Here is a 71,784-nt window from a genome sequence, read left to right on the forward strand (position 1 = left end):
AACAAAAAAAAATACATAAGAAAAAATAAAAAACTGGAAAAATACTAAGGCATCTACGTCTGGTCTTCACCTGGTCCAGACTCGTCGCCAGAATCGTCGGAGCCCTCAAAGCCCTCAGAACCCTCGGAGCCTTCGAGACCCTTAGGCTCATAGAGCTCCTTTGCCTTGGCCTTGAGCTCCTAGGTTCTTCAATATCGGACGATATGTCAAAACCTCGGGCATGGATCTCTTCGAGGGTCTCTCTCCGGGATAGTTGCTTTATGTATTCAGTCTTCATCTTTTAGCGTCTCTCGGTTGCCTCTACATGGGACTTATACTGGGCCACGATTTCCTCGGCATCAGTAGAGGTTGTATCCAATTTGGAACTCAGTGCCTCATATTCCCTTCCGAGAGTATCCCGTTTTGTGACGGCCGAGCTCAACTGTGCTCGGATATCATCATTCAGCCGAGACCACTTATCGGCTTTGTCCTTTACCACCCAAAGTTTGTTCTCGACGGACGCCAGCTCCACTTTCATAGCTTCCTTCTCTGAATCCAGCATGTCCATCCTTCCCGTCCATACTTCGGTCGTGGCCATGACCTCGTCCATCTCAGCCCGTAGCTGGTCGATCAGGTCTATCTTCTGTTGGACCTGCGAAGTTATGTTGTTAGTCACCACGACTAGCTGCTCGTTTTTAGATTCAAATATCTTTACCTTCTCAACCAGGTCGGTGTGTTCCCACTTTTGGGTTGAGGCCTCCTTCTAAGCTCTTTCCAGCTCAGCCTGGAGAATTGGGAGGTCTTTAAGGGCCTCATCCTGTTGCTCACTAAGAGCCATGTACATGTCCTTCTTCCGGACCTGCTCTTTGAGATCGAACTCGATCTGGCTAATCTCCAAGCGGTACAGGAGGAAGCTTTCACGGTGAAGCACTGAAGCCTGTAAAAAATGAAATTAGTAGGGGACATAAAAAAGAAGCCTAAGTGGGATTCACAAAGGGGTACAAAAGGGTTAGCTCTTGTTGATACCCAATTTTGCCCTTATATTTTTTCAAATAGTATATATACTTTCAAAATATTATTTTTGCATCATTACTTAATCTACAAGAGTTATACAAGTATTTTTATAATTTATTTAGGCTTTAAAATTGATTTTCTTACATTTAAATTACTTGAATATGCATTATTTACCCCTTAATTATTTTGTGATGACTTAATCATCCAAATTTTTCATTTGCATCCACAAATATGTCTCATAATATTTTACTTTGTTTTTATATAATTATAGTTGTATTTTAAAACTATTTTATATAATTTTGCAACAATAGCCTATACTTTACAATTAATTGCATTTATCATTTTGCTCAGGGTCAAAAATAATTTTTATATTTTTGTAATCTTCAACTATTATTTTAAAATATTAAGTCTCACAAATAGTACTTTTATATTTATTTAGTTATTTTATTAAATTATTTTTGCTTAATTTTTTTTATTTACAATTTGGCCCAAAACTAGGCCAATTTTCGAACCAAAAGCTGGCCCAATACTCTCATAACCCAAACCAAGCGTCCCTTTAAACCAAACCGGTCGGACCCCTTCAAATAACCCGCCTCGATTCCCCTTTGATCCTGGTCGTTGATCTCAAATGATCAACGACCCATAATAAACCAACCCCTTTCCTTATATCCCCTCACCCCAACCCTAATCCCATTTTACCCTCAGTAACCGCCTCTATACTCTCTCAAACCTTGCCCTCACTTCACAAACACTAGCTGCCTCACTCAAATCACAGCCCCAATCCGATATCACATGGAAATCTTCCATGTTTCCTTTCCTTTCTTGCATACATGGAGATTTTACCATCCCTTAAACATTACAATGTGTTTGGTACAGATTTATATATGGAAGTTCATCAACATGCATTCATTCGACTTCGATTCTGTATTATCGCCATGTTCTTGACTTGATACATTCACCACCAGGAGAAATGCATGTTATTTGGTTCTCCATCTTGAACTAAGGTTTACCTAATTTTTCTCCTAAATTGATTCTGCATGCTATTATTTCCTTTATTATGTCTGATCGACTGTGTTTCCTTATTTGTTCATTCAATTTTACTACTATATAAATCCCTCCCTAATCCCCTTTAAGGGACGGGGAATCACTGTTGTTCTCTCATACTTTCACTCACTCGATACTATTTTGAATCTACTACTCTTGGTCGGCTGAAAACCAAGGACGTCGGAACCCTCTCTAATGACCCCCTAGTGCGAGCACTGCTCGGAGCTCATTTGAGGCTCCTGTGAACTCTGACGCACTAGGATTTGGGTCTTCAGGATGTTCTCTTTGACGGTGATATTCGAGTTATTTCTGACACTTACCCCTCTCTTCTATTTGTTTATTGAATCTGCAAACTGGTGAGTGTCTTGACTTTTGCAATTCTATCCTCTTTTGCTTGTTTTCAGTGCTTCGCATATCCATGTTGTTCGAACCAATATGACTTGCATTATAGCTATTCTACAGTTCTGAATCTCCTAGTGTCACAAGCTGCCTAATTCTTTAAACTCCTACATGTTCAGCTTGAATGACTTTGTATCTTTAAGTTTGCTTTGTTGTTCTGTTGTTTATTATGAGTTTTTCTCATGCCTTGTTTTGGATTCTCGCATTGAGATTCCTAGGGAATCATCTCATACCCAGAATTTGCCTTAATGAACTTCTGTTGATAACTCCTTTATGTGAACTCTATTTTTATATCTACTTACATGAACCATAATTGTTGTCGCAATGTTTAACCAAACATGTGGCTTTAAGAATTTTAATGTAGTGTTTAGCAAACTCGGTGCTTTTTAGTATTGCCTAGGTTCCCAGTTGAATCCTAATACACTTGTTTTTCTGTATTGTGCCTGGTTGACTGGTTTAAGTTCTAAAATCTGTCTACTCTTCTTGACCTTAAGTTGGCAATACCTTCTACCATGATATTTTTGAACTTGGGAACCTCTGTGTTACACTCAGCAAAATTAAGATTCTTATTAGCTGCTATAGACCATGCCTACTTGCTTGTTGTAACGACCTGACCAGTTGTTTTGAGAGTAATAGTCCCGATCCCCTATTTATTGCTTTTCCCGTATCATCTTATGCTTATGTGACTTGCCGGGAGATTTTTTTCTTGGTTTCGGAGTGTTTTCAGACACTTAGTCCCTAAAACGGAAGCTTCAGTTCTAGGATTTTGACCGTAGTTGGAACTGTGTGAAGATGACTCTGGAATGGAGTTTCGTCGGTTCCGTTAGCTCCGTTGGATAATTTTGGACTTAGGAGCGTGTCCGGATTGTGAATTAGAGGTTTGTAGCTGAATTAGGCTTGAAATGGCAAAAGTTGAATTTTTGGGAAGTTTGGCCGGGAGTGGACTTTTGATATCGGGGTCGGATTCTGATTCCGAAAGTAGGAGTAGGTCTGTAATGTCGAATGTGACTTGTGTGCAAAATTTTAGGTCAATCGGAAGTGATTTGATAGGTTTCGCCATCAGTTGTAGAAGTTTGAAGTTTCAAAGTTCATTAAGTTTGAATTGGAGAGCGCAACATAAAATCTGATTTTTACTGAGCAGTAGCCTGTTACATCTTGCTGTAATTGTTGTTTCCATCGATTTCGAGCTGTGTGTTTACTTTTGGGACTACGAGGCGGTACCTCGGGAGATCCCCTTGCATATTTACTTTAGGGACTACGAGGCGGTACCTCGGGAGATCCCCTGTTGAGCATTTACTTTTGGGACTACGAGATGGTATCTCGGGAGTGCCCCCGCTGTTTATCCCTATGTACTGTGCTGTTATCTTTCTATAGTTTCTCCTCGTTAAATTTCCAGTCTCTTATTACATTGCTAATATTTTTGCCTTAAATTATTATATACCAATAGGGCCCTGACCTGACCTCATCACTACTCTATCGAGGTTAGGCTTGGCACTTATTGGGTACCGTTGTAGTGTACTCATGATACTCTTCTGCAAATGTTTTGTGTGCAGATCTAGGTACTTCCTACCAGCCCCGCTATTAGTTGCGTACGTGTTGCTGCTCCGAAGACTTCAAGGTATATCTGCCAGCGTCCGCAGACCTCGGAGTCCCCCTCTGTCCCTTTCATGTTGTTGCTTCTTTATTTTTTCTAGTTACTAATGTATAGAAACAGTTAGACAAATTCTTAGAGCTTGTGACTTGTGATTGCCAGGTTTTGGGAATATTGTTCCACTCGAGCTGTTGGTTACTTGTACATGCCAAGCGGCATTTTTTCGTTATATAGCTATCTGTTGAAATTAGTGGTTGTTTCTGTCTCTATTTTTTATTATTCCGTAATTGTTAGGCTTACCTAGTCGTAAAGACTAGGTGACATCACGACATCTTACGAAGGGAGAATTTGGTCGTGACACTTGTTAACTCGCCTTTCTTTGACTATGACCGTGTTAGACTTCATGCCTTAGATTCCTATTTTTGAGTCTCTTTTAGGCTAATTCATGCTTTACTATAATCTTGTTGTTCTGAAAACTAAGCATGTATGCTTACTATGTCGACCTAAGTGATATGCCTCCTCAACTCTGCTAATGTTGCACATGCTATACCGTTTCGCTTGTTATGAACCTATATTGTCAGTCTTTATGCTAAAACGACTTTATTAAGTCTGTTCTCCATTGATCCTTCAACTTTCATAATTAGATCCCATGCTTGAAATTGCCTTGAGCTATTTTTGACCATATTAATATTTGAACTTCTTTAGAAGTAGTCTGTTATCGTGTGATAATCAATCATGTCCCCTAAACTTGGAAAATGCAAGCATGAACTCGTCTTGTGTGTGTCCTACCAACATGTCACATGAATTTGTCTATACGTCTTGGTGATAATTAGCTTTACAGTCCTAAGAAATAGGCGTGTGGACTTCATTACTTGTTTAGTTAATTCAACATGTAGTCCGTTGCTTGTAATCATGTGTGAATCCTTCATTTGGGCTTAGTGTCTGTTCTATGTGATGTTGTGCTTGGTTGTTTGATTTAGACTTACTGCTGGTCTTATGAGTTGGGTTTTGAGTCTACTGGAGCTGTCGAACGCTTAGGAAAAGCATTGGGTTATTTGTATGTGGCCTATAGTTGTCTTCTTCTGCAGCTATTCATATTTAATTTGTTCGGGTTGTAATAACTTGTAATAACGAATGATGAGGAAGTTAATGAAAAGGGCTGAGGTATTCTAATGCTTGCATAAAAGAGTAGAAAACATGCATATAGGGTCTATGTGTTCTATTTGCTATTTCTTTCAGCATGCCTTATATGTTATTTAGTTTAGTGTGTTGTACGCTGATAAAAAGCATGCCTATAGGAAATCACACACTTCACTTAACTTGTCTAATACTTGTACACCACTCAAAGCATGTTATTAAGCATTTGCTATACTTGTTTCTCATTGTGTACATTTAGACAACATGCCTATAGGATGCAACAGAATGTGCTTGGCTAGTTTATATTCCATGTCTATAAGGATCCAACTAATCAATCAATCAGTCGCCTATATTGTTTTTAGTATACTGCTCGTCCAGATATCATGACTATATGACCTTAATCAATCAATCAACTATTTCCGTTACATTCACCACACTGCCCCGCCTTAGATGATGTGCCTCTAGGGATAAAGCATTATAAAATCAATTCAAATTGTCAATTGTTAGAAATCTTTCCTATGGGATACTGTCACCTACCTAAGAAACATGTTTATAAAATCAGTGTCGTAAACTCTAAGTTTTCGAACAGCCTTACTGCCTCATCGCACGAACAATGTAGATGTCATGCATATAGGTTGTAATACTTTAATCTTCAAATTCATTAGTTTAAAGCTGCAACGCTGCCTGTACAATGCTGGAAATCAGAATCACATAGAAACTATGCCTATAGGACTTAATGACTCTAATTCATCTGAAACTGCCTCTTGCCTAACTACCCGCGTGCATTTGTTATTTATGTATGGAGGTTAAATTGAGACTTTAATTGAACTTATGTGTAGTCCTACATGTTTTTGAATGTGCGCTAGTTTTATCATTTTGAGCATCCTAAGTGACGTCTAGAACCACCCAAATAGAGGTCTAAATCCTTCTGGACCATAGATATGGGACAGGTAGTGCACGCATAGGGTACGACCTAGAATTGAATTAGAGAGCCTTTAGGTAAACAACTTTAACATAGTAATCGGGTAGCAGGAGATGATAGTCTGTGCGCGCTGAATAATATGAGCAACCCTTACCTCAAAGGAGTTGTGAAGTATTATTTATGTTGCACGGAGTGATCCTTTAGACTAAAAAACTTAGGACCCCCCTTTCTTTATGTATTTGTTATTTAACTTAGTCATTTAACATAGATCAGTGTAGTTATTTCTCTGTAGTCATTAATATTTGTGCTGATTCTCACATGCTTTAATAAGACTTTTTGACTTCTAAATTTTCCTTTATTTATTTGATCACCTAGTCTAATTACATAATTCACATAGTTTAAAGTTCGGCCGGGACCCACAGTTGTGGACCTCAAAGGTTCCTAACACCTTCTCTTTGAGGTAATTTGAGCCCTTACCCGTTCTTTGGTGACACGCACTAGTCAAACAGAGTTACTTGCAAATAGGTTCCCTAACGCACCTTGAAATCGTTAGGTGGCGACTCTACTCTTTTAATACCCATTAAAAAGAGTTGTCACACGTCGAAATCCGCTTTCGCGAGAAAATAGGGCGCGACAATGCCTTCTCCGGTTCAGTTCCTGCTGCCCCTCATTGAAGAGACTTGACATGTCCACCTCGTTCATATTTGCCTGGTCCTCCTTGGTCACCGGGCATTAGAGGTAGCTGACTTCGCCCAACGGAGCAGACAGGACCCGGCCATCCTCCAGGATTGTGAGAATGACCGTTCTCTTACGCTCGGGGTCCACGCTCGGAGTGAGAAATTGGTTCACTAGTTTTGATCTCAAACTCGGCCCACCAGCCCCCGAGGGCACATCCTTCTTTGGGACCTCCAGGTGACCAAGCTCAAAACAATCCTCTGGTGTGGCCATGTCCATGCCATCGAGAAACATGTTGAGGGCATCATCTAGGCCCTACGCTCCCTCACTTGACTTTTCTTTGCCCGTTTAGGCCTCTTCGAGCATGGACTCGGTATAGGAGAGAGTCTCCACGATGTCAATGACACCGGTCGACTCCTTCGGAGCACTTTCGGCTTCCTGGGAGGCCGCATCCTCCATATCCCCCTAATGTTCCCGAGTTAGAAGGGGATCGACCTTATGGTCCTCTTTCTCGATCGGCGCCTGCTCCCCCTCATTAAGGGTCGACCTATGAGCGACGAAGAGGTCTTCTTCTTCGGGCTCATCCCTAAGCCGGTAGAGAGTATCAGGGTCTGGTACCCTGGACTTGGTGCTCTTCTTGGGCTTCCGGACCCGGGTGACCGCCCTCTTCTTCCTCTTCGCCTCAGGGTTCGGGGAACCCGAGGACTTTCTCTTTTTATTCTTTTTCTCCTCCTTCGCGGCAGCCCCGAGCTATCCCGAAACGGAGGGCTCGGCAAGCAAGGATGGATCCTCTTCCTCATCCAGCGGCCTAAGTTCGGTGGTCTTAGGTAGACCTGTAAGAAAAGAGAAAAGGTTAGCACCATGAGAACCTGCCTCCCATTTGCCCTTCGAATGTTTGCTCCATGCGCGCTCAGAGTACGGCATCTGCTTACAGATCCCCTCGACCCACTACTTGAACGAGGGGATTACATCAGGAACTTGGGAAACGACTGCACGACCACAAACATAGGCAATGAGAGAAAGAATAAAAAGAGAAATACCCAAGAAAGACAATACTTACGGGATGCGTTCCACTCCTCAGGGAAAGACAGAAACTCGGGGGGCAACAGATCTTTGATTTTCACTCAAACAAACCTCCCCTACCAGCCTCAGTCTCGGTTCTCGTTAATGCTTGAGAAATGAGCCTTGTTTGCTCGGCCAACGAGCTTGATTAGTCCCCCTCAGAAAATTCGGGGATTGTAGAGTCGGAGTAGATGGCCGAGGGTAAACCAAGGAGATTCAGTGTTGTTCACAAAATGGCGTAGGAGGATCACGATCCTCCAGAAGGACGGGTGGATTTGCCCAAGGCACACCTCGTACCTTTTGCAAAAAGCAAAAACTATGGAGTCCACCGGGCGAGTGTGAATGGGTAAGTGTAAACACTCATATACCCATTCACGTGAGTGGTAATATCATAATTGGGCTCGAGAATGACCACGTTCTTACCCTCCTATTCACAGTCCGCTCGGACAACGGGTAGGGTTTCTTCGATGACGGAGCATATGTATCTCCATGCTCCCTCACCTCGGTCTTGTTGACTAGAGGATTTCTCGACCTTAAAGTTATCCCCGATAGAGCATCCCCCAGGCATGAAGCTCTTCATGGGGGGCTCCTGAGCCACATCGGGAACAACCACCTCAGCATCTGCGATCGAGTGGGAAGATGAAGGGGTAGCCTGCTGAGGCACTGACTTAGAAGTTTTTGCCATTATAATCTGGAGAGTATAGATCTGAAGAAAAATATAAAGATTTAAAGATGGTATGAAGTTCAAAGCCGTTAGAATGTTCGAAGGTAAAGTCTAGAGTTGGAAAGTGGAAGAAGTGAAGAGGGTTGAGGCTTTTATAGGAAAAAACAATCAATGCGTGACGTTTCGCATTCGAAGACAGCCAACCGATAACTAATACATGTCCGAATTCAGAACGACGCGACTGATGGGACGTTTTGATTTACCCAGCATTTCAACTATAACGTACGAGGGAAGAAATCGGGGTTCATCTATCGTTTCGGCAGACCCACACTCCATAAAATGAGGGGACTATCTGTATAAGGGTAAAATCGGGGATAAAGCATATCCCGATTTTCCGGTGAAGAAAACGGAAGAAGGGCATGGAGGCACGAGATTGAAATCGAGGCCGGAAACCTTTCACATCAAGACCCACGAAAGAAGAACGATGTGTTCATCACCAGGTGTGACAAAGCAATGTTCCCCGAACCCAGAACGAGTTTTAAAACCTCGGAAAACACGAAAAAAGGTTACACACGACGGATAAAGGGCCGTGATATTCATACCTGACCGGATATCACGGCGTGGATCTCGCTCGATGCCAGTTATGGATCAGTAATTAACGAGAAAGGAAGATTTTTAGCCTTTTTAGACTTGTAATAGGGATGAAACTCTGCTACTATATAATGGGGAGGTTTTTTTCTTTTGAGGGACACATTGTAACACGCAAATCAAGGCAATACAAATTTATTTTTCTGTTTTCTAGCCATTGCAAAAGTTCTTATTTAACTGTTTGTTCTTCATCCGATTTGGGTTCGAACCAAGGGCCCGATCGAGGGCGAAACTATTGTTCAACCTAGGTTTGGGCTAGGTCGTAACATTACAACTGGTTTGATCATTCATTTGTCTTTAACTCGTTTATCTAATATTCTTGATTATTTATATTGAATCAATCTACATATCCTTAAAATCGCGTACAAATTTAATTGTTATCCGATTTAAGGGTAAACACATTGATCTGTTATGACTATTGTAATAAGGAATGAACATGTTACCAACGTTTCAACAAGAGTGTGATCTAGCCCACCAAACTATATGTAAAAAAATATTTAGCGATCCTTATTTAGAGATCCTTTGATTTCCATGATTTATACATTATCATTTTCTTGTCAACAAATGACGTGACTATTGTTGTTGTTGTTAGCGATAATTTGATTCACGAAAAAATTTACACGATGCAGAGATTATAATTTTAAAATAGTAATTTTTGGATTATTTTTAGTGTAAATTATTTTTGTGGTAAATGCTTGTTTTATTACATTAAAATAGGATATATGGTATACAATAGTTCTAATTCTATATGGTGCATAATATAAAAGTTAACATTTTTATCTCTGAAAGACAACACTGTATAAGTTAGAAAGCCAACACCGTATAAGTTAACTCATGTTCGATATGGCATAGAATAATATCGGATTTGCGGAAGAAAATTCTACTAGTATTGTTTGACAAAAAATATAACTTTCGGCTAAAACAGTTGAGTTTATATAATAATGGGTTAAACTTAGTTAATAATAATATCTCTAGATATGCGTTCCAAAAACGTGAATAACGTTAGACAGATCTGATAATGGGTTGACAATAACATGCATTAACTGTTCCAAAAGGTATGTGCAATAATGGAGGAAGAACTAACAATAAATAACAATAAATAACATTTAAGTAAATAGGAGAAGTGGTTCACCCAATAAAGGATGAAATATATGATTGTCCCTCCTAACAATAATGAATGACAGACAAATCCTAGAATGTTCGAATTATTCTTGGATCTGATGAAAAAATATGGAATAATATGAACAAGAATTTTGATGAAAAGGTAGTGTTTGTATCTTTATAAGAGAGAGAGAATCTTTTCTCAAAAGTCTGTTCTTATCAAAATGAATGTCATATTCCTCCGCTCATTGTCTTTTCTTTCTATTTATATGGGACATATCCCTAACAAACCCTAATAGTACAAGTGGAGAGAATATCCATTAGAATATTCTCTTTAATAGCTTATTCTAAAAACTAGTCATTACAACTCTATCTGCGGTGCTTGATCACGAGTCTTGTTGCTTCCTGGTCGACCTCCACTGACTCTTTTCTCAATGCTACCTTGCCCTAAATATTCTGGGGCAGATTTCGACCTATACAGGTATAACTTATACAAGATACAGAAAAGCTAACAAATTACAGTAAAAAATATTGTTGAATCTTAATTGTGGCCGAGGGACGGTAGGTGTTAGTTCGAACAAGGTCGAACATAACCCACCTTTAATTATGGCCGAGGGCCAGTAGGTGTTGGTTCGAACAAGGTCGAACATAACCTACGTTTAATTATGGTCGAGGGCCAATAGGTGTTAGTTCGAACAAGGTCGAACATAACCTACGTTTAATTATGGCCGAGGGCCAGTAGGTGTTAGTTCAAACAAGGTCGAACATAACCTACGTTTAATTATGGCCGAGGGCCGGTAGGTGTTAGTTCGAACAAGGTTGAACACAACTTACGTTTAGCTATGGCCGAGGGCCCATAGGTGTTAGTTCGAACGAGGTCGAACATAACATACGTTTCGCTATGGCCAAGGGACAATAGGTGTTAGTTCAAATAAGGTTGAATCATAACACACGTTTAATTATGGTCGAGGGCCGGTAGGTGTTAGTTCGACCAAGGTCGCATATATCCTACATTTTAATTGTGGTCGAGTGCCGATAGGTGTTAGTTCGAACAAGGTCGAACATAACCTACATTTAATTATGTTGAGGGCCAGTAGGTGTTGGTTCGAACAAGGTCGAACATAACCTACGTTTAATTATGGCCGAGGGCCAGTAGGTGTTAGTTCGAACAAGGCTGAACATAACCTACGTTTAATTATGGCCGAGAGCCAGTAGGTGTTAGTTCGAATAAGGTCGAACATAACCTATGCTTAATTATGGCTGAGGGCCAGTAGGTTTTAGTTCGAACAAGGTTGAACATAACCTACATTTAATTATGGCCGAGGGCCGGTAGGTGTTAGTTCGAACAAGGTCGAACATAACCTACGTTTAGAAATATATGCTTCTATGTGTGGAGTTTGTCAACATCTTAAACTTTAAGCATTGTTGTCTTGGTTGTGCATTTGGAGAAATATAAATAAACTTCATGCATTGTTGCTTTGTTCATACACTTGGAGAAATTTATAAATCTTCGGGTGTTGGCTGGCGTTCCAGTCCCAATCCCAGTCTATCTAGTCCCTTCATTGGTCGACTTGGAGAAGGCTTGAGAGGTCGAGCAATGAACTAACTGTCATGTGCCTCCGTCTTTGCGTACTTCGACTTGAAGTTTCCCCTTCGTCGCCTCGTTAAAAACCACCTTGAGAATACCCAATTGGGACAAAACTCAAGTGAGAGAAAAAAGAGTACGACTTGGGGGACGCTTTATCTCTTAGAAGTTGAAGTACTTGAGGTGGGTAATATTCCAGTTGTTTGGTAGTAGCTTTCCTTCCATTGTTTCTAGTTGGAATGACCCTTTGTTCGATGTTGCTGTGATTTTGTACAGACCGTCCCAATTTGTTCCTAGTTTGCCCTCCCGTGGGTCTTTGCTTTCTTGTGTTTTAGCTTTAAGCACGTAGTCCCCGACTTTGAGCGGCCTAACCTTTGCCTTCTTGTTGTAATAGCGTTCTACTTGTTGTTTTTGGGTAATCATTCTTATATAGGTCATGTCTCTTAATTCTTCGACTTCGTCGAGTTCCTGCCTTCTACATTCATCGTTCCTTGGCCCGCTCTCGTGGGAGTATCTTAGACTGAGCTCCCCGACCTCGACCGGTATTACTGCATCAGTCCCATAGACTAAAGAGTAGGGCGTCTCTCCTGTGCTTGTCTTCGACGTTGTTCGGTAGGCCTACAATACTTCTGGTAATATTTCTGGGCACAGTCCCTTGGCGTCTTCGAGTTTCTTCTTCATGATGTTCGGTATTGATTTGTTGGAGGACTCCGCTTGCCCGTTGCTCGCGGGGTGGTATGGCATCGAAAGTATTCTTTTGATATGCCACTTCTTAAAAAATTCAGCGACCTTCTTCCCAGTGAATTGGGGTCCGTTATCGCAACTGATCTCTTTGGGGAGGCCGAACCAACATATAATGTTTTTCCATATAAAGGCAATCACTTTCTATTCACGTATTTGGGCGAACGCTCCTGCTTCCACCCACTTAGAGAAATAGTCAGTTAAAACCAGAAGGAATTGTATGTTACCTCGCCCTGCAGGGAGGGGGCCCACGATATCCATTCCCCATTTGATGAACGGCCAAGGCGAGGTGACCTAGTGGAGGTGTTCTCCTGCTTGGCGAATCATTGGGCGTACTTTTGGTATTGCTCGCATTTTTTCACGAAGTTCGCGACCTCTTTTTTTATGGTGGGCCAGTAATACCCTGCCCGTATGAGGCATCCAACCAAAGCCCGATTGCGGGAATGAGCTCCATAATGGACTTCGTGGACCTCTTCAAGGACGCGCCGCGTCTGATTTGGGACCAAGCATTTCACCAGAGGGCCGTCGTACGTTCTCTTGTATAGGTCGTTGGGGATGATGTTGTAACTGGCTGCTTGCATTCTCAGTTTCTTGTCCTCTTTTTTGTCATCTGAGAGTACGTCTTCCTGCAAGTATGTAACAATACGGTTGCGCCAGTCCCAAGTCAGGTTTATGTTCTTACCTCGATTTGGTCTATCGACGAGTTGAGAAGGTGGACTACATTTCTATCTCTGGTTGCAATATTTTTGGTGATTGCAACTAGTTTGGCGAGACCGTCCACCTCGGGTTCTGTGCTCGTAGGATCTGGTCGAGTTGACATTCATCTAACTCGGGCAACAACTTGCAGATTTTGGTCTGATATTTCTGTAACCTTTGTTCCTTGATTTGGAAAGTCCTTGTGACTTGGTTGACTACGAGTTGGGAATCGCAGCGTAGTCTTAACCGTTTCTCCCCATACTTGAGTGCTAGACTTAACCCTGCAATTACATCCTCATACTCTGCCTCATTGTTAGTCATATCTGGGCACCTTATAGACTGGTGAATCACTTCGCCGGTTGGGACTTCGAGTACGAGTCCTAGTCCGGACCCTGACACATTAGATGCACCGTTTGTGTACAAAACCCAGAGATTCTATGTTTGGGGAGAAGCGTAAGCATCTTCTCTTTTAACTTCGAGCATTATTTTTACGCTGAAGTCGGTGATGAAGTCAGCGAGGACTTGCGACTTTATTGTTGTTCGTTGTTGATATGTGATATCGTGCTAGCTCAGTTCGATGGCCCATTTGGCCAACCGTCCCGACAGCTCAGGTTTATGCAAAATGGTCCTTAAGGGGGAAAGTCGTGATGACCGAGATGGGGTGGCACTGGAAATATGATCTAAGTTTTCGCAAAGCTATGACTAAGGCCAGAGCCAATTTTTCGAGGTGAGGGTACCTCGTCTCGGCGTCAACTAATGTTTTGCTAATGTAATAGATGTGAGACTGCGTACCTTTATTTTCTCGAACCAAGACTGCGCTTACAGCTACTTCGGATACAGCCAAGTAAACGAGGAGACGTTCCCCTGGCTCCCGCTTTGAAAGCAGTGGTGGTGATGACAGGTACGCTTTCAACTCCTTCACGGCCTGGGCGTACTCAGAAGTCCATTGGAGGCCGTTATCCTTTTTGAGTACGCCGAAGAATCTGTGACACCTATCTGATGATCGTGAGATGAATCTTGAAAGGGCGGGAATACGACCTGTCAACATCAGAACCTGTTTTTTGGTGGTCAAGTTTTTTGGTATCCCCTCGATGGCTTTGATTTGATTAGGATTGACCTCAATTCTCGCTGTGATACCAGTAAACCTAGAAATTTTCCCGAGGCCACGCCGAACGCACATTCTTTGGGGTTCAGTTTCATTCTGTATCGTCTGAGTATGTCGAAGGTATCTCTTAGATGGTCGATGTGATCTTCTTTCCTTTTGGAATTGACTAACATGTCGTTTATATAGACTTCCATTGTTTTGACGAGCTGGTCTTTGAACATCCTCGTCACCAACCTTTGGTAAGTTGCCCCTGCGTTTTTCATCCCGAAGGGCATGACCCTGTAGCAGTATATCCCATGATGGGTGATGAATGTGATTTTCTCCTGATCTTCTTCTTCCATGAGGATTTGATTGTAGCCTGAATAGGTGTCCAAGAAGCTCAATAATTCATGCCCGTCCATTGAGTCGATGAGTTGGTCGATATGGGGTAATGAAAACAAATCCTTGGGGGCATGCCTTGTTCAAATCTGTGAAATCCACACACATCCGCCATTTTCCATTATTCTTTTTCACCATCACCACGTTGGCGACCCACTGGGGATACTTCGACTCCCTGATCGAGCCATTTTCCAATACTTTTCCCACCCTTTCTCGTACTGCATCATTAATTGTGTAGTTGAACTTACGCCTGACCTGCCTTACCGAGGGGGGGGGTGGAATGGGTCGACGTTCAGTTTGTGCGCGGCAATTTTCTTTGGGATACCTGGCATAACTGCATGGCTGAAAGCAAACAAATCTGCGTTAGTAGTTAAGAACTGAAGGAATTTACCTGGTTCCTGAAGTTTGCAGCCGATGTAAGCTTTCTTGCTGTGATCGTTGGTGTCTAATTGAACGGGGTCGAGGTATTCTATGGTTAATTCTACAGCTTCGACCATATCGAGGTATCTGATGATGTCTTCGCTATCATCACATATTGACCTCGACCATGTTGATTTCTATGCCTCTTTCTCTTTGTCTTTCGCTTGTTGAGTGGCCGTGCAGTCTAGGACGATGCGGTAGCATTCTTGAGATGTGCGTTGTTTCCCTCGTATGTTGAATATCCCCCAGGGAGTTGGGAATTTGATGACCTGGTATAAGCTGGAGGGGATGGCCCTCATGGTGTGTATCCATGGTCGCCCTATTATGGCGTTGTATGTTGTGTCTTGGTCCATGATATGGAACATGGTCTACAAAGTGACGCCACCGGCCAGAACGGGGAGCGTGATTTCGCCTGATGTTTGCTCAATTGCATTGTTAAAACCAGGTAGCGTGATGCAACGCGGCACTATCTTATCTTCGAGTTTCATTTGTGCAAGTACTCGAGGATGGATAATGCACGCGCCACTCCCATCATCTACCATGATGCGTCTCACATCGGTATCTAAAATTTGTAAAGTAACAACAAGGGCATCATAGTAAGGGAAAACCAAACCATTGGTATTTGACTTATCGAAGATGATACTTTCTTCGAGTTCGTCGTACCGCTTACGGGTGATTGACCGTTTGAGCTTGTGGGTAGTGGTGAACTTTACGCTGTTGATGGAAGCATCTTCACCGCCACGATGATTATGTGGATGGGGAGGGGCGGTGAGGGAGGTTTTGGCGGCCCTTGATGTTGTTCGCGTCCTTTGGCAAAGTTGGTCTTTCCCCGGTCGCTCAGCAACTCTTTAAGGTGTCCCTGTCGTAACATGTTTATGACCTCCTGCCTTAGGGTGATGCAATCTTCGGTTCTATGCCCTCGTTCTTGATGGAACTCGCAAAGGGCGTCCGATTTTCTGGTACTCGGATTTGACCTCATCTTTTGTGGCCACTTCACCTTTGGTCCGAGCTCCTCCAAGGCATAGACTATTTCTGTAGGTGACACACAAAAGTTATGAGCAGATAATAAAGGAGGCATACCTCTTTCATTCCGATGAGTCCCTGTCCTTGATCTGGGTGGGCCTTCTTCATGGCGGGAGGAGGGTGAAACGACCGCTCTGACATATGGTTGATGTCGTTCCCTGTTGGGTCATGAAGAAGCAAGGTCCCTTGTGGTATCATTTCTTCGATCTTTTCTGGATTCGGCCTGTATCGAGGTCAGTCGATGAGTTGGTCCATTGAGGTCGTCCTCATCTGCTCGGACCTCCGCACAATATGCGTTGTGTATTTCGTCCCAAGTGGTTGGGGGATACTTCATCAGTCGACTCAGTAGCTTTTTAGTCGCCCTCGAACCGTCCCTACTCAGCCCGTTCTGGAAGGCTGCGACTGCCATCCCTTCTGACACGTTCGGTAGGGTCATCCTTACTCGGTTGAAGCGGGTGAGGAAGTCCCTCAGTCCCTCTCCCGGAGACTGCTTAATAACAAATATGTCGTTCACTCTTGCCTCGGCTTTCTTGGCTCCAGCATGGGTCGTTACGAACTTGTCGTCCATCTCTTTGAAAGTTTCGATGGAGTGCGCAGGTAGTTGTGAATACTATGTCAACACTCCTCCTGTGAGGGTTTCACCGAATTTCTTCAGCAAAATGGAGGATACTTATTCTTTGGCGAGATCATTGCCTTTCACGGTGGTGACGTAGTGAGTTACATGATCCTCAGGGTCAGTCGTGCCATCATATATTTTTAGGTAGGGTGGCATTTTGAAAGTCTTTGGTATGGCATGTGGGGCTGCATCGTCGCTATATGACTGCTCGACAAATCGGTCGGCGTCTCTCTTCGGCAACAGTTTGGGGAGCCCAATATTTTATTGAACCTTTCCTGGTGTTCTTTCATATGATCTCGGAGTACCTTGTTCTCGTTCTCTATTTCCTCCATCATTTTCAAAATAGTTGCAACAACGTTATCACCTGCATTATCAATGACGTTGTGAGTAATACCTGTTGTTGGAGGTGGAGGGAGTTGGGCACACTTTTGTTCGCCTGTTGCACAATGAAAATCCTTGCATTTTCCACAGCCGTATCTCGGGTGGACTTGCTGAGGACGCCAGTTAGCGCGTCGGTTAGCCATGCTTCAAGGAGCTTTTTTACAGCTGGGGGCGTCTCTTCCCTCACAGATATGGAGGCTCCCTTACCAAGAGATTTTGTGATGCTGCAGTGAGGAAGGGTGACCTATATCGCCTAGGGGAGGCATTGGGCATTGCGTCTTCGTCCGCTGTTTCACATCTCTCATTGATGACGTTCATGAGGTTGGTTGGTAGGTCACTTATTATTCTCATTCTTTCTTCTCTGTTACCTGCCATATTGGATTTGTGCATACAAAGAAAGGAGATCTTGTTCTTGCTTTTTTTTACGTTAGCGATCCGTGTTAGTTATAGATCTAGAAGAAACTAAAAATTTAACTAGGAAATCCCTACAGACGACGCCAAATTGTTTGACCAAAGAAATGTAACTTTCGACCAAAACATTTGGGTTTATATAATAATGGGTTAAAATTAGTTAATAATAATATCTCTAGATGTGTGTTCCAAAAACGTGAATAACATTAGACAAATCTGATAGTGGGCTAACAGTAATATGCATTAATTGTTCCAAAAAGTGCGAGTAATAATGGAGGAAGAACTAACAATAAATGACATTTAAGTAAATAACAGAAGTGGTTCACCCAATAAAGGATGAACTAGATGATTGTCCCTCATAACAATGATGAATGACAGACAAATCCTAGAATGTTAGAATTATTCTCGGATCTAATGAAAAAGTATGGAATAATATGAACAAGAATTTTGATGAAAGGTAGTGTTTGTATCTTTATAAGAGAGAGGGAATCTTTTCTCAAAAGTTTGTTCTTATAAAAAATGAATGTCACATTCCTCCACTCATTGTCTTTTCTTTATATTTATATGGGACATACCCCTAACAAACCCTAATAGTACAAGTGGAGAGAATATCCACTAGAATGTTCTCTTTAATATCCTATTCTAAAAAATATCTGTTACAGCTCTATCTGCGGTGCTCAACCTTGACCATTGTTGACATCTCGACCACGAGTCTTGCTGCTTCCCGGTCGACCTCGACTGACTCTTTCCTCAATGCTACCTTGCTCTAAATATTCTGGGGCAGATTTCGACCAATACAGGTAAAAGTTATACAAGATACAGAAAACTAACAAATTGCAGTAAAAAATATTGCTGAATCTTATTTCGGGATTATTTTCCTAATTCCGATAAACATGCCACCCCTAAATGGCTAAATGTAAGATCAGCGTTAACACTCGAAAATTTAAAGACTCCTCTTTAACATGTCTTGTTGTAATTTGTTCTTGTTTATACTAAGTCTATACAAATTGTCACAACAACAACATACCCAGTGTAGTCCCACAAGTGGGATCTGGGGAGGATAGAGTGTACGCAGTCCTTACCCCTGCCTTTAAGAAGGCAGAGAGGTTGTTTCCAGTAGACCCTCGGCTCAGGAACAAATTGTCACCAAGATATAAATTAAAGTGATGGTATATATATATACTTTGTATACACAATAACATCACTAAGAAAACTTGGTTCCACCTTCCGACTCGAAGCAACATAACATGGTAAACAATGTCTATCATAGGATCACTCGATTAATATGTCAATTCTCTGCTACCTCCCCGTTCACGACATCTCGGAAGTGAGAGGTAGCCAAGTTTTCTAGCAAAGATATACTTTCTTTCTCGACCTCCTTGAAGCAGTAAGCAGGGGCTTGCCACTTTGAATCCTCCAGCACTTTCTCCACCTCAAATGCCATTATATGTTCAACCAAACCTGCATTGTTTCGCATATTTCAAGCATTAATTAAACTTTATCATAAAGGAAAAAGAATAAGAGAGAAAGACAGCTACATTACGTTTCTTACATGAATGTTTGATTTATTTTGGGTTCGGGCCGTGGAAACAGCTACTAATGGGATAGACTGCCTACATCACACCCCTAGAGATGCAGCCCTTCCCCAGACTCAGTGTGAATACGAAATGCTTTGTGCACCGGGCAAGCATTAGTGGTAGGATATCTACATCACACCCCTAAAGATGCGACCCTTCCCCAAACCCTGCGTGAATAAGGGATACTTTGTGCACCGGATTGCCCTTTATCAAGAGCAGTACAAGCGTCGTTCAGCTAAAGAAACGGTTGGAGTGTTCATCCTAATGGCAAAATTCCAGTAGCAAAACTTTGAAAGCCTTACCACCTTAAATGTGTCAAAAATTGAAGTTTATCTCATTAGCGGTAGTGAATATATGCATACAATAGTGAATTTCACTATCGAGAAGAACGGTCCTTTTTATCATACAAGTAGTCTTAGCAGAAAATTTTATAACCCAAGTTTCAAGCATAAAAAAACTAATTCTTCCCTAAAATAGATGCCTACGAATTCAAGAAATTATAGACATTAAAGAATAATATTTGCATACCATCATAAAAATGCCAATAAACAGGAATCTTGGTAACAGCATCCTCGTAATACCGTAAGAAACCAACCTTGTCCCAAACATTACAAAGGAATCCATCCTTGTACTTTTGTCCTACATAATTTGAACCTTCAAGCCAATTAGGTCTAAGAATTCCCACTGGGAAATGCCTAACAGTACACTCCTGAGTAGAATCCAAAGTGAAATAAAAGGAAGTACCATTTTGCCATTCAACACCATACAAAGTCTTTCCCAATTGATATTGGTTTATATGCATGTACCTTTTGTTTGGCCAATCGTACCAAAGGTCCACTTTCCTAAGACCTTGAGTGTAGTTCATGATTGTAATGGCGTGGAATTGGTGAGGCCATGGCTCTGGAATTGGGTCTGTGGATTCTGATTCAAATGCAATTGAAGGAAACAAGAGTGTGTATACAGTGACAAGGAAGATGAATTTGATAGGAGGGAACATTTGTTCTTGTTCTGTGTTTTTGGTTTTCTTCAGGGGTATTCAAAGATAAAAAGTAAGCAAGTGAATAAATAAATCAGCTAGAAAAACTTAGAAGCAAACATGTGGAACATAAACTGCGAAGTAGATAAGGTCCATGTCACTTTATGGTGCTTCATTTCTAAAGTGAAATTGAATAAATTTTATTGAAGAAAAATATTTTACCAACACCTAAATACTTGTGGTCAAAGTATCAAATTAGTAATTTTCTATGAAGTCAAGAAATATAAGTTTACCCGGTAAGAATAGAAGAATAGTATAAGGTTTGACTCCATTACAAAAAAATATTTTAGGTTTTCGGTTAAGTAGTAAGTGGAAAGTTTGTTTTTATTTTTGTTTTTACTCATTAACTATAGCCTTCCACCTCAAAAGTTACGAGATTGAGCAAATTGTCTACAATTTTCAATGCATTTGGCATAAGCTGATGCTGTGAGAATAAAAGTAATTTTATAAACTATACATAAAATGATATAAAATCACTGACAAAGTAATTCAAATCGGATATTCACTTGCAGGACAGAAAATAAAAACTAATGATATAAGTGAAAACAAAAAGTGGTAGTTAATTTTTTTTCTTAACGTTCTACCGTATATCATTCTTCTTCCACGAATCCGTTTAATTTTTTAAAATTAAGAACATGTGAAGTTTCATTGAAATGACTCGAAACAATTTAATTATCATAAAAGCTACGACATGAATTTAGTATATGTCAAAATCCCAATCCCTATCCCATTTTTTACATAAATTTCCATTCTCTTAACCTCAACATCACCGAATTATAAAGAACATATTTCAATTACTCAAAAAGGCATGCTCTCCTGCAGGGCTACAAAAAAACACTACTAGAAGTACCAGAATGCTGCTCCTCTAATCTGTACTATCCAAAAGTAACAAATGGTACATGAAACTACAGACAATCTATCCAGAAGTGGATTGGTAGAAACCGATTTTGACACATCCTCCAGAATTTGAAGACTAGGTAAATCAATTTTAACGATTTATACCGATAGCTATAGTTTCCCATAAGCAATATCAATTTTCAGTAGACAGTTGGGCAGTAAGCAAAGGCAGATTGTAACATAATTACCATGAAGTAGTATTCTTGCTTCAATCTGTACTCGATCACATTCTTGTTCCAAAGCAAAAGAAAGTGAGCTGATTCTGGAATTAGTCCTCAACACCCACTTTTAGAAGTTTATCTCACGTCTCTCAGCAAAAAACTTACCACTCACGACCTGGTCAGGGAGAAGAGCAAGCCAGACTGCAGTATCAGCAGCGTCTTCTGGAGACGTATGTCCAGCCCACTCTGTCATTGCAGTCTTCACCCAACCTGGGCAATAGCAATTCATATATATCTTATGACCCTCTGGCCTGTCTGAAAGTATTCTCGCCATTAGCCTGGTGTAAGCATTAGCTGCAAGCTTTGACAATGAGTAGTCAGTAAACACTTGCGGCCACCCCCCAGATATCCAAGTCCCATCTTTTACTTGTCCCAAAAACGTGTTCACGGTATTATCAATCAGTTCCTCTGACAAGGAATTCACATCCTCAAGTTGTTGTCTCAAGCTGACATTTGCAATTCTCTGGTTGGCATCAAGCAAAAGTAGATCATTTTCAGATGTGAAGGAAATAAAGCTGTTTGCATGTTAGAGACCTCGAGCAGTTTTTTGTTTTGATAACCGTGGTGTCCGGGCTAGCTTGCGCGCACCTCGACTAATTCCACGGGATACCTGCTATCTCCCACTAGCAACAGGTACCATGTAATCTCACGTAGTTATTGCTTTTGACGAATTGCAAAAATTTCCTACGAAGCACTATAATGAGAGTGAAGTATTGATCAAACTTGGTTTCAAAGTAAACAAATGAAAAGTACTCTTCCGCCGCCCCAGGCCCCTTTTAAATAGGTGTGTATGAAACTCATAATCAACGATTCCATTTTTGTTAAGAGAACCCATAACGCACAGCATCCCTCTCTATACATAAAAGGGAAACTTATGTAGACCATATATAATATTTTCTGCACTCAATCTATGCCATGCCAGCACAGGTACTATAATGAAAAATCATCCTAAAGAAACAGATTCCACTTTCGGAACCTTGAGAATTGCAAAAAGATTTAAAGCAAGATGAAAAGGACAAATAGAGTGAGAAGAATAACAAGAGTGAAAAGGAATGCTATGGCACTTACATTCCGTCTGCCATTAAGTCTTCCCAATCGTGAGGTCACATTAACAATACGAGCACCAAAAGGAGAAGGCCTCATTAATGGAATCATAGCTTTAACCATACTTTTGGTGCCAAAGTAGTTGGTCTTTATAACGGTTTCTGCAAATTCAACTGAATTATCTGAGCCGAAATTGAAGTTGACTCCTGCATTATTGATCTAAACATTTCCATATCATTAGCCGAAGGGCCAGATTCGCCAAAAACAGTGAACAAACAAAACAACAACAACAACAACAACAACCCAGTAAAATCCCAGAAGAGAACAAACAAAAATGATAACAAAATGAAAGCAAAGCAACGGTAACTATAGCATAATGGCCCCCCTCTTGCTTCTCTTTACCCTCCACCCCCCACCTAAAAAGAAAAAAGAAAATTGAAAAATAAACACAAAGAGCACATACAGACAAAGAAGTACCAGAAAATCATGCACCATTTAAATATCAGTAAGTTATTGAAAACCAATCTGGTTGCATATGCTACCAATGCTAGCCCATAATGAGAAAATAAAGTAGATGGAGTACCAGTATATCTAAACCGCCATGTTTTTCTTTTATCCAATCAGATAATGATTGAATTGATGCTGGGTCCACAATGTCCAATTGATGAAATACCACATTCAAACCTCCTTCTTGCATGACTTTTGCTGCTTTTTCACCAACACGAGTTTCTCGCGATGTAAGAAGTACCGTTAGGCCATGTGATGCCAGTTGGTGAGCAATTTCAACTCCAATTCCTCTATTTGCACCAGTCACAACAGCAATAGAGTCAGATGACCACCATCTGTAAACCATCTGCCGTCTATAAGTGTAATGCTCGGAATCGACATCTTAAGACGAATCAATTTGACTGAATGAACCATATAACAGCTCGATAGTTATACAGTTGATATGGTGATTATTTAGATCTTCTAACAGCATAAATAGTCAAAAGATTATCAAGACGCTTTGCTAGGGAGTATCATCTTGGTTCACTATCATGACTAATTGGAAACTGAATCAAAGAACTGATCATTTGCCCATGTACGGACAGTATACGTGTATTATGATTCACAGGAAGTCTAAAATCTGTTGCAGAGATGAAGTACAAAACCACCTTCTGGATAATGTAAGAAAACTAATTGCAACATAAATAAAATAATCTTCATAGTTTTTCTAAATATGTTATTAAGACGATTTTATAATCAACAGGCTCATTTTTCCATCTAAAATGCTGGAGCAACCATGCAGAATAAATGCAGTGTGTATAACAGGATTAGGTTTCTATTCATTGAACAAGGTTCCTAAATTCCTTCACGCCAAAGGTTCTTAAATTCCTTCACATTGTTGCAAGTCTTATCTCATAGTAACAAAAATAGACATTAACAGAATGATATGACGGGCACTTTATCAGAATCCAAAACTGCATCCAGGTAGTTGAACTTGCAGTGCACAGCTGTTTACATGCGAACAATCGTCATTTAAAACACCTCCAAGATAAACAAATGTGCGTTATTGAGTATCTCATGCACGTTTATCTGGAAAAGCCTTCCTAAGTGTTTCGAGCTTATGGGGGTCACTTATTCCAACGGACAAACTTCTGTGTGAAACATATTACATGTAGACCAATTATGTAGCAGTACATTCGAAGTTAAAATGCTTCAGCATATCTCGTTTAAGCTTCAGAGCAAGTATGCAAAATGAAACCATCCCCAAAATCATAAGAAGCTAAAATTGAATATGCTAGAGACTGCTCCATCATCTACACACTATTTCCTCTTCATAATTTTTCTATCTAAGTAAGGGACATCTATTATCTTGATTTTTTGTTAAATCATAGGCTTAAACTACAGGGGAAAATAGGCTCTTTTAAGCACTTAACAATTAAACACTTTGAATGATTATGTTTGACCCAGTTAAGTACAAAATGCAAAAATGTCAAGAAAACTTTTTCATGGATCAAAAGACAGTCCAATTAGACCGTAATTAACACTTCCTTAATATGAAATAGGATCTTAAACAAACATAAAGAGGTGAAATTTGTGGAAACTTAAAAGTGAAAATAAAAATCGGACCTTTGGTGATCAGAATAAGGAATGGTACGGAGAAGAGATATTTCTTGTCGTCGCTTCTCTCTTCTCTCTTGCGCTCTCTCCTTTTTACCCATTAATTCCTTGTTCAGAGCTCTAGCTATTCTACTCTCTTGTTTCGCTCAGTACTCATTTCCAGATTTTGCTTTGGTTTCAGACTTTAGAGCTAACCCTCGCGTTCCTACGGTGCTACTCTTTCCGTAATAATGAAATAACATATAATAAGATATTTGTCCTTCTTCAATGCTTATCTTTTAAAGCTTACACGTCTATTATATCGTATTGTTACTTTAAATATAATATTTGTTTTGATTATTACTTGAATTTTATTATATCGTATCATTAAATTTGCGTAACGGCAAAATATACCATTTTATATAAGGATCGATTTGGTATGAACGCGTCATTATCTTGTCTTTTTCTCTTATCTTAACCTTAATTATTATTAAATACTTTTATTTTCTCATTTACCTTATCTTTTTATATAATAATTATACCATGTATCATAATTTTTCTTTAAAATATTATAAGTTTATTCTTTCATATTAATGATGCGTGATATCATGAAACAATGGCAAATAATACAATTTATACAAACATTGTATTCATCAAACGATACGTTACAATACAATATAATACATCATGAAATAATATGTAACAACCATGTTAAAATAAAATTTAAAATAAGATTTACCAATTTATTTAGTTTAAACCGGACATATATCCTATTTTTAATTTAATAAACTAAATATTTAACAATAAAAATATATTTATCGAATAATTCTATTTCTATTATTTAATTTTTATATCATCATTGCACGCTATTATAATCTTGAATAATTTATTTTTCAACCAAATAATTTTTGTGTTAATAATGCGTTAGTATAAAATAAAACTCTAAAGTAACACATTTAAAAAGTATGGAGAGAGACTGATAAAATATTTTACTTTCAAGCTGAATACATAATTATTAATTTAGCTGCTTGCGAAAGCTATTTGTAAATTACTTTAAGAAGCTGCTTAAAAACCTGCCTATAGAATAGTTTGTAAGCTTCTCACAGTCGCAAGCTACTTGTAAGCTTCGCTGCTTGCAAAGTAACTTGTGAGCTATTGCAAATAAATATTTCTTTTTTTATTTGGGTTGATATAAATTGGATACATTAGAAAAAAAATCACTATTAACATTTGAGACGAAAGGGATAAATTAGAAGTTGTGGAGCGACAATACATTGTATTTGTCTATGTTTTGTTTTCTTCCTTTGCCAGGGCTGTTTGCAAGTGACACGTGTCTTCCTGTGAACACCTATCTCTGTTGTTGCCGTCTCTACTCTCCACATCTCCTTAAAAAATCAAAGTTCAAAATTTCTAGTTTCGACTTTCGTTTGGGAATTCCACGGTATGCATTTCGAAGAGAAAAGCTCGTCCGTTTGGGATTCTTTACCCTAAACACCATATCAGGTTAGTTTCTCTTCCTCTCTTTTTGTATGATGGGATAAAGAAATATGAATATCATGCTAAACAAATTTATCTTTCATGTTGTTACGTACGTTTCCCTTTTGATGCGCTTGGTATGGATGAAAAATACTTTATGTGGAAAAACTTTTACCTTGGTAGATTGTTTTATTACTACTACTAGCATTTTCCAAGTTTTGAGCTGTAGGTGACACAGTAATTGTATAAGCTAGAGGATAGGGTATGATGATAGTGTTTTGATAGTATTATTTAATTTTGAAATATTATTATTGATAATTATGCCTAGCAAGTGATATGGAGTAAGAGTGGAAATCTTTGTAAAGGAAAATGACTCCTCTCATGTCAAGAGGATGAAAGTAGCGAGATGGATGTGTGGGCATAATAGGAGAGATATGATTAGGAATGGAGATATTTGGGACAAGGTGGGAGCGGCCTCCATGGTGGACAAGATGCGTGAAGTGAGACTGCATGTGAAGAGGAGATGCACAGATGCCCAAGTGAGCAGGTGCGAGAGGTTGGCTATGGTGGGGCCAAGGAGAGGTAGATGTTGGCCAAAGAAGTATTACAGAGAGGTGATTGGGGAGGACATGACACTTTTTCAGTTTGCCAAGGACTTCACCCTTGACAGGAGGGTGTGGAGATCCAGCATTAGGGTAGTAGGTTAGTAAGTAGTCGAGCGTAATTCTTTTACCTGTATTGTTTTTATATGCCTATAGTACTAGTGTATTCTCGTATTTCCTATTCTTAGATTTTTAATACTACATTCTATTTATCTTTTTTCTGGCTATGGCTACTGCTTCTCTTTACATGAACTAGTAGTGGTACCCGCGCGATGCACGACCAATATTAAAAAATATTAATTAAATTAAATTGTGATCAGGTTTGTTTGAACATATTATATCATATTGCTTTAATAAATTTCAATTGTCATCTTATTTATCAATATGATATACCCAATAATAAAATCGCTAGTAAATTAAAGGGACATATATAGTCATTGAATAACTTTTTTGTTTTATATTTTTCTTTATTCTATTATCCAATGTTTAGTATTTTTACATTGTTAATAGAAATTTTTATTAGCATATTACTTTGTTTAATATTTTTGTTTGCTCGCTTTCTTTTTGTAATATAAGATTTTGTAATATAAGATATACATATTAAATATTTTTTAATTTAAATTTTATTCTGTTGTTGTCAATAATATTATCTAAATTTTAATGAATAAAATCTCTATTAAATTAAAGGGACTTATATAGTCATCGAATAACTTTTGTTATTATGTATTTTTCTTTATTATATTATCCAATATTTAATATAATTGCATTATTAATAGAATTTTTTATTAGCATATTACTTTGTTTAATATTTTTGTCTACTACTTTCTTTTTATAATATAATAGAAGATATATATTGTATTACTCTTGAAATATTTTTAAAATTTTAAATTTTATCCAATTGTTCTACAGAATTTATATGAAATTTAATGAATAATTTAAAAACTCCAACTTGAAACTACTCTCCAATTTGAATGGACAGTGTTTTTTTAATTTTCGTTTTTTATTATAAAACATTTTATTTTATTATTTTATAGATATTTAAATTCAAAAAAATAACCAATAACTAATTATTAACTAAATAACTAATTATTAACTACTTATGCCATGTGACTTTTTTCTAGGCTGCCACTTGGCTTAAGCAGAGGGCTTTTTCCTCTTCTTTTAATAATATATAGATTTTATAGATATTTAAATTCAAAAAAAACCAATAACTAATTATTAACTAAATAACTAATTATTAACTACTTATGCCATGTGGCTTTTTTCTAGGCTGTCACTTGGCTTAAGGAGAGGGTTTTTTCCTCTCCTTTTAATAATATATAGATTTTCCTTTGCTGTATTTCTTTATCTAAACTGTTGCGATTATGTTTTTCTTATTTCTTTTGCTTCAGTTATCTTTTTTCTAGCTATGGCTAGTGCTTCTCTTTACATGGATTTTCATTTGCTGTATTTACTTATCTAAATTGCTGCGATTATGTTTTTCTTGAGCCGAGTGTCTATCAGAAATAACCTCTCTACCTTCACAAGGTGGTAAGTTTTGCATACACACTACCCTCATCAGACCCTACTTGTGAGAATATTGTGGGTATGTTATTGTTATTGAAAATGACTACCCTGTCCCCCATAAGTGGGAAGACATTTTCCATATATTGGTGCAGAACATTTTCCTTGTAGAAGTATTTCCACAATTCAGAGTATCAAACATTGGAAATATCTCATACCAAGACACCCTTTGTCTATCCATAGCATCACCTGATGTCTTTTTGTCAGCAATCACGATATAACGAACAAGCGTCTGTGAATCGAGTAATCTGCGTAGGAACTACTATTGTTAGACGACAAAGCTATAAGACTTTCTTAACTCACAAAACTTCTAGAACTTAAACCCATGGATTGCTAACATGTTGAAATAGCGCAGTTCTCAGATATCATAACAAGAAGTGAATTGGGAAAGTGAAAAAGATGACGAGCAAATTAAAGTATCAGCTGCTTGTGCTGGCAGTCCTACTGCTAATAGCGATTAGCCCAAGTTTGCAGACTCAACTAAGAAATTAAAACAAGGTGAAAACTTCCGTTTTCCGATCACCAAAATTTGTGTTGGAACCTGGATTAGTATGTAACAAATTTTACTACCACATAGCTTTCCCGAAAGGCCATATTGCTATCAAAAGTTTTAATGCTGAAGTAGTTGATGAGGCATGGAATCCAGTTCCTCTTCATGAAACATATCTCCACCACTGGCTTGTTGTAAGATATTATCAACGAAAAGGTGTTAAGGTGTCAAAGTACCATGGCGATCTGAGGTTCCAAAACTCTGATTTTATTATAGCGAGTAACTCAGGGATATGTGAAAGGGATCTTTATCAATATTTTGGCTTTGGGTCTGAAACTCGTAAAACAGCAACATATGTTCTAGACCCTTATGGCATAGAAGTTGGTAATCCAGGAGAAGTACCTCCTGGATATGAGGAGAGATGGTTGCTTAATGTGCATGCGATTGATACACGAGGTTCTGAAGATAGGCTAGGATGCACAGAGTGCAGGTGTGATCTTTATAATGTTACAAAGGATGAGTATAACCGGGATATAGGACCAGATTATATTGGAGGCTTGAGATGTTGTTATGATGAAACAAGATGCAGAGTTGGAAAAGGGTTTGAGGGTCTCGAGAGAAGCTTGTACCTGAAGTATACTATCAAATATGTTGACTGGGATGCTTCCGTTATTCCTGTTGAAATTTATATACTTGATGTTACTGATACATGGAAAAAGCCAGAATCAACAGGACTTATGTCAAGACATCACTGTCAGGTGATGAACATTTCCGCTTTGTGCCATTCATTTTCAGTCAATCAATCAAATGTGCCTCAATCCCAAAATAGTTGGGGTCGATGATATGATCATCTTTATAATATCTGTGGAGCATTTCTGGTGGTTTCTGCTAGAAGTATCTCCAGCATGAAAGGAAAAACAGAGTTCTATCATTTGAACTTTGGTAAATGAGAATCGATGGATACCAGGAAAGATTCACATCGACCTTCACATTTTTGCTATTATCTTCATTTATTATCGAGTTCTCGGGATTATCCAATATGAATGTAGAAATGCTGATAATCTGATTTATAAAGTTACATAGTTGCTTTTGATTACTGAATATTTGCGGCCAATAATGTGGTTGAACTTTTCTGATACAGATTGAGTATGACGTTGAGTCATGTGCTACTGCTGTTGCTAATGCTGGACGCGTGCATAAGAAAAAGATAAGTGTAACTTTGCCTAATGGTGGAGATGTTGTTTATGGAGTTGCTCACCAGCATTCCAGTGGGACTGGTTCAACTCTCCGTGGCGAGGTAGTACTTTGAGATGTTAGAGTTTGTTTCCTTGATCCTGTTAGCTTAGGATCTAGTTTATTGCGTGACTCTCCGTATTTCTAATTGGTTTCGTAGGATAAATTCTTTCTCAATGATGCATGTAACTTTGGACTCTATCTAAACATGTTTCACAATCTCAATAGTTCCTGCTTCAAATGTATTTAGGTGATAAAGATAATTCAAATATTCTGCTTGTTTATGTTACAAAACAAGTTTGCGAATTGTTATCTAGAACCTAGAGATGGTAAAACCATTGCTTGCCCTCCTCTTAAATGGCTGGGGAAAGCTGTATGACTATGACTATTTTCATTGATCTGTAGTAACTTTGTAGGGAAATTATGCAGCACTGTTTCCTCCCTACTTCCGCTAAATATGGTATCTATGCTTACTGACGTTTCACAATATTGTTTCAGTACTATGGTTAGCGAAGGTTTAAAGATAATGATGTGTCACATATCTTTTTTGAGTTTGTCTTGATGTTCTTGTGATTGTTTCAGTACTGCAAAGGAAAACATATGCGAATGATAAATTCTTTTTTGTTCTCTGCTCAATTTGCTTAGGATGAACGGGTTATATGCTCGTCGCTTCCAATCTACGGGGAAGGAAAGGAACCAGGAAATGAAGCTGGTTATATTGTTGGGATGTCCACTTGTTATCCGAAGCCTGGCTCTGTCAAGATATCTAAGGGAGAAACTCTTACTTTTGTATCAAAGTATAGCAGTGCCCAAAGGCATACAGGAGTTATGGGCCTCTTCTATATTTTGGTTGCTGAACCGTCACAAAAGCGCAGCTCTATCCTGCATTCTACAGACAGCGTAAGATCTTGGTTCATGTTAATTACATCCAAAAAATACAATTTATCTTTCTGACATTCATTTTATTATGTCAATGGTGTTTTCACAAGTTTGTGTGAAGCAGCCACTAATGCTTGCATTAGGGGAGGCTGACTACGTCACATCCCTTGGGGTGTGACCCTTCCTAGGACCTGCGTGATTGTGAGATGCTTTGTGCACTGGGCTGCCTTTTATTTTTGTTTTCTCAAGTTTCGTGAAAGATCCTAAACTTGCCGTTCCTTTGTTTCTGCAGACTGGTGAAATTGTAATATTACATAATGCTGTTTGGGCCATAGCAGGGTTTGGAATTGCAGCACTTGTTGCTGCATGCAGCTGTAACTTTTCAAAGTCGGAGCGGAAGAGAGGAAGGGTATGAATCTATTCTAATGTGAAGTTCTTTCAGTCCAATTTCTGGTGACCGGTATAATATACAATGTGAGCTAGATTTTGTCGGTTCAAGTTGGTCCTTGGTGCTGATGCAAAACTTTTGCACAGTTTAACTGAAGGTGTTTTAGTGTATGGGGTGATATAGTCTCTTGCTTTTCTAGCTACCTATGGCATAGCATGTCTGTATATCGGATAGTGAATACTTTGTTTCCTTAAGAGTATTTGTATAGAGTTTCAACTTCGTCCAAAGCTAATTCAGTTGTATCTGCCTTTGAGAAAAAGCCTGAATCAGGCTTTAGATGGTGTTTAAGATAAGACAATATCCATGGGAAGAGGTTTGATCAACAAACTAAATGCAGATGGAGATCTTCTTGTCTTGTTAAATACCGTATAACGCGCTTTTTTGCATGCTCTATATGGTCACATGTTCAACAGCTATTGATTGTTGCAACAAAGATTGGTGTTTGTTAGTAGTAATTATTTTCCAGCCAATAGCTTTGTTTCTCAACTGTATTTGACATGGTCAACACATATGAACATGATAAATGACTCTCATTTGCAGAATATAACAAGCCTCTAGTGAATAATGGAAGTGCACTAGGGAGACTTTTTCAAGGTGAAAAGTTAACCAGGAATTAATATTGTTAGCTCGTAGTCATACTGATAAAAGATCTTTAACTACTCCAACTACTTTGTCTTGATGGTTATATCTTAGAACCACTTTTTCCTTGCTAGTGTGATTTAGTGGTTAGTAAATAAAATATCATTAAGTGATTGGGGAGGCCAGGCCGACATTAACAACTCGTATTATATAGTATTATTATTTTAAATACAATATTTGTTTTAATTTTTTTTAAAACTTTATTGTATCATATCATTAAATTTGTCGTTATATAACAACGAAAAGCTCCACTTTATGCAACGTCCGATTTGATGCTCTTCCTTATTATTAAATAATTATATTTTGTTTGTTATCGTACTTTTTTATGTAATAATTCTACCTCGTACTTTACCTTTTTTTATTTATTATATTGCAAGTTTATTTTTCATATTATTGGTGCATGACATCGTGAAACGACGGCAAACAATACAATCTATCCAAACATTGTATATATCAAAACGATACTGTACAGTACAATATAATACAATAAAATATAATACCATACTATACATTATGAAATAATACATAACAACCATCCAAACAAGCCGTAAGAGGTTGTGGTTCAATTGTGGGATGGAAAAGAATATCTCATGGTTGGATTATCCCGTAGGATTAGTTATTTCACTTTGTATATGGGATAACTAATGCTATCATTTGATATAAAATTTATCCCTTAAACACTAGTAGTCAATAATCAAATATGGGATAGATATAATTACAAATTCTATTATGGGATTACTATTCTTAAACTGCAAAAGTATTAAGCGATTTACTTATGTGTCCGTTTGGTACGGGCAAGTTGGTTGGAAAATCACAATTTAAAATGAAAATTGACATTAAGAGCTCAAATAATTAGGACCGAGTTGTTGCGAAAAATATCGTCTTTATTACACCTAAAGCGTTTAGCACGTTGTACGCCATCTGCAATCCTGCCATTGGTCCACTGTTGCTGCGTTTTCTGCACGACTCTCACACTTTGTAACAAAGCTAAATTAATGCTAGTCGATGTAACTGGGCGTTTCATCTTTTTCTTGGCGATCTTCTCTTTTTGTGGAAAAGAGAAATAAAACTAGCTTTTAATCCAGAAAGCTCTTACAACTTGTTTGGGTCGTTGTTACATGTCGTTTTATAATGTATTGTACTGTATTGTTTAAGAAATATAATATTTGAATCGATTATATCGTTTGTCGTCGTTTCATGGTGTCCCGCACTAATAGTATTAAATATAAACTTGTAAAAGGAGCGTATCTAGGGGGTTTACATCGGGCACATGAACTCATGCTCCCCTCCCTAAATCATGTATAGTAATGGTATATTTTTTTAATTCCTTTTTAAATATATGTGTGTGCATCCATGCTCAAAGTATTACTTATGATATGATGGTTATTGGGTGTATCTCTCTAGGTGAGGTTGTGAGTTCAAATCTTATATCAATCTTGTTATTTTTTTTCTCTCTCTTTTTTCTAGAACTAGACACCCACGGGAGATGTGCGTGTGTGGCGTTATTTTTTGCGTATTAATTAAGTACTTTTTCTTTTTATTTCTTTTTTGTTTAATTTATTCTTCAAATTTTTCACAGATTGAAATTCCTATTCTTCTTTTGTCGCTGTAAAATCTTATATGATTAAACAAAATATGTATATTATAACTAGTAGTAGTGTATGATGTAGCATATAGTCAATGGGTTCAACTGATCCCAATATTTTTAATGAAAAATAGATATAAATATAAGAAAATTACTATTTTAAAAAAATTGAACTTATAATTCCAAAAGTGTAATGGGTGCGCAATCGTAAGAACTAAAGGTTGAACCCACAAAATTTATATTCCGGATCCGTCTCTTCTTAATAGTGCACCCATCCTGTCAAAATTTTGGATACGCATCTGACTTGTAACATTACTAAGGAAAAATATGATACATAGTAGAATTATTGTATTAAAAAGTAAGGTAAATGATAAAATATGATTATTTAATAATAAGGAAGGGTAAAATGAGAGAAAAAGGCAAAGTAACAACACACCACGCCAAATCTGTCGTTCCATAAAGTGACACTTTTCGTCGTTATATAACGATGCATTTAACGATACGATACAATAAAATTTAGTAAGTAACAATTAAAACAAACATTATATCTAAAGTAACAAGACGATACAATACAATTGGTAACAGCCATCCAAACAAGTTGTTATTAGTCAAGCTAATTCTTCATTATTCATATGTTTCAAAGACAAATTGTTTACGAGGAGAAGTGTAACGTGTGTAATAGAAAATTATTTTTTTCCTTAATAATATTTTAATACTCTTAGCGTTTTAATTTTCCAATGTAGATTGTAGAGTCGATGGTTTGCCCGATATAATCGGATTTGATTTTTGCTATATGTTTTAGTAACTTTCAGTACAGTCTCATGGTAAACATCCGGTTAATTCTCATCAGTATATTTTGCTAATTCCAATTGAGAAATATACTTTCCATAAAAACTTTATAATTCCTTTTTTTTTTTGTTAGGAGTTTTATAGTTGAGAAATTCGAAGTCTTCTTTTGGATCATAATATGAGATAAAATGCATACACAATTTTTTGGAATATATATAACACCAAAATGCAATATGGGTAAACATTTTTTAATATTATAATTTTTTCGGTAAGAAAGTTTCGAAACTGAGCTTGTGAATTACGGCATGAAAAGGAAAGCATCAAGAAAACTCCACACTCTTTTGGAAAAATTAAAATTGACCATTTATGCATCTGTGTGAACTCGGCCATTTGATTTTTTCTTCTTTTTTGTTTGACTTGAAGAAAAAGAAAACTATATATTTTAATCTTAAATTAGTTAGCACACATCAAGTATTTATGCCAATTCAATAAATATAAGATATATGTATATTTTTACTTTGATTTATTGATTCTTAAAATTAATTATTTAATTAGGAATAAACACGTGATGCACAAATTTGTGACCTTTTTTATACATAAGAAAGAAACTTCAAAATTTGACCCGAAAACTAACTACAAGCAAACCGGGTCAATTAATCGGATCTCTCTCAAAGAAGATCCTCCACAAATATTCTCTTCTTCTCCCCTCTTCCAAGTTCCAATAACACCCATTTCCTTTTGCTCACTGTAAGCAATCTATTTCTTCAAAGTAGCGTTCTTTTTTCCCTATTAGATCTATAATTATAAAAGATCCATAAAAAAAAATCAATCTTTTTGCATATGCTGTAAAGAAATCCAGAACCAATATTTGGGCATGTCAGTGGCTGGAAAGGCCGCCGTGGAGCATGTGAATTTTCCGGGAATGGGTACAAAGGACCGGCCCGGATGTTGCAACCCGGTGAAGAACCCCGGCCCGGTTTCAATGGACCATGTTTTATCAGCACTAGGTGAGACCAAAGAAGAAAGGGAGTCAAGAATCAGAAGTTTGTTCAGTTTTTTCGATTCGGACAATGCGGGCTACTTGGATTATGTAAAAATCGAAAAGGGTTTGTCTGCTATGCAAATTCCAGCTGAATATAAGTTTGCTAAAGAATTATTGAAGGCATGTGATGCTAATAAGGATGGGAGGGTGGATTATCAGGAGTTTAGAAAATATATGGATGATAAAGAAATGGAACTGTATGGGATTTTTGAGGCTATTGATGTGGAGCATAATGGTTGCATCTTGCCTGAAGAACTGTGGGATGCCCTTGTAAAAGCTGGTACTTTTACTGTCAATTCTTTTTAAGCCCTTTAAGTTCCTGTTTCATAGAATATTCTCTCTGTTTCAGCTTATGTGTCTTACTTTCCTTTTTAGTTTGTTTAGAAAAGAATGCCACTTCCTATAATTAGTAACTCTTTAATTCCAGTATGGACTATGACATGTTTAAGATCACAAGATTCAAAGGGCATTTTGGTGCATTATACACATCTTAAGTTTAAGACCACAATATTCAAAAATCTCTTACTAACATATAAATGAAAGGGAGGGAGTAGTTATGATACTGCTTTTTTTTTTTTTAATCATTGGGAGGATAAGTGGTGTGGATGTAGAACTGTCTGTTGTGGTTCATAAAAGGAATACAAAAATCTATCTTATGAGAATTTGCATTGTTGAGGTCTTAGAACTAGTGTGATAAGTCCTGATTGTTTGATCAGATTCATTTTTGGAAGTTTTTGAACCTTGAATGGCTTTGCTGCGCAAGTTGAAGTTAAGTGATCAGCTGCCAAGCTGGACTTGTTGGAAGTTTGTGGCATGTCAGTGTGCAGTGTTCTGATACCTCTTGTTGAGTCCAGTGATACCCACAGGAAAAATAACCACAGTTAGTTAATGAGAATATACAAATGAATGAAACCGAGATTTTACGTGGAAAATCCTTCTCAAATTATGCACTTGTTGCACCAATATCAACATGTAAGTCTCAACTCTCATGTATCATCGAGAGATTTTACTACCAAAAGAAGAAACTTTCCTCATGTACCTAATGCACCAAGCTTCCTTCCACCTAGCTCTTATGTAGAACTTTCTTGTGTTGCAGTACTCGAACTTTTCCTCTTAAGAAGCTTAATCTGGAAATTTTCTCCGCGATCTCGACATCACATTCGAACACGTCTTCCACTAGTTGCACCACTGTATAAACCTCTGTCGTTGAGTAGATATGTCAAGTCGTAGTAGAGGGATCTCATCATCTTCTATCCATCGTAATCTCACAAATGATTAGGCATATAGGGATTATATATTTCCTGTCCACCTCGGTGTTGTCAAAGGCTCAATTGAAGCGCGCTTAAGCTCTGAAGCTTGGCGCAAAACAGTCTTAGCGCTTCACTTAGCCGACACTTTGGTGCAAATACCAAGGCGCACCGCACATGCCTCATCATTAATGGGCCTTGTCCTGAAGAGCCGACATTAACTAATAAATATTTCACTTAGTAGTAAAAATTTTCAAATTTCGATGTGTTATTTATGCATATAATTATTATTCTTGAGTTACATATATATTTTTTATCTTTTTTTTTTCCTTATCAAACTTTGTTTTGTTTTCTTCTTCACTGCGCCTTATTCACTAAAGCCAACGCTTTATTTGCGCTTTACGCTTAAATCCCCGAAAAACCTTGATGCTTTTTTCGCTTTTCGCCTTTGAAAACACCTGTCCACCTTACACTTTATTCTTAAAATTTCAAAACAAATACAGTGAACAGTGTCTTGTGCTTGAATAGTTGTCTGTAAGTATGAATAGTGACATTAGGCATTAATACCCATATATGTGAACAGAACGAATATGCATCTATGCTTGGATGTATCAATGATGCTCACATCTTCAATCCCTATACAAAATTCTCTTCTCACTCTGATACTAGCTGTTGAGACTAGGAAAATAAAAAGTTTCATGATAAGCTTGCATCTCAAATTAATTTGTTTGTTTCATAAGTTCCTCATCTTGTAAATTTTCCTAGATCTGGATATTTAAGTATTTTTTGTGGCTAATTCTGGGGCACTGGAGATTGTGGTTCCGTTCTTGGCATTTTGCTGAATTTGGTTCTGAAATTGGTGGCTGAATTGTTGAGCCTCTTTACCCGGGTGGGGTGGGGGTGGGGGTGGGGGTGGAGTATTGATTGTCTGAGACAAACTCAATGAGTAACTTTAGAATGCTGATCCACTAGTCTGGTTTGGCATTTCTCAGTTTATTTATTTGTATTTTGATGAATAATGTACTTTAATCACAACAGTATGAGGGCCCCACAAGGGTGCTACCATAACTTTATGAAATTACAAGTCTATGGAGTTTTAGAAATTAATAAAATTCAATAAGCCATTTACATCGCCTTGATTACACATACAAAAAAAGGTGTGCAAGCAATTATGGTATAAAATCTGCACGACAATCAAGAAGTGACTTATAACCTGTTTGGCCAAGCTTCTCCAAACCCAAAGCTTTTTTCCCCTAAGTTGTAGCGTTTGACCAAGCTTTTAGAAGGAAAAAAAGTACTTTTGAGTAGAAGCAGAAGCAGTTTTGGAGAAGCGAAAAAAGTAGCTTATTCTTAAAAACACTTTTTTGAAAAGCACTTTTGAGAAAAATACACTTAGAAGCACTTTTTAAAAGCTGGCCAATCACTAATTGCTGTTCAGAAGTGTTTTCAAATTAATTAACCAAACCAAACTGTTTCTCGCCAAAAGCACTTATGGAAAAAGTATTTTTGAGAAAAAACACTTCTCAAAATAGGCTTATTTTAGAAGCTTGTCCAAACAGGCTATTCATCAAAAACAATCAAAAAGTGATTTTTCCTCATATTATCTCCTAGTTTATTCCTTACATAAGCACCAGATATTGTGTAGGGGATTTGTTTCCCTAACTTGTTCTCGTGCACCATATTTGAGCTTCGACTCTGTGTTGGCTGCAATCAGAGGCTGCCGCAATCTATCTTCCTCCACACTGAATCTCATTATTCATTTATCCAGTAGATGCGATTTGATTTCTGAAGTCATAAGTTCCTTGCCTTATGGCATTTTTTTTTTGAGAATGGCAACAAAAAGAATTACTCCTATAATCCCAACCTTATGGCATTTTCTTTAACTGGTATCATCAATTTCTCTTGTAAGATGATATTTGAAGCCTTTAGTTTTGGAATAAGTGACAAGAGTGGGTTGCTCTAATGGTGAGCACCCTCCACTTCCAACCAAGAGGTTGTGAGTTCGAGTCACCCAAAGAGCAAGGTGGGGAGGAGTTCTTGGAGGGAGGGAGCCGAGGGTCTATCGGAAACAGCCTCTCTACCCCAAGGTAGGGGTAAGGTCTGCGTACACACTACCCTCCCCAGACCTCACTAGTGGATTATACTGGGTTGTTGTTGTAGTTTTGGAATAAGTATCTTGGTGACATTTATGAGGGCAAGTTATCTGCTCATCATACCTTATCACTTGATTATCATAATCCTTGTTATCCTTTTTTTTTGAGTGGGATAAGTTGCCCTTCTTAGCTGACTTGTCATTGTGATACACTTGAATGCAGTTTAAACAAGGTAAAATGAGTACATCTGTGTAAAATCACTTCAGAGCAAAATGATGCATTATGCTATTTTAGTTGTTTTTTGCTTTCGAATGAGCACGATGTTAATGTTTATTTGTTTGCGGCACCAAGGTGCTCACTTTTCTAAGTTCAGATGGCTTCTGATTTTTCTTCAATTCAGCTACTACTGTTTCACCGCTGTTAGTCTGATTTGATGATGCTCTTGCATTTCTTTTGTGGTACCTGTGACTAAATCAATTTTTCTAGTTGCTAATTTGGATTCAGATATGGCTATTTATGGAATAGTGCTCGAGGAATCTTTACAATTCTTAGATTTGGAAATATATGCAGAGTAGATTGTCAACGCATATACTGAGTTACATTATGTTCTTTACAATGAAATTAGTTCTTTCAACTCTTTCTTTCCTTCCCGTGCTCTAGACAAAGAATTAGGCTTAGATGAGTTTTAGATTGCAGTTATGTAATGAAGCTGGCAGCATAATCGGGTCAAGAGATGGTGTTTGGATAATTTTCTGGTTTGTTTTTTTGAAACAACTTATGTAAGCATCGGGCAAATTAATTGTGTATCGATCGGTTTTTGAAAATAATGAACAAAACAACACAACTATAGGCCTTGCTCCATACCCATTTGGCTTCATTTGGGCCGGTTTCACTCTAATACTCAATAATTTGTCTCTTAAAATAAATGTTCTCAAATAGTAGAGATTCTCTAACTCTCGTGCTTATCCCGAACTGACTCACAAATCTCTAAACTAACTAAAAAGACATTTGATAAACTTGGGACTACTGTCAGTGTACCAATAAGGTTTGATCCTTAATTTCAACTGGTTGTTGTGCTTAAATTAATTTTGTTTCTTGAAAAGCTTTTTTGGTTGTTTTTTTTTCTTCCAAAAACAAGATTTTTTTCCAAACCATACAAGATGTTAGATATTTGATTTTTAAAAACTTTTTCAATGCAAATGGCGCTTCTATTCGAGCTTAATTGGTCCTGAATTTGCAGGGTAGAACAAAGTGTTATCCTTGTATGAGCTTCCCAATTAATTTTGGGAAATTGAGAGATTTCTTGTGCAAGAAATTTGGTAAGGTGCCTGACAATTAAGTCCTTCAAACGGTGCTTCTTGTCATAATTCCTTTTCTTTTTATGTCCATTTTTCTAACAGATTCAGAAAATTTGCTTTATTATTGTTAGTTTTCTGTATGACTCTGTTGATACTTTGTCCTGTAATTTATGTTACTGATTGGCCTTGTTAAATTTTGTGACACAAAGCTTACGGCTTCTCAGTATATTTTGGCTTCCCTGTCATGTATTAAGTTACCCCGCTCTCCTGGTCCATTTTTCTCTCCGTCTGCGGAACAAGTATTTTTTTTAGTTTCATGCTTCCTCAATAAACGGGTGGCCCGTTAAAGGGGTTTGCACAACAAATTAGTTCATCCATTTAATATCTACATGCTAATTTCTCCTCTGCTATTCCTCAGTTATTTTGCTATGTGATTCCCATCTTTCAGAATCTATTTTTCTGGCTAGAAGAGTTCTCCATACACATTTCCATTTCTTTAGTTGTCTTCCTCTTATAAGCTAGGGCAGTTTCTTTCTTGCAGGAATAGAATTAGATGATGATGAACTTGCACGTTTTGTGGAGCATGTGGATAAAGATAATAATGGAATTATCACTTTTGAGGAATGGAGGGATTTTCTTCTACTCTATCCGCATGAGGCCACAATTGAGAATATTTACCAATACTTGGAGAGGGTATGTCTTGTTGATATTGGGGAGCAGGCAGTCATTCCGGAAGGCATCAGTAAGCATGTTCATGCATCCAAATACCTGATCGCAGGGGGTGTTGCAGGAGCTGCTTCTCGTACTGCCACAGCACCTCTTGATCGCCTAAAGGTCATTTTACAAGTGCAGACTACTCGTGCTTCAATTGGTCCTGCAGTCAAAAGCATATGGAAGGAAGGTCGTTTATTGGGGTTTTTCCGTGGCAATGGGTTAAATGTGATGAAGGTTGCACCTGAAAGTGCAATCAAGTTCTACGCTTATGAAACCTTGAAAAATGTTATTGGTCGTGCCAAGGGTCAAGACCAAAGAGATATAGGAACTTCTGGTCGTCTTGTGGCGGGTGGAATGGCAGGTGCAGTAGCACAAACTGCTATCTATCCGATGGATCTCGTTAAAACTCGATTACAGACTCATGCATGTGAGGGTGGAAAGGTTCCTAATCTGCGAAAACTATCAAAAGATATTTGGGTACAGGAGGGACCTCGAGCATTTTATAGAGGATTGGTTCCATCGTTACTTGGAATCATCCCTTATGCAGGCATTGATTTGGCTGCCTATGAGACTTTAAAGGATTTGTCAAAGATTTATATTCTTCATGATAGTGGTACGGCTCTTTAACTTGTTCCTTTTCAATTGCTACTACCTATTTTCTCCAAGATAATGAAATGTAATTTTTCTAAGAATTGTGCATTTGATGCAGAAGCCGGCCCTCTCGTGCAGCTGGGTTGTGGGACAATTTCAGGAGCCCTCGGAGCAACATGTGTTTATCCTTTGCAGGTTGTTCGAACCAGGTAAATCTGCATTTAGATTCTTGGGGTGCAACAACTGTGATTTTTTTTTTCCTATTTGGACCGTGTAGCTCTCGGTTTATCATGTGATGGCCGTTCTTTTTCTCTTAATCTGTATTCTTGCTAGAATGCAAGCTGATGCTGCATATGAAGGTATGTCTGATGTGTTCCGCAAAACGCTTCAGCGTGAAGGTTTCAGGGGCTTCTACAAAGGACTTTTCCCAAATCTTCTAAAAGTTGTACCAGCAGCAAGCATAACTTATCTCGTGTATGAATCGATGAAAAAGAGTTTAGATCTTGATTAGCTGGTATAGAGTCGGCGACACACTGAGGTTCAAGCTGCTGATCCTGAGGAGGATGATGATGATGATAAATAAGATTATTTAGCTCATTGGTGATATGATTTTCAGAATCATACACTTGATTTTTGAGTCCCCATTGGATATCGACGGGGATTATAGTTATAGAGTTTTCTTCTTCAGATTCAACCGACAAATGACTACGTTGGCAATTGAGAATAGTCCTTCTTTACAATGTATGCCTGAGCTACTGGAAATATCCTTTCTACACTTTTGCCAAGTAAATGCAAAATGAATACAGTGAGATGTAGACCTTGAAATTTTTTGCTATATGGATGATAGCATGGGAGTGAGGTTCTGCTCTCTGCCCTTCTTTATGTAGGCTTTAGGTGCAAATGAAACTGTTGTAATTAAAGTATTAGTGCTGGTAAAGAGGAAACTTTTTCTTTTGTTGGGACAACGTGTTTTGTTGTAAACTATTTCTGAACTAAACACCTAGAATTAAATTATTTTAGTTTTTCAAAATACTGAAAACTATTCCAAGTTTTTTCATTGTTTGGAAAACAAAAAAAGGTTCTAAATAGTTTCTTCCAAGAAATTGAATTTCTATATATATATATATATCGTATGTTATATAAAAAAATTATTTAAATTTTATATATTTTTTCGGCTACCGAATGTGAATACTTTTTGGCGCGGGTTAAAAGTGAAAAAAGCCCTTTATTCTTTTTGCGTATTTACTGGCTAAATAAATATATTTAGAAAAGATTTACATTTAGAGATTTTGGATTCAATGAAACATCGAAATTTGTTATAAATTATAATCTATATAATAGAAGCATAAGAAATAGAAACTACATCAAAATTTTGCACAATTTCACCGTAAACCATTTCTCTACGGGTCACAATATTTAAAGCCCTTAAAAATTCTTCACATCTTGACATTATTGTATGGAATGAAAATTACAAACTACAATGCCCTTAATAAACGTGAAAGAGAATCACTCCCCTGTAATCTGCCCGCCCGAGACCAACCCAAGTGTATAGAGTGCAACAAGCATTTCGATAGCAATTACTTCAAGAGGGATTTGGTAGCTCATAAGCGATTCTATGGTCACAATATCATTTACATTTATTTTTAAATTTCTCGCTATTTTTGAGATTTCTTTTGGTAAATATTATTGACTTTTCATTGTTGGACGACTTTAGTATTTCAACATACATATTTTACAGTAGCGATGGATTAAGAAGTTTTTCAGAGGCAACTTATTCCATGGTTGCAGACGGTAAAGGTATGCTAAGAGGTTGGCGACTGATGATGTGCTATAGATATGCTATTGTGGGCTTTTCGGAGGCTATTCACATTTTGGAAGGACCAAAATTAATTGGTAGGCCTAATGAGAATGTATATTCTCCACCGGGCTAGACTTGTGTACTCATCACAGTTATTGTAGCAGGTGGTGTCATCGGTTAGAGTTGACCTTATTCGTGTTCTGATGTGTTCTATGAGTTACTCTCCTATGTCAAGACGGGTTGTGGTACTGTTGACTATTTACATACGCTGCGGTTATGTTTGCGCTTTGTAGCGAAATTTGAGCGAGATTGCTCTTGGGATGTTGAATAGTTGATTGTGCCTTGGTTATGGTCTTCTTGTTTCTGGTATATAGTGATATATATATCTCCATGATTATGTGTATGGTGAGGTTATATGGCGATTTGATGGCTTTGGAACGACTCTTGGCACGTTCTAGTACGAATATATGTTTAAATGGGGGAGAATGTAATGATCCGACCAGTCGTTTTGAGCTTTAGCATTCCATTCGGTGGTTTGAAACTTTGAGTTGCTTCATATTATGTATTATAACTTGCGTGTATGGTTGGTTTCGGTTTTCGAGTGGTTCGTGATTGATTGGAAGAATGATTCTCATTTTAGAAGCTTTAAATTGGAAGAGTTGACCAAGATTTGATTTTTGGGTAAACGGACTCGGAATCGGATTTTGATTATTTTGATAGGTTCGTATGATGATTTTGGACTTGTACATATGTTCGGATTTGGTTTCGGAGGTTGCTAGAAGAATTTGTCACTATTTGTCGAAAGTTGGCAACTTGAAGAACTTAAGAGTTCATAAGTTTGACCAAAGAGTTGACTTTGATATTATTGGACTTCAATTGGTGTTTCGAGACTTTGGATAGGTCTATATAGTTGAATTGAACTTGTTTGCAAAATTTTAAAGTAGTCCGGAGTGTTTAAGTGTGATTCAGACACTCTTTTGAAAGAATGAAGATTTAACTACTTAAGAGAAATTTTATTCGGTTAGAGCCTCGATTCTTTGTTATGATATTTCCGTGGGTGTTTTGAGGTTTTGGATAAATTTGTATGATGTATTTATACTTGTTGGTATAATTGGATGGGGTCCCGAAGGTCTCGGGTGTATTTTGGAACATTGGTTGAGAAACTAGTTAAGTTAAGGATTTGAAGTTTGACCATGGTCAATATCGGATCAAGATGATCTATTTTTGGTGTTTTGAGTGCGCGACTAGGTTCATGATGTATTTTATGATTGAAATGCATATATAGTTTGTGTCCGCGAGATTTTTGTGTGCTAAAACGAAAATTTTCTTATTGCTAATTTTTTTTATCTTGCATACTATTGAATGTTTCAGATTTCTTTTAAAACTTCAAAACATCATATCTCCCTCATTTTAAGACCAAATCGGGTGATTCAAGAGGCTATCTTAGGTGGAATCTCGCAAGGATCGTGTTGGGATTATCAAACGTAAGTTTCGAGATCATCTAGGACTTGAATAGAGCTGGGACAGTTGCTGTATATTTTTTCTTGTTTCAGAATTTAGTTACTTTTTCTCACAAGGTTTTGGAGCTCGGTTTTGAGCGATTTTGGAGAGGGTTTTTACTACTTGGATTGGGGTAAGTACTTTTGACTTGGATTTGTTATTATTTCATGATTCCAACCTCGATTTTAGTGTTTGATTAATAATTTGAATTGGAAAAATTGAGGATTTTAGTAAAAACTTTCTAAAGAATAAATTGATGGTTTGAAGGCTGATTTGAGGTCAAAATTGAATGGTTTTTGGTATGATTGGACTCTTATCGGAATGAGTGTGAAATTTTTAAGTTTTATCGGGTTTCGAGGTGTGGGCCCGGGGGTTGACTTTTTGATTTTCGTTAAAGATCGAAACTTTATTATCCGAAATTGTGTCCTATGGTTTTTATTTATGATATTAAGTTATTTTGGATAGATTCGAGCCGTTCTGAGGTTATTTCACATGAGAAGGGTTTCTTAGAGTATTGATTTAACTTCTTTGACATAAGTATCTTGCCTAACTTTATGTAGGGGAAATACCCCCTTAGGATTGGGTTTGATTGTACTATTTGAATTATGTGGAAGACGTGTACATGAGATGGTACCTTTTGTAGGAATGATGTGTTGTTGATCATATAGGCAACATCGACTTAATAAAATTACTGATCTAAAGTCAAATTGCAAAAAGAAGTCTTAAAACTCTTTTAACATGATTTATATTTATGCACACACATATGCAAAATTAGTGTTCACTTCTTTTTTCTTCAAATACTTTTTTTTATAATTATTGTTACAAGACATAAGGCATATAACTTCACATATTAATATTATAAGTTAATAAACTGTTAATCATGTGTTTGCAATATGTTATCTTTATCTTGTTGCAAAAAACTTTATTCACTAATATGAAAAATAAAGTAATTTAATTTCAATTTCTAAAATATTTCTATTTTTCAAAAATATGCAGTTTTCTTTTTATAAAGATTTGGGGATTTAAAATTTTGGAGACTTTAAGCAAAGTTTTACTAGTCTTCTCCATCAACATTTGTTTCTACACTAGTCTTTTCGTGTTCTACATGTCTATCATTTAACAACTAAAAATTGTGCAGCCAGGAACTTGATATGATTTTCTTTGTCACGGCGTAAATCTTAATGTTCATACGATATGATGTAACTTTTCATTTAGTAGTTGGGAGGGAGTTATTTGAGAAAGATAAAGTCTGAATTCGTTTGGAATTGCATCATTGGATGATTTAAGTTACTGAAATTTAAGGCGTTTGGAAATCAAAGATATATTATTGTAAAATCGTCTCAATCTAATTGTGAACGGAAGTGATCTTACAATCCTACTATTTTGCCAATTAATTGACCTTTTTTGTATTTAATCTATGTATTCTCAATATAGATGTTATGTTACGAATTCAAGAAAAGTTAACTACAAATAGCACTAAAGAAATAGGAGTAACTTATACCAAGAATTAAGGGTGTACAAACCGAACCGGAAAATCACACCAAATCGAAAGTTAAACCAAACCGATTAAAAAATCTGATTAGGTTTGATTTGATTTGATTTGGTTTGGTATTGAGTAAAAATACCCAAACCAAACCGACATATAAAATTATAATTTTTATATATACTTTTAAGACTTTTTATAGAATTTTCTTTAAAAAAATGTCTAGAAATATTTGCAATTCGCTTACGGGATATAAATTTTAATAGAATATGAAGTGCTCCATATTTATTAACCTTAAATAATGGGTTGTATGATCACTTTCTTATCAAGTGTTAGTGAAATGCGTCTATCTCTTTGTTCTTCCATATTCATATCATATGTTAAGATCTATTAAATTCTTATATCTTTTTCGAATGTGAAGTGATTATTAATATTTATGTATCATATTGATTTTTATGTTTAATTACTAAATTCGGTTAACCTAAAAGTGTACATCAACGAAAAATTATTGTTAGACAACTAAAAAAATAACTATTATGTGTTACTAATAGAATTCTCCCATAAGAATATTTTAATCGATAATATGTTTGTCAATTTTTTTATATTTTTACTAAATATATATTTACTTATCAAATATTTAACAAAGTAAGAATGAAATAATATTTAAGTAACAAAAAATCTCGAAAACCCGAACCAATCCAAATCGACATAGTTGGTTCAAAACCGAACCAACCCGGTCCATGTACAATCCTACCAAGAATAATATTTTACTTTTATTTTGGAACTTTACCTTGTTGATTTAAGGTCTTCAGAGAAGTGACTAGTCTTTCAAGCTCCATTATTATACTTAGACTTTATTATAACATTTCTAGACTGAATTTGGCTCATGTTCTTTAAGTGTAAAATAACTAAAAAGTGTTTCTTTTTTTGTTTGTTTAAATCTTACCATCATTTAGTATGATTCTAAGACCTAAAATAATCCTATTTCATATTCTAGCTCTGCAAAACACGTGCCATTCAAAGCAATTTCTTTTGTTGGGACATTGTGTTTGTTATAAAATGTTTTTCAACTAAACACCTTAAATGAAGTTTTTTAGTATTCCAAAATCGTGAATAATTGCTCAAAGTTTTTTCATTTTTGGAAGAAAAAAAATTCTGAAGAATTTCTCCAGGAAAGTAAAAATTAATTTTATTTAATTGAAGCTCGTTCTTGTCTTTAAAAAAAATGAAACTTTTCTTAAATTGTGAAGCAAATGCTACAAGATATTGACAGCTTGTTTGGATTAGACTGGACTTGCATACGCTTTATTCTTGTTGGGAAAACTATAATATATAACTATCTCTCGAAAATAATAGCCGGTAATATATATATATATATATATATACAATATTCATATTTTATACATATAGTGTAAATATTTTTATATATTGAGCCGATGGTCAAATGTGTAACTTTCCCTTTATTCTTTTTACTCGTAAATAAATATATCTGTTGAGAAGATTTACTTGCTATATATTTTTATTGTATTATTCGGAAAAAAAAGTTATTTACAATATTTATTATTGTTGGGCCGAAAAATTATGGGATTGTTACACACATGGACTTTTTCGTATATATACGAGATTTTAAACTTATTTACCCGATTTTATCTAAGTTTTCATATTTACAGAAAGTAACTAAGGTCTTTTATAAAATATATACAAATCTGGTCACAGTCTACAATTTATCTACAACTTAAATATATATTTTTTACACAGAATCTGGTTAAAAACTACAATTTACATATATTTTATATACAACTTGTATATAAATATGTAAGTTGTAGATATTTTGTAGACTGTTTCTACACTCACATACAAAATATACCCAATTTGCTTATGTCTTATTTTTTAAGGTTCAATTTAAAATCCAACCAAGACCACCTCGAATCTTCACCAAATTCCCTCAAAATTGAGATATAAACTCCAAATAGTATTCTCAATAATTTGCAACAACATCCGATCCAAACAAATAACGATTTAATCGAACCCAATTTTCGAATTAAAAGCTTTGAAGTTTCTTAAAGGTTGTCAATGGAGTTTAAATTCAAAACTTTATGCTTAGTTTAATCAATGCATAAAATTTTTTATGCTCAGTTTAATCAATATATGTGCCATGCCCAATGCATGTGCCAATGGTTTAATCTCTTCATTAATCAACATAATGCAAAACTTTGGACCATTTTTATCGATGAGAGAGTAATAAAGTTGTGCCAACTATGTTCTTAGTTATTTTTTGTTACTGATAGTAGGACTTTCATGTCTTCTCTTCATTCATGACTTCTCTTCATTCATGACTCTTTAAGATCAAAACTTGTTATTCCATATATTTTTGGTGATTGGTTATGTGGGGCTGGGGGTTGGGATACAGTGTATTGCTGAGAGACGTACCGTGGGGTGGGTAGAAACCTGAAGGCTTAGGATTGATTGCCAATTAAAGCCCTATAACTGAGGGATATTAACTTGTCAATAAAATATATAGAATTAGTAAATTGTATATCAATTTGTAATTAAGTTAAAATTAAATATTGGTAAAAATCTCTTACACAAATAGCTTAGAGGCCCGGTAAGCTATAAATTGTCTTTTCTACTAGAGAGGCAAAGAAGGAACAGTGCTACTGAGCTAGGGTTTCCGCGTTGGGGGTTACAGGTAACTCCTGGGTTCTGATCATCAGTGAATTATGCTTTTCGTTTTGGTTCCTGTTCGATAATCTGATAAGGTTCCTGTTCGATAATCTGATAACTATGAAATACTATCTTTTTTCAATTGTTGTTTGTATTCGTATTGTCATTATCGAGGATAAAAATTGATCTTTTTAATTTAATTTTATCGGTGTTTGTTTATGACTTTTTCACCTCATATGCATCACAGTATACATATATCCACATGTACTTTTTTCTCTGTCTCTTTGAGTGTCTCTATCTGATAGTTTGCATGCGTGATTATTAATAAAATAGGGATATATTGAAGTTGATTCCTAAGGTTTTATTCTTTTAAGTGTTTAAGCATAATATATGTATAGTGGCCATAATTTTGTGATAAATTGTTTGAGGGAGAAAAAGAGTACTGAAACTTCGGTCATGAACTAAATTAATGTGCAAAACTTGCCATGTAAGGAGGCTTTTTTGGTATGAGTTGCACAACAAAAGGTCTCTCATCTCTTGAGCCTTCAAAGGAAATTCATCATATTTAACTCGCAGTAGTTATAATGGTTATATTCCTAGGGAAGTGAAACTGTGAAAGTAATTACAAGGGACAAGTAATACCAACCAAGCCTTCAAGTTTATTCCTATCAGTTTTGCAAGTAATACCAACTGGTTCTGCCTATAAGCTTCATATAACCAGTTCAAGTCTGTATTCCTATGAGCATTGAATTCGTTGGGACATACTCACATTTACATGTCCTACATTAGCAGTCGAGTGTGCATGCCTAGACCAGTGACCTATTCATACCAAAAGAGAGTTATATTCATTTTTACACTGTGAAAAAATGACAGCCAGGTGCACTAAGCTCCCGCTATGCGCGGGATCCGGAAAAGGGCCGGACCACAAAGTTCTATTGTACGCAGCCTTACCCTGCATTTCTACAAGAGGCTGTTTCATAGAGTCTTGTTACACTGTGAAGAATTAACAATTTCATTAGGCGGTGTCAAGTGGGCAACGGGCAGGGGAGCATGCATCGTTTGAGTACTGGGTTCATCTGATCCCAATACTTTCAACACGGAGCATAGACCTTAAATCCTGGATTCGCCTCTGGAAGGGGTTCCATCTCATTATGGAATGGGCTAGAACATAGGGAAACGGTTGGAAAAGATTCGACTCCAAGTAGTTCAAGACCTGATCACACTTGGTGATTGATGAGTTATGTCTTTCATGCTGTTTTGTTTCTTGAAGACATGATTTGTTGATTCCGTGGCCCTCCTTTATTTACTATTGCAAGTGCTTTTATGAATGTGTAAAGAGATAATATCTCACGTTTCTTTGTTTCTATTGATTGACAGCAACTTGCAACATCTGTGACAAAAGCTCCAAGACAAAATGGTGAGTGACCACTTGAATCTCTTTCTTTTGGACTTTGACATGAGTTACTTGGCAATTGTGGTTTCATGTTCTTTTCCTGTGGCCTTAATTAGGGTATTCCAAAGATATCAAACGACATTGACTTGCTTCACCCTCCTGCTGAGCTTGAGAAGCAAAAGCACAAGCTTAAGCGTTTGGTCCCATCACCTGATTCTACTTTTCTGGTATCTACCATTAATCACTGATATTTTGGATTTGATTGTGATCTATATATATGATTTATGCCTTTTGTCTTTGTCCTTGCTTGTGTAACTTTTGATCAACCGTTGCAGGATGTTAAATGTCCAGGCTGCTTCCAAATGTAAGTTCCTGAAAAAGAGCGGTTAAATTCCTCGTGTTATAAGTTTCCATGTAGTAGTAAGGTACTAATAATCGATCCAACTTTTACAGAACAACAATTTTCAGCCACTCGCAAACCGTGGTTACATGCCCCAACTGCCAGCAAGTGCTCTGCCAGCCAACTGGTGGACGCACAAAACTTACTGAGGGATGCTCTTTTAGGGTTAAAGAGAAGGCTATGATGGTCGTGGGTTGATATTTGCTAGAGGTTCTGGTTAAGCTGTGACATTATAAATTAGGTTTTTGAAGAATGAGTTGGTTAAGAGAACTTTTCCTTTGCTCGGTAGTACTTTTTTGTTTTGAGTTCTGACTTTGATGAATACTTTGGCAATCATATTACTCTTACCACATTTTGAAGTACTTAATCTTCTTCCTGATCTTGATTTTAACATTACTTAATCTTCTTCCTGATCTTGATTTTAACATTTTTCAGAAGATACTCCATGTTTGTTTGTGCTTTTATGTTTTTGGTATTCATGTTTAATGCTAGAAATATGCCCTGTTTTGAATTTGAAGCGCATGGCTGTTCCTTTGGATAAAATTAAGTCGAGTAACTTGCTTTGAGTCTCTATTGCAAGATAAACACGACGTTTATACTCTACTTTTGACTGGTGCAATGTGCCATGAAAATTGCTTGAATCCGTCAGGAGCTTGACTCACTCAATCCAAGCCTCAGAATGTTTCTAGCTATGTTTGGTAAACCTTTTTGGGATGTTATGTGTACTTATAAACTAACCGCAACTTTATGGTATCGAGTATAACTGAATAAAGAAGTATGTACAGGAGATTAATGAATTCTTGTGTGATTGAAGCTGTGTAACGTCTATTTGTTCAAGTTACTGGTTTTAACCTGGACAGTTTCCAGGAATATTTGTAAGCGCCACTAGTTTTATAGTAACGCAGTAAGGCAACATGACACACTGTTTAAAGAGTATTTTAACACAACATTAACATACATTACATATAAAATGGGACTTCAAATCCAGCTGAACAGTGCAAAAGGGGCATGAAAAAACAGTAAAAGAAAAGACCTGGAAGAAAGGCATCACCTTCCCTTTGCCTTTATGACTTGCCTGTGAGTTCTTCGCATCCACTCAGATCAGATGCAGTGAAGGCTAATAGTCTACACAGAATGGTTTGAAGTCACCTTCACTATCATCCCATCCTTGGTTTTTATCAAATACTTCTTTCTCTTCTTTCTCCACATCTTTTTGTGCTTCTTTCTCTTCTTTTTGCATTTCTTTTGAGTCTCAGAGTCCAAGATATATTGACAGTGGAAGCCAAGACTTTCTCACCATAATAAAGAAACGACAAATCTGGAGGGTCCTCCCTCTTAGCAAATTGTTACTAAAGACAAGGAGACCTATTCACTCTCCATGTGTGGAGAAAAAGCAAAAGATTAAACAAAAGTATAAAACTACCGATTGGTGGAGAATAGAGATGAGAGCTAAAGTTAGCTGACAGGTGGAGAAGTGGAGTGTGCCTAATAAAGGTGCAATTCAAAGGATAAAATAACGTGAAAAATGTTGGACATGCAAACAATTATATAGCAAGTAGCAAACTTCAAAAAGTAGAATACGGTATAATGGAAGATATAGATATGCCTTTCTCTTTATAGATTACAATCACTTTGCACCGTCCACTTCGTTTACCCAAACACTACCTCCCCGTAAAAGTTATCTTTTATATCAATATTTCATTATAACAGTTAAATTTTCTTTAAAACCAATCTTTCATGTTATATTGTTATATATATTTTCTATAACAATACTTCAATATAATAATAAAAAATATTCAGAACAACAAAACTATTATAAAAATATTTGACTATTGTTGTGGAGAATCTAATGGAACCCCATAGGCCATAGCGACTATCCATTGAGTGGTTGGGAGATATTATCAGCCTTTAGAATCTAAAAATATATGGAATTGGGAAGTGTATTGTTAGTTCATTTACTTTTAACGGTTTATAAAATATTTACACAATCAAATGAACACTCAACCATGGATAATCATAATATATAACCCACAGACAACCATGGGTTTGTGCATGTTTGACTAGATAGCTTCACTAAGGTCAAGGCCGGCTTTAAGGTGAAGCCAGTTAGGCCACTGCTTTAGACCCCCAAATTTGGGGCACCCATTTTTAGCAAAAATAAGTTACAAGGGTATATTTTTGTTTCCCCTAAATATTGAGAAGATGAATTTAAAAAAAATATAAACATAAAAAGTTTTAGATGTATAGAACCTTTAGACATGAATTTTATCATTAACAGTGTAAGATAGGGAGTGCAGACACCATCGTAAGTAAATTAAGTTTCTTTCTCATTTATTATGTTTTAAGGTTCTTATTACTAATTATATTGCTCAATAAAAAAAAATATTTTTCACCACTAAAATGTAGAAATCGAATTTAATGATAATGGTGTAATTTATAGAAAGAAAAAAATTGATAAGAATATCGATAATCACAAAGTTTCTTGTAAAGTTGATTGCTTCTTATATGCAGTAGACCAAGCTAAGTTCACTTCACAATACATTTAAACAATTTGAAGCTTATATTATTCAATATTTCTTAAAATATAATAGTCAATCTAATATTAACGATTTAGACTTACTTTCTGAATTAAAAGTGTTAAATAATTTAAACTTACCTAAGATCAACAATGTCTCAAGAAATATTAAACGAATTCGCTATATTATCAACTGAAAAAGAATAATTACAAGAAATCAATTGTAATAAAAAATAACTTTGCATCTTACAAAGCTAAAAAAAATAGACTTCAAATAAATTAGTTATTTTTTTAAAAGTTTAAGTCCTAAATTAAATTTTGGCTTTCGGCCCCTCGTGTGGTTGAGCCGCCCCTACTAAGGCAGAAGGCATATTTAAGGCAATATTTAGAAATATACCGACAGCAGAAGCACACACTACTAAAAAACTGTCAAAAAGCGTCCAGAAAATCCGACCGAAATCGGTCGGAATCGAACAAAAATCGACCGATTTTCGACCATTTTCAATTAGTCGAAAAAATAATGGTCGCTAACGGCTATCGACCGCACACGGTCAATATTTTCGACCGAAGTCGGTCGGTAATTTTCAACGCACTTTGACCAAATATTCTGATACAACATAAACTTACCGACCGAATTCGGTCGGTATTCTTGAAAATAATTATTAATTATTTTTAAAATTGGCGATTTATAATGACCCAACCAGTCATTTTGAGCATTTGCACTTCGCTCGGTATTTTACGGGCGTGAGTAGCTCCCTATGATGTATTTTGATTTGTGTGAATCGTCAGTTTTGGTTTTCAGGTTATTCGGGACTAATATGAAAAAATGATTCTCAACTAAGGAGCTTTAAATTTGAAAGAGTTGACCAAGTTTGACTTTTTAGCATTTGACCTCGGATTGGGATTTTGATAGTTCTGTTAGCTTCGTTGGGTGATTTTGGATTTAGGAGCGTGTCCGGATTGTGATTTGGAGGCTCGTGGTTGAATTTGGCTCGAAATGGCGAAAGTTGAAATTTTGGAAAAGTTTGACCAGGAGTAGACTTTTTGATATCGGGGTCAGATTCCAATTCCGGAAGTTGGAGCAGGTCCGTAATATCGAATGTGACTTATGTGCAAAATTTGAGGTCAATCGGACGTGATTTGATAGGTTTCGGCATCGATTGTGGAAGTTTGAAGTTTCAAAGTACATCGATTTCGAGTTGAGGTATGATTCATCGTTTTGATATTGTTATGTGTGATTTGAGGCCTTGAGTAGGTCCGTGTTATATTATTGGACTTGTTGATATATTCGGATGGGGTCCCGAGTGGCTCAGATGAGTTTTGGACGAGGTTCAGATCACTTTCGTTGCATAGTGCATTGCTGAAGGCTGCTGGTTCTGGTGTGATCGCACCTGCAGCTAGTTTTGCGTAGGTGTGATGGTCGCAGAAGCGACAAAGGAGTCGCAAGAGCGAAGGTGTTGCTGGGAGCAGGAGTCCGCAGAAGCAGAGAATTTATTTGCATCTGCGAAGGCGCAGATGCGGTGCGAGAGGCGCATGAGCGAACTTAAGCGCATGAGCGCAAATTGGACTCGCACCTGCGTGTGCGCAGCAGCGGAGTTTTCACCGCAGGTGAGAAGGAAGACCTCCAGTGCTTCTCAGCAGAAGCGTGTTTTGGTCGCAAATACGACGCTGCAGAAGCGGCTAATGTGCCGCAGGTGCGAAAGTGCTGGGCAGAATGATAAATACAAGGGTTCGCGATTTTGGCTTCATTTTAGCACTTCCAAGCTCGGATTGAGGTGATTCTTGGAGCAATTTTCATCTTGTGGACTGGGTTAAATGTTCTTTACTCGGTTTTTGTTATATTTCCTTAATCTATCTTCATTTTTGGTAATTGAATTGTGAATTTTAAAGAGGAAATTGGGGGTTTTGGCCTAAAGTTTCATAATGTGAATTTTTGAGTTTTGAACATCGAATTGGAGTCGGATTTGAGTGAAACTAGTATGGTTGGACTCGTATTTGAATGGGTTGTGGATTTTATAAATTTTGTCGGGTTCCGAGGTGCGGGCTCGGGTTAGGCTTTTGGCCGGTTTTGGGCTTTTGATTCAAGATTTGATCTTTTTCGATCGGGATTGATTCCTTTAGCATTGCTTGATGTACTTGAGTTATTTTTGGTCAGTTTCGGGCCGTTCGGAGGTCGGAATGTGCGGGATGGCATCTTTGGTGCATCGTTTGGCTTGCTCGGCATTGGTATTGGCTTGTTCAAGGTAAGTAACTCTTCTAATCTTGGAGTTGAGGGTATAAACCCTGAATATACGTGTTATGTGTGTCGCGCCCCGTTTTCTCGCGAAAGCGGGTTTCGACGTTGTGACAACTCTTTTGGATGGGAGAAAGAGTGCTAAAAGAAGAAGAGTCGCCACCTAATGGGTTTTAAGGTGCGTTAAGGCACCTATTATATAGATAACTCTGTTTGACTAGTCAACGCCACCAAAGATTGGGTAAGGGCTCAAATTACCTCAAAGAGAAGGTATTAGACACTCTTCGAGGTCCACAATTGTGGGTCCCGACCGAACTTAAGATTATGTGGATTATAATTAGGCAACATAAACAAAGAGAATAAGGGTCAAAGAAATTTATTATAACACAAGAAATAAGGATTACAAGGATATAACTATGACGGTCTATATTAGACGGCTAAAAGTATAAAGAAGAGAAGGGGGGGGGGAGGGGAGGGGTCCTAAGTTTTTTAGCCTAAAGGATCATCCCGTGCAACATAAATAATACTTCACAACTCCCTTGAGGTATTGAATTACTCATATTATTCAGCGGGCACAGACTATCATCTCCAGCTAACAGATTACTATGTTAAAGTTGTTTACTTAAGCGCTCTAATTTAATTCTAAGTCATGCCATATGCCTGCACTGCACGTCCCGTACCTATGGTCCAGGAGGCATTGGACCTCTATTTAAGGTTGGTTCTAGACTTTACTTAGGCTGCTCAAAATGATGAAACTAGTCGACATACAAAACAAGTTGGAGTTCATGTAAGGACAGTTAGGGGGCTCAAGTTAGCCTCTACACTTAAACAACAAATGCACGCAAAACAGGTTCTCACATTAGGCGTTAGACAGTTTCAGAACTGAGACAAATTAAAGCCATTTAAGCCCTATAGACATGGTTTGTATATGACCTTGGATTCAAACGTGCAGGCAGTTTCAGATGCAAGACACCGCTTTAAGCTTATAGACATGATCTCTAGGTGATTTACGCAGTAGGGGGTAGTAAGAACCATCAGAAATATTCAAAATTACTCGTGTTTGATTCTACGGGCATGCTCTCTAATAATGGCATGGCTAAGCAATGAAACACTGTTTGAAAGTTCGGTATTGACACTTTAACGCGAGTGGTAATACCCCATAGGTAGGATTTCTAACGATTAACGATTGAAACTGATTTTTTATACTTACCCCCTATAGGCATGTTTTCCAGGTGAGCAGTATGATAACACTAGAAAATTAACCAATTAAAGTCCTATAGGCGTGATTTCTGGATGAAGATCAATAGAACATAAGCTAGTATAATCCTATAGGCATGGTATCTAATGAATACGCTGCAGTTATTGAAGGAATGGTTATTGACATTTGTTTCCTATAGGCATGTTGTCTAGTAACACATGGCAATAGACATAGGAATAAATAAAGCACATATGCCTTGATAGTAGACAAGTTGTGTGATTCTCCTAATGGTATGATTTCTACCAGTGTACATGGAAATTGAATAGCATATATGACATGTTGGATAAAATAACAAGTAGATCATACGAACCCTATAGGAATGATTTCTACCCTTTCATAAAAACATTAGAGTATGCCCATTTCCCCGATTTTACTAACACTCCAATTGTTTATTACCAAATTATTACATACCCAATGATGAATGTAATTATAAAATATTATACAAGCAATAATAGTAGGCCTATAGCAGGCCCAAAAGGAGATACCCAATATTGCCTGGGCCTTCAACAAATGCTTTCCTCACAAATAGCATACCCAGATCCCAACAAGGGACTATATTCATCAGCACAACCCAGAAACCATAGAGGAACTCAAACCAAACCAAACAGCCACAGATTGATCATACGACCCAAACATTGAATCATACTGAAATCACTTAAACAAACCAGTTTGCATATTTAGTAGATAGAATGAGGAAAGAACTGAGTGTCAGAGACAGCTAAGGTCTCAGTAGTAAAGAGAGTGACCAACGAACCCCAAATCCTAGTGTGTCAGAGTTCACAAGGGTCTCAAATGGACCCCGAGCACTGCTCACACTAGGGAGGTCATTAGAGAGAGTCTTAGTGGTGTTGGCTTTCAGTCGGCCAAGAGTGATAGATTCAGAATAGTGTAGGTAACCAATGAGAGTGAGAGAACAATGATTAAGGGACATAATTTGGGGAGATGCACTTGTATTTTAGAAAGCAGACATAGCAATGTTGCTTAAAACACAGAACATGCTAGTTAAGAGGGTCAACAAGACTTAGAGGCAGGTTGCTATTACAGGTTTAGCACTTAGCAAGAAATAACATATTGGCAGAAAACACATTGAGAGAGTTGGAGGAGAATCATGTTTCCTGAGATTACAAGATTAATATACAAAGGTGCATAATAACAAACAAATCTAAGTAGGGCACTAACTTAGAAAGTTTAAAGCTTAAAGGTCCAAATTATGCTAAGTATCCATCCCAAATCAAAACAGTGTCAAACATGGTAGGGAAACACAGATTAAGATAGCCATTCCAAAGGTCCCAAATAATCACTGAGGCTACAGAATCATGCAAACCAAAGACATGCTGAGGGACACATTAATAGGGGAAGCAAGTCATAGTTGATAGCGAAGGTCTAAACATAGATTAGAACGCATTACAAATACTAGTCAGCCATTACAGGAATTCAGAATAGAGTAGGAATGAAAACTCATGTCAAATAGTAAATGTAAACGTTCAGGTGCCAACATATTAGGCTAAATGAACTTAAGAGGGTCTAAATTATTCAAGGGAAGCATATTCAAATAACATCTCTCAAAAAGCTGGAAATTTTAGGTAAAAATCAAATACTAAAGAGGTTCAGATCATAAGACAAGTTTAATAGTATCAAAGTTACACACAGAGATGGTCTAAGAACACATTAGGTCATGAAATTCAGAAACGTGAATATGCACGACATAAACACAGAAGAATGAAATCGTAAAGCCAGGAGACTTACCAGTTATCAGTTGAATAAACAGACAACAAGAAAGAACAAATTACACAGTGGTCTGAATGTCAACAAAGAGCAAGAACTCAGATTCTTAGTGCGTCAGAGTTCCCAAGGGCTTCAAATGAACCCCGGGCAGTGCTCGCACCAAGAAAAGTTGAAAATCGAATTTCGGTGGCCTTGGATTTCAGCCAGCCAATAACCAGAGTACAGAATAAGAGAATAAGAGAACAATAGAGTAATAACTTCGATTTGTTTAGCTAATTCGGGTAATTAAAAAGTCTGCTTCAAAGAGGAAAGGGGAGGGGCTTATATAGTAGTAGAAATCAAACAAACAAATCAAGAAAATACAGTAAAATCAATATAAATAAGGAAATAATAACATGCATAATCAGTAAAAGTCAGATTAGAGAAAAATTAAGTAAACCCTAGTTGACAGAAATCAAAAATTGGCCGGAGATCTTGGCTAATCAGACCCATATAGCCTTGATATAAATGTATCTAGACGAAATATTGTCTGAATCCCAATGATTAGAACTGATTCCTTCGATTTGAAGGATTTGTACTTTGCCAAAAATAGAGCAAGTACTATGTAATACCGCAAAGAGGTAACCAATGGAGAAGGAACATGGATATGGTAAGTAAATAATAGGTGAATCCCATGTCTAACGGGATTAGGAGAGGGATTGGTGAAGGGCGCCGATTAGGGTTCTTCAGAGAGAGGCGAGACAGAGAGAGTTTAGAGGCGGCGGGTAGTGGTATTTGTCTCTAGGGTTTGAGGTATTAGGAGTATAAGGAAAATGAGGGGAGTGTTGTGAGCCATTGATTAACGACTGCGATTTAAACAGGCTGGGTCAGGTTTTGGACTGGGTAGTTTCATAGACCATGACGTACTGGGCCATGAAGCGTATGACAAGGATTCGTAGGCCATGAAATAGTGTCCTCGGGCTTTGAGGATGGTGCCTCTGGACGATGACGCCTTTGAATAATAATGTGCAATATTGAGAGATCCTCAGGTCATGACATGGTGTCACCTGGTTATAAGGATGATGCCTTCGGACTATGACAGCTTTGGACAAGACGATGATGTTTCAGTCCATGAAATCCAAAAATATGACGCTTGGTCACATGTGATGATGAGACAAGACAAGGCTTAGTCTTGTGTAAGATGAGGGCAATGCTTAGCCCTAGGTGAACAGAGGGATAGTGCTAGGTTTTAGTAGTGTAGTGGAGACAATATTTAATCTTATGTAAGGAAAATGCAATGCTTAGCCTTATGCCAAAAGGGAAGACAATGCTTAGTTTTGTGCAGGGAAAGACAGTGCTTTGCCTTATGGAAGAAGAGGAGACAATACTTAGTCTCATGCAATTAGGGGAGATAGTTCTTAGTCTCATGCAATTAGGGGAGATAGTTCTTAGTCTCATGCAGGGAAAGGCAATGTTTAGCCTAATGCAAAAAGAGTAGACAATGCTTAGTCTCATGGAGATGGTACTTAGTCTCATACAATTAGAGGAGACAAAGCTTACTCTCATGCAAGGAAAGGCAATGCTTAGCCTCATGCAAGAATAGGAGACAATGCTTAGTCTCATGCAATTAGGGGAGACAATGCATAGTCTCATGGAATTAGGGAGGCAATGCTTAGCCTCATGCAAGAAAAGGAGACAATGCTTAGTCTCATGGAGACAGTGCTTAGTCTCATGCAATTAGGGGAGACAATGTATAGTCTCATGGAATTAGGGAGGCACTGCTTAGCATCATGCAATAAGATGAGACAATGCTTAGTCTCATACAAAGAAGGGAGATAATACTTAGTCTCATGCAAGGAAAAGTAGTGCTTGGACTTATGCAATTAGGGAGGCAATGCTTAGCCTCATGCAAGAAGAAGAGACAATGCTTAGTCTCATGCAGGAAAAAACAGTGCTTAGCCTTATGCAATTGGAAAGGCAATGTTTAGCCTCATGCAAGAAGAAGAGACAATGCTTAGTCTCATGCGAATAAAGTAAATGCTTAGCCTTATGCAAGAGAATAATGAGTGACAGTGAGAAAGTAAAGTATTTCTTAGCTGGAGGTGTTTGCGCTAGGTAATTTGTCGTCATGAAGGTAGTGACTTGATGTATCTACGGATAATGTTGTTTTATCGTTCCTGCATCCAAAGAAAAATTGTGAGTTTTGTGGGGGGAAGGTCGGTCCGTGCATTTGTCTTCTTGCTCGGCCTCTGCTCCTGTTTTGGGTTCCTGTTTGAGTTACCCTGGGCAACGTCTAGCTGTCATAGAAACAAAATTTTGAAAAATATGCAATGCATTTGATAAATATAGTCATTTGAAATATAGTAGTATGCGACATCAAATAATTTAGATGAACCGGCGACTGTGACACATTTTAGAGACATTGCGACCTCCTTGCTTTAGAATTTTGAGGGCCCCCCTCAAAATTCTGCCCCAGTTTAAATGCATACTTTTGAAAATACTTTTGGTTGTTCCGCATATGACGAAGTTGGTTGAACTTGCGATCTTGCCCCAGTTTCTGATCGTTGGGAAAATGAAGATTTTATTAAGATGTGACCAAACCCACAGGGCTGCCTACGTATCCCCTCTTAAGCAGGAATTAGGTCAAGCGTAGTTCAGCTACATCAAGTGAAGAAATGTAAATAATCTTAAACATAGTATCTCTTGACTGCGTCTGAGTTGATAGGTTTTGGCCAAATCTCTCCGTCCATTTCTGCAAGTATGCGTGCTACTCCTGTAAATACTCAATGAACCATGTAGGGACGTTGCCAGTTGGGTGAGAACTTCCCCTTGGCTTCATCCTGATGTGGGAAGATCCGCTCTAGCACCAACTTCCCCGGTGTGAATTGCCTTGGTCTGACCTTTTTGTTGAAAGCTCTTGCCATTCTGTTCTGGTAGCGTTGACCACGACATACTGCATTCATTCTCTTTTCATCAATGAGAACCAGTTGTTCATAGAAGCTCTGTACCCATTCTGCATCGCTGAGCTCAGCTTCTTGTATAATTCTCGAAGAAGGGATTTCTACTTCGGCAGGAATAACTGCTTCAGTGCTATAAACCAACAGGTAAGGAGTTGCCCCAGTTGATATGCGAACCGTGGTACGATACCCGAGCAGAGCAAATGGCAACTTCTCGTGCCATTGCTTGTAATTATATACCATTTTCCTTAGTATCTTCTTGATGTTCTTGTTAGCGGCTTCTACAGCTCCATTCATTTGCGGCCTGTATGCCGTGGAATTCTTATGCTTGATCTTGAAAGCTTCACACATGGACTTCATTAGGTCACTGTTGAGATTGGCGGCATTGTCGGTGATGATTGACTCTGGCATTCCGAACCGACAAACAATGCGCTCTCGAATAAAATCTGCAACGACCTTCTTAGTTACAGCTTTGTAAGATGCGGCTTCGACCCATTTTGTAAAATAATCTATGGCTACTAGAATGAACCTATGCCCATTTGAAGCAGCGAGTTCGATTGGACCGATGACATCCATGCCCTAAGCGGAGCAAGGCCAGGGTGCACTTGTTGCATTGAGTTCACTGGGTGGCACTCGTATCATATCAGCATGTATCTGGCATTGGTGACATTTCTAAACATACTTGATGCAGTCTGTTTACATAGTCATCCAGAAATACCATGCTCTTAGTATTTACTTGGCTAATACGAAGCCATTCATGTGCGGTCCGCAAGTTCCGGCATGTATTTCCTAGAGCAATCTAGATGCTTCTTTGGCATCGACACACCGTAATAATCCCAGGTCAGGAGTTCTTCTATACAGAATTCCTCCGCTTTAAAAGAAATGGTTGGATAATCTTTGAAGCATACGCTTCTGAGTATGGGTAGAGTGCTTTGGATATTCTTCTTTTGCCAAATATTCCTTGATGTCGTGGAACCACAGATTTCTATCGCTCTCTTCTTCAACATGAGCACAATAAGCTGGCTGTTTATGAATTCCTATTGGGACAAGATCGATGAAGTTCTTGTCTGGTTGTTGTATCATGGAAGATAGAGTGGCCAATGCATCTGCGAACTTATTTTGAACTCTCGGAACATGTTTGAATTCTATCATTGTGAAACTTTTGATCAGCTCTTGCACACAATGCAAATATGGCAATATTTTGGTGTTCTTTGTGGCCCATTATCCTAGAACCTAGTGCACCAAAAGGTCTGAATCTTCGATTGCCAGCAGCTTCTGAACGTTCGTGTCAATGGCTAATCGGAGTCCCAAAATGTAGGCCTCATACTCTGCCATATTGTTTGTGCATGGAAACCTGAGTTTTGTGGATACCAGATAATGTTGGCCGGTCTCTGATACCAAGACAACTCCAATACCTACTCCTTTGAAGTTTGTTGCTCCGTCGAAGAACATTCTTCAACCATCATATGCTTCGGTGATATCTTCTCCCACGAACGACACCTCTTCGTCAGGAAAATACATTTTTAATGGTTCGTATTCTCTGTCTACGGGATTTTGCTGCCAGATGATCTGCCAATGCTTGTACTTTGACCGCCTTCTCAGTTACATAGTAGATGTCAAACTCGCTCTGCAATAATTTCCACTTTGCTAACTTACCCGTAGGCATGGGCTTCTGAAAGATATATTTCAGTGGATTCATCCTTGATATGAGATATGTAGTGTATGCAAAGAAATAATGCCTCAACTTCTGAGCTATCCATGTCAAAGCACAGCAGGTGCATTCCAGCAAAGAGTACCGAGCTTCGTAGGGTGTGAATTTCTTGCTCAGATAGTATATTGCCTGCTCATTTCTTCCAGTTTCATAATGTTGTCCCAAAACGCAATCAAAAGCTCCATCCAGTATAGACAAATAAAGCAGCAGTGGTCTTCCTGGCTCTGGTGGGACTAGAACAGGCAGTTTGGATAAATACTCCTTGATTTTGTTGAAGGCTTTCTGGTATTCTTCAGTCCAACTTGTTGCAGCACCTTTCCTCAGCTTTCTGAAGATCGGCTCACAGATCACGGTTGATTGTGCTATGAAACGGCTGATGTAGTTAAGACGCCCTAAGAAGCTCATCACATCTTTCTTATTCTTCGGAGGTGGAAAGTACTGTATAGATTTGACCTTTAACGGGTCAAATTCAATCCCTCGACGACTGACGATGAGTCCTAACAATTTTCTGGCAGGGACTTTGAAGGCACACTTTGCAGGATTCAGTTTCAGATTGTACCTTTGAAGCCGATGAAAGAATTTTCTCAAGTCTGCTATATGATATGTGCTTCTTTTGGATTTGATGACGGCGTCATCCACGTACACCTCTATTTTCTTGTGTATCATGTCGCGGAAAATGGTTGTCATGGCTCTCATGTAAGTGGCTCCAGCATTCTTCAAACCAAATTGCATCATTTTATAGCAGTACATTCCCCATGGTGTGATAAAGGCTGTCTTTTCGGCATCCTCTTCATCCATCCAGATCGGATGATACCCTGCGAAGCAATCCACAAAGGACTGGAGTTCATACTTGGCACAATTGTCGATCAGTATGTGTATATTGGGCAATGGGAAATCGTCTTTGGGACTCGCCTTATTTAAGTCTCGGTAATCAACACACACTCTGACTTTCCCATCCTTCTTCGGAACCGGCACAATGCTGGCCAACCAAGTCGGATATTCAACCACTCCGAGAACCTTGGCTTTGATTTGCTTAGTGACCTCCTCTTTTATCTTCAAACTCATATCCGACTTGAATTTTCTGAGCTTCTGTTTTATCGGTGGATACATAAGATTGGTAGGTAGCTTGTGAGTCACTATGGATATGCTCAAACCAGTCATATCATCATAGGACCATTCAAAGATATCTTCATACTCTTTTAGGAATCGAACATACTCTTCCTTCTCTGATGGTGATAGGTGAATGCTTATACGTGTTTCCTTGGCCGCTTCAGAGTCCCCTAAGTTAACTGCCTCAGTTTCGTCCAAATTGGACTTTGGTTTGTTTTCAAAATTTTCCACTTCTCTGACGATTTCCTCAGGTATCGTATCATCTTCCAGGTCTTCTGAATCACTATCCTTATATTGCATTGTCTCATTACATGTCACAGTCGTAGGCTCATCGAGATAGGTAATAATAATGTTGAAAAGAAAAATGTAAAAATAATAATAAATACGAAAAGCAGTAATGCATTAAAAAAATCTTAAAATGTCAACAAGTGCGGGATGATGGCTCGAGCAATTATTGCAAAAGAGAATACTGAAAAATGTCTCAAATGCTCAAAACTATTTTTAAAGTAATTCATGCTAATTTTCCAGGCTACCCAGGAACTCGACGGGCCCGGGATGGTGCAGCGGTCTAGTTCTTGAGAAGATGCTAGTATGTACGAACAAACCTTTGGGAATGAGAATAATCAAAAGAAAGAAAAAGCAAAAGGTAACCAAGTTAGTATGGAATATTAAAAGAGTGCTTGCGATATTAAAACACGTTTCACAAAGTCATGCAATAATTCGCGTCCTAATTTGGGGACCTCATTATGCCTGAGGTAGGCCTAAGCGACACGTAGACTTGGAGAAAATTGATGCCAACATTTGCGTCATTTCATTAATGTGAAAATGAGCCAAGCCTTCACTAAATCGACAATAATAATATAGTTACTAATGGCATTTAGCCTTATTACAATTGAAATCTAAAACTAAGCTTCAAAGCTGTAAAGATCTTTCAACCAGTCAAGTAGCAAAGGTGGGATATTTTGGGCCATACCGAACCTGGGGACTTCGTGCTTCATTTTTAATAAACAAACAAAGGTTAGCCCTTACCCCCTCTAGATTTGACTACTTACGCAACAATGATCAACACGTTGGCATATTTTCTTCAAGTAATGCACATAATATGATAGTGTCCATTGGGATTGTGGAAATATCTTCGTACTTTGGACAAGGCTCATCTTAGCGAGCTATTACATTAACAACGTCATAACCCGTACTAGGTTTAACATAATGCATGTGCATTTGATGTCGGAGTAAGGTTTCTAGAATGGTCTAGACTGGTACTCTCAGGTGGACAACTTGAGAGAGAAAGGAACGGGACCGTCGACTGCCCCGCTGATCGACTAGTCTACCGCAAATAAACCTTTCCAATTTAAAAAGGGTAATTCTGGAAGAGCGCAGACACTCATCAAGTGCCGCTATGTTGATAATTGGCACGAGTGGAGTATGATGTGGAGCATGCATTATGCAGAGATAATAACAAGTTGCCAAGTATTTGCATGATAAATATGTAAAAGCAGTAAATACGGTAATAAGTTAAAACATGAAAAGCATAAGAATGAAAGACAAAGGAAGTAGTTAGTTCGTGGAATATATGTGAGAATGTAATAGAGCAAGTAAGGGAGTAGGGATGGGAGAGGTATGATATAGCTATCTTTAAACAAAATGAAGAGCAGTCAAAGCAAATAATGGCGAACGGGAAAGGGATGTGCATGTTATAACAAAGAAAATAATCCACATAAGCCAAGTTCATTATGGTAAGAGCCTATGTATTTCCCCAGCAGAGTCGCCATGCTGTCACGCCCCATTTTCTCGCGAAAGTGGGTTTCGACGTCGTGACAACTCTTTTGAGTGGGAGGTAAAGTGCTAAAAGAAGAAGAGTCGCCACCTAACAGTTTTTAAGGTGTGTTAGGGCACCTATTATGTAGATAACTCTATTTGACTAGTCAACGCTACCAAAGATCGGGTAAGGGCTCAAATTACCTCAAAGAGAAGGTGTTAGGCACACTTCGAGGTCCACAACTGTGGGTCCCGGTCGAACTTAAGATTATGTGGATTATAATTAGGCAAGATGAACAAAGAGAATAAGGGTCAAAGAAATTTATTATAACACAATGAGAATTAAGGATTACAAGGATATAACTATGACGCTCAATATTAGACGGCTAAAAGTATAAAGAAGAGAAGGGGGGTCCGGTACTAAGTTTTTTAGCCTAAAGGATCACCCTGTGCAAAATAAATAATACTTCACAACTCCCTTGAGGTATGGAATTACTCATATTATTCAGCGGGCACAAACTATCATCTCCTGCTACCCGATTACTAAGTTAAAATTGTTTACTTAAGCGCTCTAATTCAATTCTAAGTTGTGCCCTATGCGTGCACTGCCCGTCCCGTACCTATGGTCCAGGAGGCAGCATTAGACCTCTATTTAAGGTTGGTTCTAGAATTTACTTAGGCTGCTCAAAATGATGAAACTAGGCAACATACAAAACAAGTTGGACTTCACGTAAGGACAGTTAGGGGGATCAAGTTAGCCTCCACACTTAAACAACAAATTCACGCAAAACAAGTTCTCACATTAGGCGTTAGACAGTTTCAGAACTGAGACAAATTAAAGCCATTTAAGCCCTATAGACATGGTTTGTATATGACTTTGGATTCAAACGTGCAGGCAGTTTCAGATGCAAGACGTCGCTTTAAGCTTACAGACATGATCTCTAGGTGATTTACACAGTAGGGGACAGTGAGAACCATAAAAAATATTCAGAATTACTCGTGTTTGATCCTACGGGCATGCTCTCTAATAATGGCATGGCTAAGCAATGAAACACTGTTTGAAATTTCGGTATTGACACTTTAATGCGAGTGGTAATACCCCATAGGCAGGATTTCTAACGATTAACGATTGAAACTGATTTTTTATACTTACCCCCTATAGGCATGTTTTCCAGGTGAGCAGTATGATAACACTAGAAAATTAACCAATTAAAGTCCTATAGGCGTGATTTCTGGATGAAGATCAATAGAACATAAGCTAGTATAATCCTATAGGCATGGTATCTAATGAATACGCTGCAGTTATTGAAGGAATGGTTATTGACATTTGTTTCCTATAGGCATGTTGTCTAGTAACACGTGGCAGTAGACGTAGGAATAAATAAAGCACATATGCCTTGATAGTAGACAAGTTGTGTGAGTGTGTGATTCTTCTAATGGCATGATTTCTACCAGTGTACATAGAAATTGAATAGCATATATGACATGTTGGATAAAATAATAAGTAGATCATACGAATCCTATAGGAATGATTTCTACCCTTTCATGAAAACATTAGAGTATGCCCATTTCCCCGATTTTACTAACACCCCAATTGCTTATTACAAAATTATTACATACCCAATGATGAATGTAATTACAAAATATTATACAAGAAATAATAGTAGGCCTATAGCAGGCCCAAAAAGAGAGACCCAATATTGCCCGGGCCTTCAACAAACGCTTTCCTCACAAATAGCATACCCAGATCCCAACAAGGGACTATATTCATCAGCACAACCCAGAAACCATAGAGGAACTCAAACCAAACCAAACAGCCACAGATTGATCATACGACCCAAATATTGAATCACACTAAAATCACTTAAACAAACCAGTTTGCATATTCAGTAGATAGAATGAGGAAAGAACTGAGTGTCAGAGACAGCTAAGGTCCTAGTGTGTCAGAGTTCACAAGGGTCTCAAATGGACCCCGAGCACTGCTCGCACTAGGGAGGTCATTAGAGAGAGTCTTAGTGGTGTTGGCTTTCAGTCGGCCAAGAGTGATAGATTCAGAATAGTGTAGGTAACCAATGAGAGTGAGAGAACACTGATTATGGGACAAAAATTTTAGAGATGCACTTGTATTTTAGAAAGCAGACATAGCAAAGTTACTTAAAACACAGAACATGCTAGTTAAGAGGTCAACAAGACTTAGAGGCAGGTTGCTATTACAAGTTTAACACTTAGAAAGAAATAACATATTGGCAGAAAACACATTGAGAGAGTTAGAGGAGAATCAAGTTTCTTGAGATTACAAGATTAACATACAAAGGTGCATAATACCAAACAAGTCTAAGTAGAACACTAACTTAGAAGGTTTAAAGCCTAAGGGTCCAAATTATGCTAAGTAACCATCCCAAATAGATTAGAACGTATTACAAATGCAAGTCAGCCATTACAGGAATTCAGAATAGAGTAGGAATGAAAACTCATGTCAAATAGTAAATGTATACGTTCAGGTGCCAAAACATTAGGCTAAATGAACTTAAGAGGGTCTAAATTATTCAAGAGAAGTATATTCAAGTAACATCTCTCAAAAAATTGGAAAATTTAGGTAAAAATCAAATGCTAAAGAGGTTCAGATCGTAATACAAGTTTAATGCTAGCAAATTTACACATAGAAATGGTCTAAGAACACATTAGGTCATGAAATTCAGAGGCGTGAATATGCAGGACATAAACACAGAAAAATTAAATCGTAATGCCATGAGACTTACCAGTTATCAGTTGAATAAACAGACAACAAGAAAGAACAAGTTACACAGTGTTCTGAATGTCAACAAAGAGCAAGAACCCAGATTCTTAGTGCCTCAGAGTTCCCAAGGGCTTCAAATGAACCCCGGGCAGTGCTCGCACCAAGAAAAGTTGAAAATCGAATTCCGGTGGCCTTGGCTTTTAGCCGGCCAAGAACCAAAGTATAGAACAAGAGAATAAGAGAACAATAGAGTAATAACTTCGATTTCTTTAGTGAATCCGGGTAATTAAAAAGTCTATTTCAAAGGGGAAAGGGGAGGGGTTTATATAGTAGTAGAAGTCAAACAAAAAAATTAAGGAAATACTGTAAAATCAACATAAATAACGAAATAATAACATGCATAATCAGTAAAAGTTAGATTAGAGAAAAATTAGGTAAGCCCTAGTTGACAGAAATCGAAAATTGGCCGGAGATCTTGGTTAATCGGACCTATATAGCCTTGATATAAATGTATCTAGACGAAATATTGTCTGAATCCCAACTATTAGAACTGATTCCCTTTGATTTGAAGATTTGTACTTTGCCAAAAATAGAGCAAGTACTATGTAATACCGCAAAGAGGTAACTATTGGAGAAGGAACATGGATATGGTAAGTAAATAACAGGTGAATCCCATGTCTAACGGGATTAGAAGAGGGATTGGTGAAGGGCGGCGATTAGGATTCTTCAGAGAGAGGCAAGACAGAGAGAGTTTAGAGGCGGCGGGTAGTGGGATTTGTCTCTAGGGTTTGGGGTATTGGGAGTATAAGGAAAATGGGGGGAGTGTTGTGAGCCGTTGATAAATTTTGATTAACGACTGCGATTTAAACAGGCTGGGTCGGGTTTTGGACTGGGTAGGTTCATTAGGTTTCTTGGGTTGCTGGGGTTATTGGGACAAGGGTGTATTGGTCCGAAATTAATCCTAATTTTGGGTAAGATTTTAAAAATAGGAAATTAAGGGAAAATAATTTAATAATAAATTATAACAAATGCTATTTGTGCATAGTAATATTTTAAAATAATAGTAGAATATTATAAAAAATGTAAGATATTATTTTGACCTTAAATAAAATGACAAATGCAATAAAAATTGTAAAATACAGGCTATTATTGCAAGATTGTGCAAATGGCCTAAAAATACTAATGTAATTATAATAAATAGAGTAAAATATCTGAAGCAAGTATTATAGATGCAAAATAATAATTTTAGGTAATTAAGTCATCGCAAAATAATTGAAACGAGTAATTAAAAAATATTTAAGTAATTTAAATGCAAAAATATCGATTTTAAAGCTCTGAAAATTATGGAAAATTATATAAAAATACTTGTATAGATTTGTAACTAAATAATGATGCCAAATGATGTTTTGAAAGTATATATACTATTTGAGAAAATATGAGGGCAAAATTGGGTATCAACAGCTGCTCCTCTTTACCCGGGAATGATGAAAGAGTTGTCGGGTAAGGGTAAATAAAATGATGACCAATTTTTGCCGAATTGAGTGAGAAATAATGTGATTTAAAATATGGGGCCTAACCCTAGTTCCTGAGTTGCCTACATATCCCTGGTGTTACGGGAATCAGGACGTGTGTAGTTCTGGACCCAACGGTGAACGAAACCGATGGAGTTGTTATATGAGTGTTCGCATGTTTCGGAGAGGGTTCTTTTGGGTAGGATAGTATCAGATGAATTTATGTGGAGTCATGCATGTGAATCTGAAACTTTTCGAATGTATTACAGAGCAAATATCTGAACAGTCATAGAGTAAACGTGGGCAATTGCTGGTGGTCGGTTGCATTTGAAACAATTGAAGGATGTGAATATTGTGAACGGAAACCGTAGCGAAGATTGCTCCCGTTTGTAGAACAGCTATCTCTTGGATTACCTGCAAAACTTAAAACATGGTGCATGCGAATATATATATGGATTATTGCAAAAATTTAAAACATGATGCAAATTCCCTTTGGACCATGAAGGTTGTCTTTGGAGGGTGAGGATGATATCCTTAGCCCATGATGTCCTGGGACATGAAGCGCATGACAAGGATTCGCAGGCCATGAAATGGTGTCCTCGGGCTATGAGGATGGTGCCTCTGGACGATGATGCCTTTGAATAATGATGTGCAATATTGAGAGATCCTCAGGCCATGGCATGGTGTCTCCCGCCTATAAGGATAATGCCTTCGAACTATGACGGCTTTGGACAAGACGACGATGTTTCAGCCCATGAAATGCAAAAATATGACGTTTGGTCACATGTGATGATGAGACAAGACAAGGCTTAGTCTTGTGTAAGATGAGGGCAGTGCTTAGCCCTAGGTGAACAGAGGGATAGTGTTAGGTTTTAGGTAGTGTTGTGGAGACAATATTTAATCTTATGCAAGGAAAAGGAAATGCTTAGCCTTATGCCAAAAGGGAAGATAATGCTTAGTTTTGTGCAAGTAAAGGCAATGCTTAGACTTATGCAAGAAAAGGAGACAATGCTTAGTCTTATGCAATTAGGGGAGACAGTTCTTAGTATCATGGAAGGAAAGGCAATGTTTAGCCTAATGCAAGAAGAGGAGACAATGCTTAGTCTCATGGAGTTAATACTTAGTCTCATGCAATTAGGGGAGACAGTGCTTAGTCTCATGAAAGGAAAGGCAATGATTAGCCTCATGCAAGAAGAGAAGACAATGCTTAGTCTCATGCAATTAGGGAAAATAATGCTTAGTCTCATGGAATTAGGGAGTCAATGCTTAGCCACATGCAAAAAGAGGAAACAATGCTTAGTCTCATGCAATTAGGGGAGACAATGCTTAGTCTCATGGAATTAGGGAGGTGATGCTTAGCCTTATGCAAGAAGAGGAGACAATGCTTAGTCTCATGCAAATAAGGGAGATAATACTTAGTCTCATGCAAGGAAAGGCAGTGCTTAGCCTTATGCAATTAGGGAGGCAATGCTTTTCCTCATGCAAGAAGAAGGGACAATGCTTAGTCTCATGCAGGGAAAGGCAGTGCTTAGCCTTATGCAATTGGGGAGGAAATGCTTAGCCTCATGCAAGAAGAAAAGACAATGCTTAGTCTCATGCAAAGAAAGGCAATGCTTAGCCTTATGCAAGAGAACGATGAGTGACGGTGAGAAAGTAAAGTATTTCTTAGCTGGAGGTGTTTGTGCTAGGTAATTTGTCGTCATGAAGGTAGCGACTTGATGTATCTACGGATAATGTTGTTTTATCGTGTCTGCATCCAAAGAAAAATCATGAGTTTTCTGGGGGGAAGATCGGTTCGTGCTTTTGTCTTCTTGATCAGCCTCTGCTTCTATTTTGGGATCCTGTTTGAGTTACCCTGGCAACATCTGGCTGTCATAGAAACAAAATTTCGAAAAATAAGCAATGCATTTTATA

At 37.7% G+C, this 71,784-nt stretch overlaps 4 protein-coding genes and 1 pseudogene across 8 annotated transcripts; 3 read left to right on the forward strand and 2 right to left on the reverse strand.

Moving 5' to 3' along the window:
• Positions 1-18,426: 18,426 nt before the first annotated feature.
• On the reverse strand, positions 18,427-20,917 carry LOC107821791 (uncharacterized protein At4g14100-like). Its single transcript, XM_016648248.2, has 2 exons — positions 19,698-20,917; positions 18,427-19,053 (listed from the first exon to the last, which is right to left on the reverse strand). The coding sequence occupies exons 1-2, from the start codon at positions 20,164-20,166 to the stop codon at positions 18,881-18,883; spliced, it is 642 nt and encodes a 213-aa protein (XP_016503734.1). The 5' UTR covers positions 20,167-20,917; the 3' UTR covers positions 18,427-18,880.
• LOC107821771 (short-chain dehydrogenase/reductase 1) lies at positions 19,727-24,712 on the reverse strand. Of its 4 annotated transcripts, XR_012704898.1 has the most exons (5): positions 24,480-24,712; positions 22,951-23,209; positions 22,392-22,586; positions 21,291-21,786; positions 19,727-19,808 (listed from the first exon to the last, which is right to left on the reverse strand). XR_012704898.1 is itself a non-coding variant. In XM_016648226.2 (4 exons), the coding sequence occupies exons 1-4, from the start codon at positions 24,569-24,571 to the stop codon at positions 21,391-21,393; spliced, it is 942 nt and encodes a 313-aa protein (XP_016503712.1). In that variant the 5' UTR covers positions 24,572-24,712; the 3' UTR covers positions 21,054-21,390. The 4 variants fall into 4 exon arrangements, 3 of the variants coding, with proteins under 3 accessions (XP_016503712.1, XP_016503716.1, XP_016503722.1); XM_016648226.2 differs by lacking the exon at positions 19,727-19,808 and having other exon boundaries at positions 21,054-21,786; XM_016648230.2 differs by lacking the exon at positions 19,727-19,808 and having other exon boundaries at positions 21,054-21,786; positions 22,951-23,164; positions 24,480-24,711.
• Positions 24,713-27,680: 2,968 nt separating this feature from the next.
• On the forward strand, positions 27,681-31,416 carry LOC107821801 (uncharacterized; annotated as a pseudogene).
• A 3,257-nt stretch (positions 31,417-34,673) lies between these two features.
• On the forward strand, positions 34,674-42,103 carry LOC107821811 (calcium-dependent mitochondrial ATP-magnesium/phosphate carrier protein 2). 2 transcript variants are annotated; one of them, XM_075243923.1, is made up of 4 exons: positions 34,674-35,475; positions 40,375-41,160; positions 41,257-41,347; positions 41,472-42,103. In XM_075243923.1, exons 1-4 carry the CDS (start codon positions 35,028-35,030, stop codon positions 41,647-41,649), a joined length of 1,503 nt encoding a protein of 500 aa, XP_075100024.1. In that variant the 5' UTR covers positions 34,674-35,027; the 3' UTR covers positions 41,650-42,103. The 2 variants fall into 2 exon arrangements, with proteins under 2 accessions (XP_075100024.1, XP_075100025.1); XM_075243924.1 differs by having other exon boundaries at positions 41,530-42,103.
• A 6,406-nt stretch (positions 42,104-48,509) lies between these two features.
• Positions 48,510-50,772, forward strand: LOC107821823 (small ribosomal subunit protein eS27w). The gene is made up of 5 exons (XM_016648286.2): positions 48,510-48,608; positions 49,961-50,000; positions 50,093-50,203; positions 50,312-50,340; positions 50,430-50,772. The coding sequence occupies exons 2-5, from the start codon at positions 49,998-50,000 to the stop codon at positions 50,572-50,574; spliced, it is 288 nt and encodes a 95-aa protein (XP_016503772.1). The 5' UTR covers positions 48,510-48,608; positions 49,961-49,997; the 3' UTR covers positions 50,575-50,772.
• Positions 50,773-71,784: the final 21,012 nt, after the last annotated feature.

This window comes from Nicotiana tabacum, chromosome 22 (genome assembly GCF_000715075.1).
Source record: "Nicotiana tabacum cultivar K326 chromosome 22, ASM71507v2, whole genome shotgun sequence".
NCBI classification, from domain to species: Eukaryota; Viridiplantae; Streptophyta; class Magnoliopsida; order Solanales; family Solanaceae; genus Nicotiana; species Nicotiana tabacum.

What these genes read in the sequence shown, in the direction of transcription:
- LOC107821791 (XM_016648248.2), bottom strand. Translation starts at nt 20,166, where the DNA reads ATGTTCCCTCCTATCAAATTCATCTTCCTTGTCACTGTATACACACTC. An exon ending in TTATTGGCATTTTTATGATG is followed by an intron (nt 19,054 to 19,697) that starts GTATGCAAATAT and finishes GAAACAATGCAG; the next exon opens with GTTTGGTTGAACATATAATG.
- LOC107821771 (XM_016648226.2), bottom strand. Translation starts at nt 24,571, where the DNA reads ATGGGTAAAAAGGAGAGAGCGCAAGAGAGAAGAGAGAAGCGACGACAA. An exon ending in CCTTATTCTGATCACCAAAG is followed by an intron (nt 23,210 to 24,479) that starts GTCCGATTTTTA and finishes GATGGTTTACAG; the next exon opens with ATGGTGGTCATCTGACTCTA. An exon ending in GACTTAATGGCAGACGGAAT is followed by an intron (nt 21,787 to 22,391) that starts GTAAGTGCCATA and finishes GATGCCAACCAG; the next exon opens with AGAATTGCAAATGTCAGCTT.
- LOC107821811 (XM_075243923.1), top strand. Translation starts at nt 35,028, where the DNA reads ATGTCAGTGGCTGGAAAGGCCGCCGTGGAGCATGTGAATTTTCCGGGA. An exon ending in GGATGCCCTTGTAAAAGCTG is followed by an intron (nt 35,476 to 40,374) that starts GTACTTTTACTG and finishes TCTTTCTTGCAG; the next exon opens with GAATAGAATTAGATGATGAT. An exon ending in TTGCAGGTTGTTCGAACCAG is followed by an intron (nt 41,348 to 41,471) that starts GTAAATCTGCAT and finishes TATTCTTGCTAG; the next exon opens with AATGCAAGCTGATGCTGCAT.
- LOC107821823 (XM_016648286.2), top strand. An exon ending in CACCTGATTCTACTTTTCTG is followed by an intron (nt 50,204 to 50,311) that starts GTATCTACCATT and finishes CAACCGTTGCAG; the next exon opens with GATGTTAAATGTCCAGGCTG. An exon ending in TGTCCAGGCTGCTTCCAAAT is followed by an intron (nt 50,341 to 50,429) that starts GTAAGTTCCTGA and finishes CAACTTTTACAG; the next exon opens with AACAACAATTTTCAGCCACT.